Source organism: Pistacia vera, unplaced genomic scaffold (genome assembly GCF_008641045.1).
Source record: "Pistacia vera cultivar Batoury unplaced genomic scaffold, PisVer_v2 Contig234, whole genome shotgun sequence".
Lineage (NCBI taxonomy): Eukaryota > Viridiplantae > Streptophyta > Magnoliopsida > Sapindales > Anacardiaceae > Pistacia > Pistacia vera.
Window position 1 is genome coordinate 40397 of NW_022196040.1, and position 70375 is coordinate 110771.

General features: G+C 35.8%; 8 protein-coding genes and 2 pseudogenes across 11 annotated transcripts in view; 3 read left to right on the forward strand and 7 right to left on the reverse strand.

Annotated features, from left to right (window-relative positions):
- LOC116131565 overlaps positions 1 to 75 on the forward strand; it is a 4212-nt gene extending 4137 nt beyond the window's left edge. Inside the window, exon 6 of one of the 2 annotated variants that reach the window (XM_031417217.1) lies at positions 1 to 75. This exon is cut by the window's left edge and continues 354 nt beyond it. The gene's annotated coding sequence lies outside the window, so the exon portion shown is untranslated. The other variant, XM_031417216.1, reaches the window with a different exon arrangement.
- Positions 76 to 1352: 1277 nt separating this feature from the next.
- LOC116131521 (probable xyloglucan glycosyltransferase 12) lies at positions 1353 to 4699 on the reverse strand. The gene is made up of 5 exons (XM_031417166.1): positions 3602 to 4699; positions 3195 to 3503; positions 2801 to 3091; positions 2582 to 2695; positions 1353 to 2465 (listed from the first exon to the last, which is right to left on the reverse strand). The coding sequence occupies exons 1-5, from the start codon at positions 4334 to 4336 to the stop codon at positions 1839 to 1841; spliced, it is 2076 nt and encodes a 691-aa protein (XP_031273026.1). The 5' UTR covers positions 4337 to 4699; the 3' UTR covers positions 1353 to 1838.
- Positions 4700 to 13844: 9145 nt separating this feature from the next.
- On the reverse strand, positions 13845 to 17546 carry LOC116131572 (amino acid transporter AVT6A-like). Of its 3 annotated transcripts, none has more exons than XR_004128260.1 (6): positions 17106 to 17546; positions 16777 to 16929; positions 16297 to 16500; positions 14880 to 15345; positions 14094 to 14402; positions 13845 to 13997 (listed from the first exon to the last, which is right to left on the reverse strand). XR_004128260.1 is itself a non-coding variant. In XM_031417224.1 (5 exons), exons 1-5 carry the CDS (start codon positions 17518 to 17520, stop codon positions 14264 to 14266), a joined length of 1377 nt encoding a protein of 458 aa, XP_031273084.1. In that variant the 5' UTR covers positions 17521 to 17546; the 3' UTR covers positions 14003 to 14263. The 3 variants fall into 3 exon arrangements, 1 of the variants encoding a protein (XP_031273084.1); XR_004128259.1 differs by having other exon boundaries at positions 13845 to 14001; XM_031417224.1 differs by lacking the exon at positions 13845 to 13997 and having other exon boundaries at positions 14003 to 14402.
- Positions 17547 to 20199: 2653 nt separating this feature from the next.
- LOC116131582 lies at positions 20200 to 23200 on the reverse strand. The gene is made up of 3 exons (XM_031417239.1): positions 22654 to 23200; positions 22477 to 22563; positions 20200 to 20624 (listed from the first exon to the last, which is right to left on the reverse strand). Exons 1-3 carry the CDS (start codon positions 22870 to 22872, stop codon positions 20472 to 20474), a joined length of 459 nt encoding a protein of 152 aa, XP_031273099.1. The 5' UTR covers positions 22873 to 23200; the 3' UTR covers positions 20200 to 20471.
- Positions 23201 to 26285: 3085 nt separating this feature from the next.
- LOC116131525 lies at positions 26286 to 30639 on the forward strand (annotated as a pseudogene).
- A 7419-nt stretch (positions 30640 to 38058) lies between these two features.
- Positions 38059 to 42016, forward strand: LOC116131545 (squalene monooxygenase SE1-like). Its single transcript, XM_031417196.1, has 7 exons — positions 38059 to 38470; positions 39745 to 39856; positions 40008 to 40182; positions 40656 to 40824; positions 40996 to 41214; positions 41361 to 41636; positions 41858 to 42016. Exons 1-7 carry the CDS (start codon positions 38216 to 38218, stop codon positions 42014 to 42016), a joined length of 1365 nt encoding a protein of 454 aa, XP_031273056.1. The 5' UTR covers positions 38059 to 38215.
- Positions 42017 to 44694: 2678 nt separating this feature from the next.
- LOC116131555 (transcription factor bHLH74-like) lies at positions 44695 to 47545 on the reverse strand. Its single transcript, XM_031417207.1, has 8 exons — positions 46985 to 47545; positions 46645 to 46875; positions 46500 to 46565; positions 46334 to 46402; positions 45642 to 45713; positions 45389 to 45532; positions 45229 to 45297; positions 44695 to 45139 (listed from the first exon to the last, which is right to left on the reverse strand). The coding sequence occupies exons 1-8, from the start codon at positions 47540 to 47542 to the stop codon at positions 45116 to 45118; spliced, it is 1233 nt and encodes a 410-aa protein (XP_031273067.1). The 5' UTR covers positions 47543 to 47545; the 3' UTR covers positions 44695 to 45115.
- A 111-nt stretch (positions 47546 to 47656) lies between these two features.
- Positions 47657 to 49914, reverse strand: LOC116131492 (transcription factor bHLH74-like). Its single transcript, XM_031417140.1, has 5 exons — positions 48426 to 49914; positions 48086 to 48316; positions 47941 to 48006; positions 47775 to 47843; positions 47657 to 47674 (listed from the first exon to the last, which is right to left on the reverse strand). The coding sequence occupies exons 1-5, from the start codon at positions 49035 to 49037 to the stop codon at positions 47657 to 47659; spliced, it is 996 nt and encodes a 331-aa protein (XP_031273000.1). The 5' UTR covers positions 49038 to 49914.
- A 3373-nt stretch (positions 49915 to 53287) lies between these two features.
- Positions 53288 to 55608, reverse strand: LOC116131484 (annotated as a pseudogene).
- An 8774-nt stretch (positions 55609 to 64382) lies between these two features.
- On the reverse strand, positions 64383 to 68475 carry LOC116131557 (AP2-like ethylene-responsive transcription factor ANT). The gene is made up of 9 exons (XM_031417209.1): positions 67638 to 68475; positions 66850 to 67507; positions 66567 to 66649; positions 66385 to 66393; positions 66210 to 66298; positions 66050 to 66123; positions 65897 to 65947; positions 65738 to 65814; positions 64383 to 65364 (listed from the first exon to the last, which is right to left on the reverse strand). Exons 1-9 carry the CDS (start codon positions 67951 to 67953, stop codon positions 64691 to 64693), a joined length of 2031 nt encoding a protein of 676 aa, XP_031273069.1. The 5' UTR covers positions 67954 to 68475; the 3' UTR covers positions 64383 to 64690.
- Positions 68476 to 70375: the final 1900 nt, after the last annotated feature.

The following is a 70375-nucleotide window of genomic DNA, read 5'->3' on the forward strand; positions in this document are numbered from 1 at the left end:
GAAAATAATAAGCTTTTTTGTTATGCATACTGATTATTATTGATTATACACATCACAATTATTAATAATAATAGTCATTGCTGGTGTAATAAGAATTGGAGCAAACAACGTTCTTATCATTAGTTAGTTTGCCTCTTGTGCCCTGACTTAAAATATTTATGTCTACATTTATTTATTTTTTTACTTGTCTGAATGGATGGATGTTTGTTGTTTGTTTTTCTTTGTGTCAGACAATCTATTGCAGATTTATATTACAAAAATAATTATGTAATTTTTCAGATTTGACTATTGTCTGGCACATCTAGGTTAGGAGAAAAAAAATCAACAAGCTCCCAAATTAATGCTCTCCATCTCCATGACTGGTGGCGTCATAAACTAGTCGACAAATTCAAGCCCCACAAATCAAATCTGCCCATTATTTGAATAACCGCATAGATAGTAGAAATTTGACCATTTTAAGCAAATTCCAATTCCATTCTGTTGAAACGAAATTTTAAAAATTAAAAAATTTGCTGTCCTTGGTTAGCTGGATATTGTCATATGGATGACATCAAGCAAATCCAGATCCCGCCGAACGAAAATAGCCCCACATGCCCATCAATTCACAACTGTGCAAAACTTCCCATTGAGATTACAATTTGCAAGATTTTTGGACCATTTGATCATAAATACAAAAATTAATTTCCCCTTAACGATCCATCACTAAAACTGTAATAGTAGGTTCAGTTATAGTAAGTACCTCAACATGTGCAGTCCCCTCGTATACATACAAAGATCTAAAATTTTTTAGAAGAGGTATTAAAATTTGTTACGAGTCTACATCATGGGGTGATCCAGCTGCATTCCAACCATAAATTCGGTGAGCCAACTTTGAAAAGGCCCACCCTACGTCTCAAAAATCAGACAATACTAGCCCATCTGCTGAATCATACACATAATGTGCTTGGACAGCAACTTTAGTAATAATCATCTTAAATTTTCTATATACATACATTGAAACAATTATGTAAATTTCAGGATAATGTTACCTTTATGCATCAAGCAATAAAGTGTCCAAAGTGATTTGTGTAGGGAAACAATACTTAAAATACATCACCTTTATCATCACATATTATTTTCTTTTACTTTCCTAAATGCTAACATCCATCTTCTGGCTTTTCTCTCTACAATGTTCCAAAACAAATATGTTTTAGTTTTATTTTGCTTTGGGTTGTTCAAAATCATCTAGACCTGAATTGGAACTCAGGCCACCACCACCACCACCTTTAGAGATGAAAAATAATAATTTGCTTCGTTGTCATTGATATAATGAGGTCCAATATTACCTTTCACAGAATCTGGAAAATCTCAACTTTTAACTGAAAACTTATTCCTCTTTCTGACATTGATCAAATTATCCACAATTAAATCAACATTCTCACATCAATTTACTGAAAATGAAGAAAAGCATCAAACTATTGTCCTACTGTAACTACTAAAATTCCTGTTTGACGTTTGAACGACAATTTTTCTTACAAAAGAATTGACCCAAAAACAAAAGAATCAAAGACCCAAAAACAGAACAGTAAAAGGAAACCTTACAAATTACTGAAGAGCATCACCAGTATCTAATGTGTCTCTCTTTAGCCATTCTTCTGTTCATATTATCACGATTATCTTTTCGTATTGGGTGGTAGCTGCAAATTTCGGGTTTGGGGGACAAGCAAGAAAGGAAGAACTCTCAATTGTCCACAATCTCCTCACGGATGTTTCTCCTCTGGCGATACTCACATTTCGTGTCCACCCCTTGTAACCTATGCTTATATTATCCATATCCTACCAGCTCTCTAACTTCCCAATCAATCAACCTGCTCACCAATTAAGTCTAGACCAACCAGCAGGAATGATATCCCCTGAAATAACAAGAAGTAGAAATGGATCCCCTGAGCTGACAAAAGACTTCTAGCTGAAGCTGTTAATAGAAGGAAAGCCAAAGTCAACTCCTTCATATATATCCTATTATGCTTCTTCTTTTTAGAAGCTTTTTGTTCCTTTTGTTTCATTTCCAACTTCACTTCGTCAAGGTTGGGTACTGAGGCCCCCTTATGATGTTTTGGCTCTTTCTCGACCAAAGAAACAAGATCACCCTCAGAGGAACGGCCTGATTTCTTTGTAACAACCCATTCATATGCACTTCCAAGCTGGAATAGGCCAGAGATCATGGCATTGAACTTGGTGACTGACATTGTGTTCTCAAAAAGAAGGTAAGGGACAATGAATGGGAAGGATTTTGGAGCCGGAAGAATATTGAGAAATGACATAGTGGCAGGAATATAACACACAACCCAAGCCGGGAGCTCAGCCTCCGGGATAAACATTGTCATTGGGAGAATTATGCAAAATAGGGTGAAAGAATAGAAGGGTAGGATCAGTTTCCTAAGGAGAAAGAAAAGAAAGATCAAATTGAATTTCTTCCATACACTAATCTGCATAAAGCAAATCACATGATAATAACAGTCAGTTATGAGAATCAAAATAAAGTTGAACAAGTAAATTTGGAGAAAATACTATAAAAAGCAACAATTGTTTCAAAAGTGTATACCTTGGATTTGATTATATCAGGCAAACATAACCGAAACAACTGCATGGGTCCAGAATGCCATCTGTGCTGTTGTTTCCTATAAGCTTCATAAGATTCCGGCAGTTCACACTGGCACTGCGACACATAAAAAATAAAACAGACCATACCATTAATATAAAAATATTTACAAAGAGAATCAATAGTATACTTCACTAACATTATCTTGAGATGGAAATATACCTCGACATCATTGAGGAAAATGAATTTCCAGCCATGAAGATGAGCACGGACAGCAATGTCCATGTCCTCAACAGTAGTCCTCTCCATCCATCCACCAGAATCCTCCAAAGCCTTAATTCTCCAAACTCCCGCAGTCCCATTGAACCCAAAGAAATTTATAAACACACCATTTACTTGCTGCTCTACTTCAAAATGAAATGCCAAATTTACATTCTGCAGCCTAGTTAACAAATTCTCATCTTTATTCACAAAAGACCATCTTGCTTGAACCAACGCCAGGTCCTCGTTATCCTGTATGATCATATCAACTCAAACATTAAAATTTTCACTAACAACAATGAGGGTCCAATTCAAATAAGTAAACTAATTTAAAACAGCAACAACAAATAGTTACCTTAAAATGAGGGACAGTTCTTTTGAGAAAATCAGGGGTGGGTTGAAAATCAGCATCGAAAATGGCAACAAATTCATAGTCTTTGACATAGCTACAATTCATTGCAGACTTAAGATTACCAGCTTTGTACCCATCTCTAATTATTCTATGCCTGTACACAATGTGAGCACCCTCTTGTTGCCACTTACGCACCTCCTCTTTAATCAAAGTTTGAGTAGTTGGATCATCGGAGTCATCAAGCACTTGAATCAAAATCTTTGATTTTGGCCAATCTAAATTACACACAGCCGCAATTGATTGTTGATAAACCTAAACCACAACATTTGTTTTTAAGTCTTAAACACTAACGCATAACTTAAACAAAAGCTGAAATTTTTCAAAATATATAAGTGTGTGTATATATTTACCTCTTTTTCATTACACATAGGGATCTGAATCAGAACCTTTGGAAAGAAACCTTTGTCGCCGGTTTCAAGATCTGGGGTGTCATCTTGTTTGGCTATAGGTTTAATTTTCTTAAACCTGATCCAGAAACAACCCAGACATAGAATAAGTCTATCCAAGCTCTGGATAAGAAACAGAACAATGCACGCATTGGCCAAAAACTGAAGAGGAGGAGCCAGATACTCCACGCGAATCAAAACCCACCGAGAATACAGTAAATCAAACAACCCCTTGATACCTAATGGGCTTGCAAATATGTATTCAAGTTGTAGTTTTGGAGCACCAAAATGCCAGCCTTTAAAATACGCCGAAATTTCAAAAACCAACAAAACCACAGAGAGCCAAAGAAACAATTTTATGCAAGAATAAAACCTGCTCTTCAAAGCTCGGTTCTCCTTCTCTCTGCCCCTCTCAGTGTCGGCGTCGGTGCGGCCGGAGGCGACACGGCGGCGAATGACGGAACCGAGAGAGAAGAATGTAGAGGCAATGGAGGTTAAACAACCGGCGGCCTTGTGGGCTTTTAAAAGAATAACCCAAGTGAGTTGCTTGGCGTTTTTGTTATGGGATTTGTTCTTGTCTTTTGATATTAAGAAATCATCTTCAGATGGGGCTTCAAGTTCCACCATTGACCAGTTTGGATTCTCCATCTTGACGACGACAGGAGTGCCTCGATGAGACTCTTTTTTCCACCAAGCCATGGCCGAGTTTTGTTTTTACGTTGTTTGTTGTTAGATTTTTAAGGAAAACAAAAAAAAACCGGAGAGTTATAAACGACCGGTGAAAAGGCTAGAGGTTGGATCTCATTGTCAGAGAAAATAAGGTGTTGATGTTGGTGGTGTTAAATGGAAATACAGACGCGTGGAATAAAAAGGAGGAGGAGGAGTAGGAGAGGAGAAGAGAAGAGAGTGTAGTTGTTTGTCAATGTCTGGAGAGTTTCCGAGAAAAGTAGATAAATATATTAACAAAAGAAGAAGGTCTTCGCCCCTTCGATTACAGCTAGCTTGCGAAAGAGAAAGAAAGAAGGGCTCTTATAAACGTAATAAAAATGGAATCAGAAGAATACTGCTTTGTGGAATTGAATGTATTGGTAACAGCTCAACACGTCTCACTCTGATTTCTCTTTCAAAAAGGAAAATCAAAATACAGAAAACACTAAAATATTGAGTTGAAGAAAACACTCACACCACGTTCTATATTAACATCAATTAGCTTTCTCAAATTGATGTTTTTTACCTAAATTAAAATACCCCCACGAGGGAGCTTTAATCCCTAATTATAATTACCATTAAGCTCCTCCGACAAATACTTTTTCCACCTACTCCTTCAAAATTTTAATAAATTAAGCAACCACCACCATTACCAACGTAATCCCGAAACGTCCAATATTCTGTAAAAATTACACTTGTAAATTGTAAAAGTTTAATTTTTTGCGTGTGGAATGTGTAAGCGTTGATCCGACTTTCCTCCGGTCTGGTCTTTTAGTAAAAAAAATTTGAAAATTTTCAGCCATGGTAATGGTACCACGTGTCATAACAAAGAGGTTGACGATGAATTTCAACAACCAAACGCGTAGTGATGAGGCAAAAAGTGAAAAAGAGTGGTGTTTGGTGTTTATTTTTATTTTTATTTTTAATGTAAATTGTAATGAGAGTCATGGGAAATCCATGCCGTCGCATTAGATTTAGATGTGTGGATGAGGAGGAGCAAGTTCCTTAGTACAGGGTAGTGCCGTTAATTGGAAGCTCCAATTTAGCTGGTTTTTGTTATCACACTACTTAAACCTTACTGGTTTTTTAATGTAAACTAAAGGCTAAAACATTGGGATTCATAACTACAATTAAATCAGTTTATTTCTCACTTACATTACATGACCGCTAATTCATCCCCTCTAAATAAATAATTACATATTTGTATCAATATGATTTATGATTAATGATATTTTTATATTTGTCAATTAAATCATCTCTTACCATGATAAAAACAGAGAAATTCCTACTATGTAAGAAACCCGTCATGAAATTATAGGAAAACACAATAAATATTAAAACATAATATTAATTAGTATTATCGGGTAACATTAACTTCTTCTCCTCCTTACTTGATGTGCGGAGGACACGCCCCTAAAGTGCGGCTGCGCTTTTAAAGCTCATAGTAGGTTGCCAGGAATAATGAGATATGATAAAATGGTCTAAAATAGCCTCGGACCTTTGCTTTGGCCACCGACACTTCTAGCCTATATGTACAAAAGTAGTGAAGGGGTAATTTTGGAATGTCAAGTTCAGAGAAATTTAGGCTACAGTACTGACTTGTAGGCTGTAGCACGGCTTACGGTGATACTGCTTTTAGTCATGTATGATCATGACTTTGAGTCGATTCCAATATATTATTTATTTGACCAACGGACGCACCATAGTGAATGTGATCGAGTTGTACATTAACAAACTCTCTTGTAATGAATTTTTGGTTGTCGTCACGTGAATCATGATATAGCTACAGTATTTTCAAAATTCAAAAACTCAAAAGAAAAATGAAATGACCGGCTAACACAGTAAAGCAGGGGCTCAATTTCAGAAAGGATAAGGGACAAATTTGGAATTTGACTGACATTATATACTATGTAGTTTAGGATTCCTCGCAGGTGTCAGATGGACCGTCGATCTGTAACACGTGTAGTAATCAGAGAAGACCGAAAACCACACGTGATAAATGGACAATGAGATTAAATAGTAAGAACTGAAGGGAGAGAAGAGAATAACAAGTGGCAAAGCGGTGGTCCATACTCCAAAGTCAGGTTAAAGACACACAGGCTGGCCAGTACAGTAGCTACCTTTTGCCGGCGGTGCACGTCGTGCCTCCAGGTATTTGTGCGCAATCTCCGCAACTCTGCCCGGGATAATACATATAACATGATATTCACGTATTATGATGAATTTTAACATTGATTTTATTCATATTAGAGAGGTCAAAATCAAATATAACGTATATGTCTTTATTGTTCGATATTCCAAAAATATAAATAGTCATCTGCTTGATTTTTTTGTAGCTCAATTTTCAACTTCATTTGATATTTGATTTTGACATCAATAACTCATACATATAAAATGCTAAACGGGTTTAAAAGTTATACGTGATATGAAAATATATAGCAAGAGAGTAAATAAAAGACGGTTTTTAAAGTGGTTCAGATACTCAAAAGTGATTCATACGTCCACTGTAATCGTATTAATAGATGATTATAGTCAAGTCGTATGTAGTGAGCTGAGTTACAATCTAGAGAGAATATATATATATATAAGAGAGAGAGAGAGAGTGTATGTTGTTTTAGACTAAGATAAGTCAATCCCGTAAATGAGAGAGGAGTCATCTATTTATAGTAGGAGGATTCAAGATAATAATAATAAACTTGCAGTCCGACAAGTGGGATACAATTCCTAATCCCCTTCTCATTGGTTGTCTGCACGAGAGATATCCTTAAATTGCGTAGAGCTTGGGTAGGTGGACGATTCTTAGCCATTCGCAAGCCTGACATTCACTTGTTGTACTTACGAGAACTATACCTCTTTCATCATTGCGCGATGTGGCAACGTCTAGACGACACAAATCCTCCCTGAATTCTGATTGGCTCTTGTTGACTGGAGCCCACAATCAGCCCTAATTTTTTAGGCATAACAAACCCAATCTATTGCCAATTCAAATTAAATCAACCAACCTTAGTATTTTAATACAAAAAAAAAAAAACCATGTTTTTGTAATATAAACACAAGATTTCACCAGAAAATCCACTGGAAACGAAGTGGGTTTGCCTTTTTCTTAAGATTCATGGATGACAGCTCCATTACATATGATATCATTACGTTTGGTTTTTTCCTTCCAATCACCCATGTTTCTTTAGAAATAACATAAATCTTAAAATTATGATATTACATGTAGGGCCCTAGCAAGGGTTAGGTATGCGTAAACGACATTGGTCTAAAACCATGGTCTGTATTTATTTGATTATAATATTTAGTTATATATAATGCTACAACCTACAAGTGGACGGCTTGACTGATTTTATGTAATCTGATTATGGGTTGATTGGTTTATTTGTCCATCAATGATTAAGGGTTGTGTAATATCTAATGGTGTGTTCGGGTCCATATAGTCAGGTCAATGACAATGCCACAATCGAATAAACACTTTGGTAATATATATATATATATATATATATATATATTATGGATCCATTACTTTTGGTTTCCAATGCAAAATCTGATATCAGCCATGACAACACGACATTGTTTTTCTCTTAAATATTAATTACTTTTTACGGGTAATTTATTCTTATTGTCAAAAGATTTAAAGCGGTTGACCCACCTTATAAAAAGAAAAGTTCATAAACTCTCCAACTCCATGTGAATTGCAAAGTTTTATATGAAATAAGTTACGTTTGTCAATTAAATCATCTCTTACCATGATAAAAACAGAGAAATTCCTACTATGTAAGAAACCCGTCATGAAATTATAGGAAAACACAGTAAATATTATAACATAACACAACATACTAATATTAATTAATATTATATTAGGTAGTTGGATAGGGGAGTATTATGAGGTAAAATTTAAAAATGTATGAAAAAGCCCCTAGGTTTGCTAATTTAATTAAATACTCTAATATATAAAATGACAAAAACACCCCCACCACCTGCAGTGCCAGATTCCGACCACCACCGTCGAAATCTGACCGAAAAATCGCGTTACGACACAGACCAGTCGGATCTGTGTCATAACGCATCCTTATGGCCTTTTCCAGCCAGATCCACCACGGATCTAGTCGGAAAATGCCAGATCTACGGCTTGTTGTGGCCGCAACGGCCGGAAAAGGCTAAAACGACGGCCAAAGATATGGCCGTCGTTTTCGGTCAACGACGGCCATTTCTTTGGCCGTCGTTCATGGCCAGATCGGTGAACTTTTGGCTATTTCTTGTCGGCAAGTAGGCCATTGTACAGATTCCAGCTACGATCGATGGTGGTTGTTAGAATCTAACAAGTATGGGTCGTGGGGGTGTTTTTGATAATTTTTAAACTTTTTTCAAGGTGTATTTAATGAAATTAATAACTTTATGGCGTCTAAAAGTAATTAAAAAAATAAGATAATATTTATAAAATAATGTATTAAATATTATTTGGAGAATAAGATTAAGAATATGGACATAAATAATAAGCCAAACATGCCCAGAGGGTAACATAATAACATTGGCTTCGTTTGGTTGGATTTTGGGAATACTACTTTTAGTATTCCCAAAAATGTTAAACAGTAAAATACCTAAAAACTCACAATATTATTCAACTCTATTCAACATTTTTTAAACCCCATAAATTTGTTAATTCAATTAAATACCCCTAAATATTTTCAATGTTTTTGTTACGGTGACTCCGGCCACCCTCCGGCGGTGGTGGCCGGCTGTCCGTATTTGAGGGTGGATTAGGGGTGTTTTTATTAACTTTTAATATTTTATTATAAGGGGTGTTTTGTAAAAAACAAACATATGGGGTATTTTATTAATTTGTAAATCCTACATCGTAATACCCACCCAATTCAACTTTTTTTTTAACTTTTTTCAAAAAATTTTTCCCAAAAACACAAAATTGTGAACCAAACAGAGCCATTAACTTCTTCTCCTTACTTGCATGTGCGGAGGACACGCCGCTAAAGTGCGGCTGCGCTTTTAAAGCTCATAATAGGTTGCCAGGAGTAATGAGATATGATAAAATGGTCTAAAATAGCCTCGGACCTTTGCTTTGGCCACCGACACTTCTAGCCTATATGTACAAAAGTAGTGAAGGGGTAATTTTGGAATGTCAAGTTCAGAGAAATTTAGGCTACAGTACTGACTTGTAGGCTGTAGCACGGCTTACGGTGATACTGCTTTTAGTCATGTATGATCATGACTTTGAGTCGATTCCAATATATTATTTATTTGACCAACGGACGCACCATAGTGAATGTGATCGAGTTGTACATTAACAAACTCTCTTGTAATGAATTTTTGGTTGTCGTCACGTGAATCATGATATGGCTACAGTATTTTCAAAATTCAAAAACTCAAAAGAAAAATGAAATAACCGGCTAACACAGTAAAGCAGGGGCTCAATTTCAGAAAGGATAAGGGACAAATTTGGAATTTGACTGACATTATATACTATGTAGTTTAGGATTCCTCGCAGGTGTCAGATGGACCGTCGATCTGTAACACGTGTAGTAATCAGAGAAGACCGAAAACCACACGTGATAAATGGACAATGAGATTAAATAGTAAGAACTGAAGGGAGAGAAGAGAATAACAAGTGGCAAAGCGGTGGTCCACACTCCATAGTCAGGTTAAAGACACACAGGCTGGCCAGTACAGTAGCCACCTTTTGCCGGCGGTGCATGTCGTGCCTCCAGGTATTTGTGCGCAATCTCCGCAACTCTGCCCGGGATAATACACATAACATGATATTCACGTATTATGATGAATTTTATGTAAAAAATTTAAACATTGATTTTATTCATATTAGAGAGATCAAAATCAAATATAACGTATATGTCTTTATTGTTGGATATTCCAAAAATATAAATAGTCATCTGCTTGATTTTTTGGTAGCTCAATTTTCAACTCCGTTAATGTTTGATTTTGACACCAACGACTCACATATGCAAAATGCTAAACGGGTTTAGAAGTTACACGTGATATGAAAATGTATAGTAAGAGAGTAAATAAAATATGGTTTTTAAAGTGGTTCGGATGCTCAAAAACGATTCCTACGTCCACTGTAATTGTATTAATAGATGGTTACAGTCAAGTCGTATATAACGAGCTAAGTTACAATCTAGAGAGAATATAAAGAGAGAAAGCGTGTGTGTATACTGTTTTAAACTAAGATAAACCAATCCCGTAAATGAGAGAGGAGTTATCTATTTATAGTGAGAAGATTTAAGGCAATAATCATGAGTCTGCAGTCCGGCAGGTGGGATACAATTCCTAACCCACTTCTCATTGGTTGTCTACACGAGAGATATCCTTAAATTGCGTAGGGCTTGGGTAAGTGAACGATTCCTAACCACTCGCAAGCCTGACATTCACGTGTTGTACTGACGAGAACTATACCTCTTCCGTCATTGCGCGACGTGGCAACATCTAAACGACACAAATCCTCCCTAAATTCTGGTTGGCTCTTGTTGACGAGAGTCCACATCAGTCTTGATTTTTTAGGCATAACAAACTCAATATATTGCTGATTCAAATTAAATCAACCAACCTTAGTATTATAATACACACAAAAAAAAAAAAAAAAAAAAAAAAACACCATGTTTTTGTAATATAAACACAAGATTTCACCAGAAAATCCACTGGAAAGGAAGTGGGTTTGCCTTTTTCTTAAGATTCATGGATGACAGCTCCATTACATATTATTGCCTTTGGTTTTGTCCTTCCAATCACCCATGTTTCTTTAGAAATAACATAAATCTTAAAATTATAATATTACATGTAGGGCCCTAGCAAGGGTTAGGTATGCGTAAACGACATTGGTCTAAAACCATGGTCTGTATTTATTTGATTATAATATTTAGTTATATATAATGCTACAACCTACAAGTGGACGGCTTGACTGATTTTATGTAATCTGATTATGGGTTGATTGGTTTATTTGTCCATCAATGATTAAGGGTTGTGTAATATCTAATGGTGTGTTCGGGTCCATATAGTCAGGTCAATGACAATGCCACAATCGAATAAACACTTTGGTAATATATATATATATATATATATATATATATTATGGATCCATTACTTTTGGTTTCCAATGCAAAATCTGATATCAGCCATGACAACACGACATTGTTTTTCTCTTAAATATTAATTACTTTTTATGGGTAATTTATTCTTATTGTCAAAAGATTTAAAGCGGTTGACCCACCTTATAAAAAGAAAAGTTGATAAACTCTCCAACTCCATGTGAATTGCAAAGTTTTATATGAAATAATTAATATTCTGAATCAATTTGGAGAATGAAATTAGTTTAAAATTATATGCTTTAAATTACATTTTATAAATTGTCAACTACAAGGGAATTTGACCCTGTACTATGAAGGTAAAATAATGAGCAATGGGGTCAACTTATGTTATATTTATTTGGTACGTAGTTGGGATGAAATAATAAGTTTTGGATCGTGAGGTAGAGCCAGTGATAAATGGAAAACGTGACAAGAATAGTATTTATGGTTGCCATGTTCACTATTCTCTTATGACTTTTGAGAATGTCCAAGTTCAATTGTAATGTATGCACGGTTTACTTCTTCACCAAACCTATTACTAAAAACACGAAACGAGTTTATTTATTTGGATTTCTTTTTTCAGCCCTAACTAATTGGGGCCCCGTTGTGTGGGTATTTGTAGGATTAAAATAAAAAGAGGTGTGTTGGAGTTTCATTGGACCTTCATTGCATCTCAACTCAACCAGTTGATCCTGGCAGCCGTGAAGGCAGTAACATCTGTATAGAATTTAATTAATTTTTACAGATTCCAATTCATTTTTTAATACTCAAATTATAAAAAAAAAATGATAAATTGATGTCTGTTATGCAGTGGGAATCTCATCGTTATTATCATCAAATGTTGTTAATTATAAAACAATGATTTGCAGTTGAATGGTGAACGTCAAATAATTGGCTTCTTGTTTGAAATATAAAATATGGATAGAAAATTCTGAAAGGTTTAGAGTGCATTTCTTTTACTATTTTGGATAATAATTTTGAAAAAGTAAGAGTTGTGTGATTAAGATTTGAAAATTAACAAAAAATATACTACTAGGTTTGTTAATTTATTAAACACCCATGTAATACAAATATTCAAAATTACAAAAACAACCTCACCCACCCATTAAATACTGGCAACTAACCACTATCGTTAGAGGGTGGCCGAAGTCACCGTATCGATGCACGACCGATTGGATTTGATCGGTCGTACGTCAAGATGGCCTTTTCCAACTAGATTCACCATAGATCTAGCCAGAAAAGGTCAGATCTACAGCTAGATTTGGCCATTGACTGTCAGATTTGGCCACGTTTGCTCGTCAACGACTACCATATCTTGGCCGTCATTGACAACTAGCTACGGCCAAAGATCTGGCCGTCAACAGTTAGATCTTTGGCTATAGATCTAGTATTTTTCGACCAGATCTACCGTGAATTTGGTCGAAAAATGCTAGATCGGGACACTACCAGCCAGATCCAATTGATAGTACGTCATTATACCAGATTTTGACCACCTTCTTACAAAGGTGATCGGAATCTGACAAATGTGGGTGGGTAAAGGTATTTTTATCAATTTTTAAACTTTTTTTGAGATATTTAATTAAATTAATAAATTTAAGGGTTTAAAAATAATTAAATAAAATATAATAGTATATCCATAATAGAGAAACAAATGTATATTTTGAAAATGATAAGAATACAATAAAAATGGTAAAGAATGGAACATCCCGTGATTGTAAACCATATAAAATTTGATGTAGTTGAAATGAATAAATAAATAAATGATTTGATGTAGCTTTTAACAGCTGTGAATTGTCATCCAATCCAATCCAATATTTCAAACAATAAGCGGTCGTTCTCAGTGTGTGTAAGGTTTTAACTTAAGTATCTACTTAAAATATGAATTAATTGACAGTTTTAGATGACATCAAATTATGAAATGGTTGTACGTAAATTACCATAAGATGACACGTACAACATGAATTAGGAATTTAAAAAACCTTAAATGAAGGCCACTCACTCAACAATTTGGCAGATTTGTATCTTAACTTTAAGAAGCCTTCATTGAAACAGATTGGTACTCACAAATATTAATGGGTAGGTATCAACTAAAACTTCAATATTAGATTTCTAGCCTCGTTAGAAGGAGCATGCCCAATACTTAGCTAATTCTAGTTGAAAAATAACTGCCTCGGTTTTAGAGAAATAATGTAAACCCAGTCTGCTTCTGCCTAGATTCAATAAACAACAGGAGTTAAATCCATTTAAAACTATTTAGAAGGCAGATTTGTCAAAATCTGCGGCAAATTTTTTTTTTTTAAGTTGCTTCAAATATCAATAGATGAACCTGGCGTAACACATATTCACCACACCCACATGCTGTGGTGTGTATATATATATATATATATATATATATATTTTCTTGTATATCTCACTTTTCTTGAATTGGTGTGTATGTGTATGTCAGTTATCGCGATACTCGCTTCAAGAAGATGATTAACAATGTGTCATAAAGTGTGTGAAATCCAGCTCTCAGGAGGACAATCAACCTTTCCAAACTAATGAAATCGCGAATTCGCACACTGCCTAAATCAATCAACATCATGTATTTCACTTTTAGAGTATATAATGATTCTAATTTCAAGCGGTCTACATCACTTTACAAAAATGGGGAGTACCAAATATCATATAAGGAACTGGAGCGTTGCTTTTACTGCAGCGAAATGCTCCTTTGTTGACCAAAGCCCAGTAGTCCCCGACTGCCTCATCGCAGTAGGCCCAGTTAACATTATCTATGGGGCGACCAAAAACAGCATCAGAGCAACCAGAAAGTTGCCCCTTTTTAAGGTCAGCCTCCAATGCCTTTATCAACACTAAAAATACTGTAGATGTCACTGGAGACTGCCACGGTGCTTGATGAGACTGCCAAAAAGATCATCAGCCATGATGCCACTCTGTCATTCTTTGTTGCAATTCCATGAGTATCTCTGGACAAGCACAGACAGGAAATAATTATGATTTTAGCTGATATAAGTAAATCTGAGTATGTATCTTTCTTTATGTAGAACAACTGATGCAGCATGACAAATAGTGTGTTGTTCGTTGGGCTTCAATGAAGTGCTAATCCCCCTTCAGCACTATGAGTTTTATAAAATTCCGCAACTACTGGTTTGTAAGCCTATTTCTCCGACTAGATCTAATTCATTAGGAAAGAGATTACTTCCATTTAAGAAACTCTCCTATCATGGCTACAAATCTAAGCTGAAAAAATTTATTAGGTCAGAGATGCTATGTAGTAGGCATCTACCACAAGACAAACAATGCTAGTTATACAAATGACCAAGATGCCTTCAAATACAAGGCATATAGGATCTGAGAGCAACCAAGAATTTTGATGATTCTCATATTTTCCACTGCTGGAGTTGAATTCATGAACTTTTCTTCCTTTAACAACTATTACTTACCTAAGGGCAACGGCAGCTGGAAAGATAAAACCAACAGAGACAGCAGCTGTGGCACCAGTGAACTGGAAGGCATCCCAGATACTAGGTACAGAATTGGCTCCCACAAAGATAAATCCCATCAGAGCTGCAGTTACTAAGAAGAATCTACGGTTGTCAAACGCAATAGGAATGGCATAGGGAAAAAGAAGTCCATCCAAATTCAGGCGGAGGGAGAAAAACACAATGGGGAAAACAAGCATCAAGTGGATTCCATAGCTCACCCTAACCACATCATCAAGCAATGAACTATAGGGAATTCCAAGGTCACCATCAAAATTAGCAAGCACATCATCCAAAATATGATCCCCGAAGAGGAGAAGTCCAAAGACACTGGTTGCAACATAGACAATTGAGCATAATGAGAGCGATGTCCGAACAATGGACTTCATCTGAGTCGTGTCCTTCAGTTCATTCTCTATTGGATGAACTGCAAAGCATATTAAACAAGTGAACAACAAAATAATTACAAGCTGAAGTAACAAATCATATGAAATTCAACTATTTATCTATTTATGAGGGTGTATTTTAATGTGAAATAAAATTTATGACTTGTTATTTTTCTCTCTTGTTGTAGTCAAAGATAAATAACTAGTACCGTCTCTAAATGCAGTCTCCAAGGAATTAATACAACATCCATATATTGTTAACAAAAACACATTTCATTGTAGCAACACCGAAGGAGCATGTCCAATAGCACCTTGAGCGTAACAGGATATCCAGAACCTCCATCTTGGGCCATATTGAACCTAGTTGGACTTTGCAGTTTGCAGCAAAAGAGTTGTCCATTTCAACCAACTTATTACTAAAATGCTTGTTAAATTAAACAGCAAGAAATAGTTCCAATTCCTCATAAAAATCAATGAAAAAACGCTTCAATGCATTTGTATTATATCTGTCTTCACATAAAATTATATGCAAAATACTATTTTATTAATTTAACAGAATTATAATGAAGTTCGGTTTAAGTAAAGAGAAGGAAATCCAAACCCCACATCTAGATGGAACCAATCCTTCAAGAATAATACTACATATCATAAGTTTTGTATACCAAGGTAAATACGTATTTATGTGGTTGATGATGATGTATCATTTAGGATACAATATTTGACAAGCAAGCTCATGATGCAATAATAGTCTTTATGTTGAAAAGTGACATCAAGTCATCAAGTAACTATTTCATGTGCTGCTATGAACTACAAGAGATGAGACACTTTATCATAACCCTTGAAACCGCCTAAAGAAAAGAAAAGACGGAAGAATTTATCAGGGAAATAAATTTGCAAAAATTCAAATACATTCTAGTGCATAAAGATATCATACATCCACCCAGTCCTCAGATGCCACTACGAATTTTCATGTCACAAGTCACGAAACTTACTATTATGGTGACAGATAAAGGCAGTTACTAAAACTGGGAAAGTGGTGAAAAGCTTCCAAAATGAAGCCTGGTCGTTAATTTCAGGCAACAACCGCGGTACTCCAATGCCTCCATATATTAATTTAACAATCACCACTCCCGCTGTTATTGCCACAAATACAACGGCCAAACCCACCGATAATGCTGAAGTGTATCTCAATGAATCTAGCATTAACAACAAAATAAAGAACAAAAAATCAATCACCATTACTCAACATAGTTATAAATGGGTGGCTTAATGGCTCTATAAACTTTGAACACAAATATAGCAATTCTAAGTAAGCATATTCATGAAAATTCCTTATTAATTTATGGTGGGACACTTCAGTCCAAGTCAGTAGTTCCATTTGTCACTTTTAATAATCAATTTTGCTTGTGAATTTACTAATGCCAAGTCATTCAGATTAATCAACAAATACATAATTAGCATGGAGACTTTACCCACGCGCTTGAATGAAATAAGAGGAGCAAAGACAAAGAGGGTGGTGATGAGAAGCAATGTAACGCGTGTGGTCCACCAATGTTGACCGAACCATTCTTCAGTCAGACCCGAATGATGTATGCCGTTCAACCAAGTACCCGATAACACATCACCTGCCAGCTCAAAAATAAAGATTTATTATTTATTTCTTTCTTTTAACGTAGATAACCCTCCAACCATAATCAGAAGGCAAGCATTTCCCATTGACTGACTTAGCAAAGTCAAAATTCAAAATAATTAAGGAGCATGATAATCATATGATAAACAATAAACAATAAACATGAATCACCTATAATAATCATGTAAACAACGAGCATTCCCAAATTGTTCACAACAATGCAGACCTGCAATAACGTCCGACCGGCCCCACCGAAAGCGTCCGCCACGAGACCCGAATACGTGGCCGACTTGCAAGCTCGGGTGAATCTTAGGATCATGTCTATCGACGATTCCGTTAGCCAAGCAACGAATAGGATCATAATTAGACCCGGAATTAAACCCAATTGGTTAACAGTTGCAGGTAAAGCCATGATTCCGGCTCCCACAGCCGTGGTGGATAAATTAAACACAGCGCCCCAAAACGACGCACCCTCTATGCCCGCCTCGTGAGACTCGAAGTCTTCATGCTTTTGCGGGAGCAGGGGGACTTTAGGACTCTTCCGGTACTTACGTTCGGGCCGGTCGACCGAGGACTGAATAGCCATTTTGTGGGTTTTGCTAAGAAGCTTTCAACTTCGACTTCAACTTCAAGGACTTGTCGACAAATGAGAGAGAAAGAAGGAACTTGCGAAGGAGTGGACCTGGACCAGACTTTTATACGAAACCTTGTGGATATACAAAGTATCCAGGGCTTCACGCGGGGAAGCAACGTGAATAGCGAAACTCTTGCAGATAACAACCAATAAAGTGAAGACACGTGCCACATTTCAATATTCTGTAGCCAGTGGTCTTCTCTTGTCTTTGAAGTTTGTAGAGTTTTATGGTCTGGGCTTTGGAGATTCCGTCCATTTGATGCACCGTTACGGAAAGTACAAGAAAAAAGTGAAGAGGGATGAGACACCTACACCCTATATATAATATATTAACCCATTAACCACGAACTAGTTTCGAATGTTTAAAATGGAATGATAAAAGTGGGTCCTTACTTCGTTGTCTACTTGCCTTGGAACGGCTACTCGGTTGCTAGTTGTTACCGTTATTATTCAAATCAAAAGGCAATAATAGCGCGGAACACGACTCCTGACATTCCTCGTTCCCCCGGACCATCGTTTGTCAGGATATGTTAATTGTTTCAAGCTGCAAGGACACTAATTGAAAAATGGACAAAGATAGGATAATAAATACTTTTTATAACTTTCTTTCGTAAATACGACGTAATAACTTATAATTGACTAACTTATATTTGGAATCAATTTTTGGACAGATAAAACCAACTGACATATCGTATTTGTAAAAAAAAATTAATAAGAAATATTTGTCAGTGTAATATTATTCTTGAAAAATACCCGTGCTTGCTTAAAAATATTAACGTATAGATATGCTTCAATTGAATAAAACGAAACTTCTTACATCAATAATCTATTTCGATGACCCACACCACTGACTAAACCACAACAAATTTGTTCTCTTCAAGCAATGGGGTCTGCATTGATATTTCGATTGAATGAAGGATGCCGGTATCCAAGTTCCAATGAGAATGAAGTCTAAAAATTGGTACTGTAACACCGGGGCGAGGACGGTGATCCAACTGCATGGTAGGAGTAGGCACAGGAAGATTTTGACGGCAAAAACACGCCAGGCAAGAAAGAAATTATTTAATAAGTTGTTGGAAATATATTGAAGGTTTTTGCTATCCTAAAATCCTTTCTTTTACTAATTAACAGCTCACTAACTAAAATGAATAGTAATAGACATGTCGCATCAGGAATTCAGGATGTTAATGTAGCAGATAAGCCTTCCAAGAAGAAAGTAATACAGGAGCCTGTTGAACGCAAGGGTTTAACGGTGACTACCAGGAGGCATAACCCACGAAGTTCCACTGACTCTACACATGCATATGTACGTCAAGGTAAATTCTTAAATTTTGAGTTAGACGACATTAAGCACAACAGGGTGAGCATGACACATTATTTTTGCCATGAGTAAAAACTAGCAAATCAAACTACAAAAGCAGGTCAATAAGTTAACAATTTGAACAACTTCAATCCTGTGAAATTGGTTTGGTCATACATTACAAACAGAAGTTGCTTTGGCAGGCTCACGGGCTAACCAGTTAGCAGAGTTGAAAGCTAGGTGATAGGACATAACTAATATATTGAAGTAGTTAGAACTTACTAATACTGCAGCCGATCAACCCATCATATAATCAATGTTTTCTCTTTCTTTTAGCGCTTTTCCTTCTCTTAATTTCAGGGTCTGCAGCTGATCGTGAAGCTTGCAATTTGGCCCCTATGGCAGAACTCCAAAGAGCCATTTCAACATCGGATGGTGTGAAGCAGTTCCCTTCATAAACTAATTCCTGAAACAAAATGATATTCCACCATATAATTAATGTAGGAAACTTCTAAAACCTTGGACTACTTCTAACATTCCTCTGCCACACCCAAAAGCAATAATTGCAAGTTCTTTATCCAGCTAGCAGACATATTATATATTTCCAGTCATTGACCAATTTATTCCTTTAATGTAAGATTTGAACTAACATGCAGGGCATGATCACCAAGTGACTGCTGAGCTGCTGAACCTAGTAAAAGCATTAGCAGGATTATAGAGATATAACCTCCCAAGGATATAATAAGCCTTTAAGTTGGGCATATCTANGTATAGATATGCTTCAATTGAATAAAACGAAACTTCTTACATCAATAATCTATTTCGATGACCCACACCACTGACTAAACCACAACAAATTTGTTCTCTTGAAGCAATGGGGTCTGCATTGATATTTTGATTGAATGAAGGATGCCGGTATCCAAGTTCGAAAGAGAATGAAGTCTAAAAATTGGTACTGTAACACCGGGGCGAGGACGGTGATCCAACTGCATGGTAGGAGTAGGCACAGGAAGATTTTGACGGCAAAAACACGCCAGGCAAGAAAGAAATTATTTAATAAGTTGTTGGAAATATATTGAAGGTTTTTGCCATCCTAAAATCCTTTCTTTTACTAATTAACAGCTCACTAACTAAAATGAATAGTAATAGACATGTCGCATCAGGAATTCAGGATGTTAATGTAGCAGATAAGCCTTCCAAGAAGAAAGTAATACAAGAGCCTGTTGAACGCAAGGGTTTAACGGTGACTACCAGGAGGCTTAACCCATGACCACTGACTCTACACATGCATATGTACGTCAAGGTAAATTCTTAAATTTTGAGTTAGACGACATTAAGCACAACAGGGTGAGCATGACACATTATTTTTGCCATGAGTAAAAACTAGCAAATCAAACTACAAAAGCAGGTCAATAAGTTAACAATTTGAACAACTTCAATCCTGTGAAATTGGTTTGGTCATACATTACAAACAGAAGAGATTGCTTTGGCAGGCTCACGGACTAACCAGTTAGCAGAGTTGAAAGCTAGGTGATAGGACATAACTAATATATTGATGTAGTTAGAACTTACTAATACTGCAGCCGATCAACCCATCATATAATCAATGTTTTCTCTTTCTTTTAGCGCTTTTCCTTCTCTTAATTTCAGGGTCTGCAGCTGATCGTGAAGCTTGCAATTTGGCCCCTATGGCAGAACTCCAAAGAGCCATTTCAACATCGGATGGTGTGAAGCAGTTCCCTTCATAAACTAATTCCTGAAACAAAATGATATTCCACCATATAATTAATGTAGGAAACTTCTAAAACCTTGGACTACTTCTAACATTCCTCCGCCACACCCAAAAGCAATAATTGCAAGTTCTTTATCCAGCTAGCAGACATATTATATATTTCCAGTCATTGACCAATTTATTCCTTTAATGTAAGATTTGAACTAACATGCAGGGCATGATCACCAAGTGACTGCTGAGCTGCTGAACCTAGTAAAAGCATTAGCAGGATTATAGAGATATAACCTCCCAAGGATATAATAAGCCTTTAAGTTGGGCATATTTACTGATTTCTGCAGCATTACCCTTGAAAATGGCATGATAACATCACAGTGTTATATGCAATAGGGAACCTCAACAGGGATTCAGCTCCCAAAGATTCAGTAGATAATAAGATTATCAACAATCCACTTCTTATAAATAAACTGGAATTAAAACCCAGATACCCCTGACAGAACTTAGATCAAAACCCCATCAATTGATTAGCTTATAACTTCCAATCAGATTTCTTGATGTACTCAAACAAAAAGCATTAATGACAAATTGATTCTGTACATAATCAGCATTAAAACCTTGTCATCAATGCAAACTTCATGTGATAAATTATAAATATTTTCCTATGCAGATTATTTTTCTAGAAACCCTAATAAATAAAATTTCTGGGCTTTGTTCTACAGAATTAAAGAATTGTAGCCTTCTTATCAACTTGTAACAAGGTAACAAGTGAATGAATTTCAATATTGGATATATCTTCAGATGGTATCTACCAGAAACCATATGATAAAAATGAATTTCCTACATTATATCAGTTCATACCTTTTTTTATAGGTAAAACACTGATTTAAAACATGTCATCTGATACTTCATTTATATCTTCTATTCACAAGAACCTCTTAGATTCGCACAGAACACTTGCAGATTTAGGCAATCAGAACCAAGTAAAGCAATAAAGCATGGCCATAAGAATATCATAGGTTTCATCTCCTAATTCAACACAAATTAATACAAAATAGAGTGCCTAATGTCTGTTGTATTTAAAAAGGCAATAAAGAGATTTGACTCAAAGTTCAAGTATTTGACATAGAATACAGTAAAGATGCTCAAACACATTTGACAAAACATATCAAATTCAGAATCTGGGAAACATAAAATGCTAGTAGATAAGACACTCAAGGAATTCACTTTTGGATCTTTTTTAGATAATATTGAAATGTAAAAGACAGCCTATCAAGTTCAAATAAAAATGGTCCCAGAACAAAAAAAAGAACCCTCCACCAAATTACAAGGGAGTTTTATACTCCCTGACAAGCCATTCACATCATGGCTGTAGGACAGTTATGAAAACAGCATTTTTCAGGGACCATCTGAATAAGCTCACAAATCGCAATCAAAGATTAAAAATTTTAAAGATATGAAGTATTACTAACTTTTTGAGACATTTGCCCAATGCTCATCACATTCTTTTCAACAAATTGAATTAGCTCCTACAAGAGCAAAGACCGAATTACTGGTTCATATAATGTCAAAAACTATAGACACAAATGTTCCTTCACAATTCAACCAATAATACTTCATCAGATAAAAAATAAAATAAAATAAAATAAGACTCTCTTGGATTGCATTAAACAACCATGAAAGGTACAATTTTTGGTAATTCTAAATATAATGGGACACACAGCGCAATCAACCAAAAATTATATGGAAATGAAGTCAGTGGTAGATATCCCTACAGTGCCTTCACTCCAATTGCTTTCAAACAAAATTTAGGTAAGCAATAATGGCACGAAGCAATATGTTTAATATGCCTATGAAAGAAACAACCAAAAATGTCACTGACCTTAGCTTTTGCCTGTAATTTATCAGCGAACAATAAGTACTGCTTCAGTGAATAGTCTTTGCAGTTGCCAAGAGATGCCTCCATAGCCTTTCCAAAATAAGACTAATAATTAAGCAACAAAACAAACTAACCATAATTCAAAAAATATTTTTAAAAAATGAAAATAATAAAATATACCTCATCGGACATAAACGGCGCCACATCAGGCGCATAAGCAGCCAAAACGGCAGAAGCGGTGGCCGGACCCACGCCTTTCAAAACAGTTAGCTCAGAAACTGCTTTTGTTAAATCAGGAAGCGATTCGAATGCCTTCGCAGAAGCAGATTGCACTGAAGACTCGTCCAAAGAAGACACGAAATCAACAAACGCGGCCTGAAATTCAAATTTCACGCACATAAATAGCACACGAACCTATGGAAACTTAAGTTCGAAAAAAGAAAAAAATTGAACTGCGAACCTCATTTGCCGCGAGTGAGTTTCCACTTCATGAGCTGGAAGCTCCGGGTGGTGACGTAAGGATTAGGGTTTCGTTGGTGGATGAGAGAAGGGAGTTGGTTACGGTAAAATTGTCTAGTGAAACAGGTCTGGTTTGTTCAGAGATTCTACACGAGCTTGGTAAGACGAAAGAGCCTCTCGCACAAGCTCGGATTTGAACACTCAAAATCCATGTCACTGTAACCTCCGAAATTCAGTTAATTCCCGCTGCGAACAAATTTTTAATTTGTGATTTCCTTTGCTGTTGCGGATGGAGTTTTGGGCCAACGGTTGAAGGTTGGACTAGACTTTATATGCCGCTCTCTCATTGTTCTTAACATTCTAAACAGTACATCATTTCTTTAATTTGACGGCAGGAACCATCAATGATTTCTGCCTTTCAGTTGCATTATTTTTTCAACTTCTTTCTTTTAGAAATTAGAAGCCATGATTCATGCACATAACGAATCCATCCTGAACCGAGTTCTGAAAGTGTTGTTTCTTGCAGATCCCACATACACGTTCATCCCGCACTTACATTCTTATTTTTAATTGAAATAAAATCATAATTCACATGATGTATGACATTCTTATTTTAATTGAAATAAATGGGAAGATATTATAAATTTATGAGTAAACGACATATTCCCACTCCCACCCAAGGTTTGACGAAATCTCAAGTTAGTACCATTGGTTCCATTTATTCTAGATTCCCCCCTTAAAGTGACGAAAAAACGTTTGAGGTAACGGTAAAGGGTAAATTGGTCATTTTACATGGGCGGCGCATGTTAGCAGACCACCGCTCTAACAGTCCTCCGATGCACATTAGCAACCGTCGTTCTCGACGTTTTTCACTCTTTTTCGGCAATTCTTCCACCAAAATCACCCTTGTCACCACCATTTGAACCCTCATCCTCCTCTCTACAAAACCATACCATTCACAACCCCTCATACTCGCCAATCGCCGATGAACACGAACTCTTGGCTAACGAATGATGACGAACGGTTGCTGAGGACATAGGGGTTTATAGATTTGGAGATGATGGTTGCATTGGTGGTGTCAATTGGATTTTCACCGCCGGAATCGATCGAAATTCGGTGAAGAGCACGGAAACCCTAAGCCTAACGGTGCCGGCCATTGGGGGACAAAGAGCGGGGAACCAGAGGGATTTTGGACGATGGACTAGGGGAAGGTGATGGAGGTGACCAAGGGATTCAACGTCGTTGGAACAGCCCAGAGATCGGGCTGTTTTCGGCTAGGATGTATAGTGACCGAGGGTGTTTTGATATAATTTGAAAATAAAATGGTAAGGTTTGTTATTCTAATAATTTAGGGATTAAAAATAATTTATTAATTTAGAGTTAAGGGCATTATGGTAATTGCATCCTCTAAATCCTAAAAATTCATAACACTATTACTTTAAAGGTATGAACTGGAATAAATAGAACCAATGATACTAACTTGGGATTTCGTCCAACCTTGGGGGGATAATTGTTTACTTAAATTTATTAATACCACATGAGATAATATAGTAATGAGTGTATAATATTTAATATAAGATCAGTATCTTGCCAGCTATATATAATTGGTGGTTGCGTATGGGAATAATAAGTGACTGAGAACTTGAAGACTTTGTCAAGAACAGTTGATTTGTATTGTTGGAATTCCTTCACGAACGAAACCACCCAAAACAATCTGGTGAAAATATTAAAAAAATCATAATTTTAGAGTAATTTAAAGCAATAAAAGAAATGGGAAACCAAGAAAAGAAAAAATTTATGTCATCTTTTTACCCGGTGTCTTCACGTAATTACGTGTATAAACACGTGTGGACCCAATTACTTGTAACTTATTGTAGAGTTTGAACCAATGTACTAGTAATAGTAATTGAATTTGAACGCTCATAATTTGGCCTTTACCCGCAAAGATTTCATTGTGTTGGAGACTCCGCATAATGGCAATATGAACCAACTATGAAGCATGTGTGGCACGCCATGCCGGCGGCTCACGGTCAACTGGTAGATAGATTGGATTTGTTCCCACTGAGTCTGAACTCTACGTTGACGGGTAGCGTACGTGCATCAATTTACTATTACATTCTTGTGATATAATATGTTACAACAAAAAAATGTGCGTCTGAAAAATTTCAAAGGTTAGATGTTTTAGTCTTGGTCTTCCATTACATTTTGGAAGTCGTGTTTATTGCCAAATCCATTACAATTGGTAGTTGGATTAGGATTTAAGAGCTTCATCATAAACTTGGTTGAACTAATTGAACCCAAGCTGAATTTGTAGTATTTTCGTCGTCCTTGCATTTACTTAATTAAGGGTTTCAAATTTTTTAAAGGGGAAAAACTGAGAACATTTTCACTTGCATATTGCAATGGGATATGTTATCATAAATTACCTAAAGTTAGCGTTTATCATGTGGATAGCAATTTGCTGATTTTTAAAATATATATCTTATAGTTCTCATGCTAACTTTTTAAAGTTCTATCAATTTACCCCTACCATTTTAAAACCATATCATGATATCCTATAAAATTGGCAAAGTTATTATCCATTTGATAAAGTGCAAACCTTATGGTAGTTTACTAGTTTATGATAATATTCCATATTGTAATCGTCTCGAGATTCGTTCGATTCAACTCTTCCAAAGTTATCAGTCCAATACATAAACCGTTTTGTGGTTGTCCATAATTTCATCTAATTATATAAACTAACAAAATGATTGTATTGACATGTTTTATGTTTAATAGTTTATTATTATTATTCATTTTCAGTAAAACATCCACCTGCCCTTAGTTAAATTAAATGATCAATCAGCTTGGAAATTCGGTTTTAACTTAAAATAATTTTAAAAATTGCAAACTAATTGATAAAATTATGATCAGAGTATGTATAGTACCTTTGAAGAAACCGTGTTTGGCATAAACCAAGTTAGTAGTTAGTCAAAGAGAAATTAATGAAATTATAATAATAATTCAATCCTATGGCAAAGAAGCAATGAAAATTTTAATTGGATGAACTTAAGAAAATTGATAAGGAAGAGTGGTAAGGCTTTTGGCATATAGTAGATAATGGAGATGGGATAGTGGTGACTTGTTAGTTGTAAGTTGTGGACCCAAGGCAGCAGGCGTATAAAAACGGCTCTCTTAGCTCATACTTCCGTGCTCTGTAAATTAACCAAATCCCATTCAAAAACAAGCATAGCCAGCGAAGCAGACGACAAAACTAATTTACGCACACAGAGAGAACTCATCGTCATTGTCATCCTCGTCGTTTGGCTGTCCTGCTACTGTATCTGTCGTTGAGGATTTGCATTCGCTGTGAAATGGCGGATCAGTACACGTGGGGACTGATCTTGGGTCGGTGCTGGGCCTGGTCGCCTTGTATAACTTGGGGCTCTTTACTTTGTATAATTTTGTTATGAGAAATAAGAGAGATTCGTTGGATACTAGAAATGATTTTTGAAGAGCACCTCTGCTGTTAACGAAGAATGCGGATCCGAAATTTTCTGATGCTGACGTCATAGTCGGTGCCGGCGTTGCTGGTGCCGCCCCTGGCTCACACTCTTGGCAAGGTTATTTATCATTCTTTTGTTATCTTCGTCCATTTTCCATTAACCAAACGGTGAATTTTTCTTTTTCGGAAACTTTGAATGTTCTGGCGGATATTGAAGAACCTGCGCGCTTAAATTGATTGAAACTCGAAAGATTTTTCTAACTCGGAATGGAAGAAGTTTTTGTTTAATAATTGAATTCTAATTTAATTCATGAAGTTATCGGTATGGAGTCATATGTCATAGAAAACATTCTAAATCATATGGTCATATGATGATGGTTTTTTATTAGACTTCATGACGGATTATTTCATTTTCTATTGTATTTTAATTGTTGACTTTCAATTTAGTATACTTACATGCTATATACAATCCTACTCGTTGTAACATCGTAGATGGATAATATATATTGACAACTTTGAGGTTTTAATTTTTGTTCTCTGTCCAAGTACTTCATTTAAACGTGGTCTCAGATAGATGTAAGCTTAAAATTTTATGATTTTTATGTCTGATGCTTCTTTCTAAAATTACAACAATGCCTCATAGGACTTGGATTGCGACATTTTCTGAATAGAAAATTTCTTTCTTTTCACCTTTAATCTGATCCATTTGGTTATCATGAAACGGAACGCTTTATTTATTAAAATGATGGGAATCTACTGTGCTTAAAACAGTTTAGATTCTTGTGATACACAACCTTCTATGTTCATGGGATTTTTTATTTGCTGCTGTCTGTTGTTATGAGATTATGAGATGAGGCCCAACTTCCAGATATCCTTTTATATAACCTTGTAATGTAATGGAGTGCTAATGGATATGGACTCAACAAGCAAAATATTTCCCACTTTTTTAAGATGAGGCGTGCACAAAATTGACTGTTTTATGTTCAGTAGTGACTTCTTCTTTGATCAAGTCGTTTTATACTGTCATTTGTGTAAATTGTTTATATTGTGGATTGATGAGCATATTCAAAGCAGTAGGACCACTGCTAATATTTGTTCTATCACTTGTTACATCATGCTCATTGTTAAGGGCACACTTAATTATCATGCACATGACCACTGTATCACATCTTATGGTCAATTGTTTAGCGATTTAGCTTGTTTCATGATCTCTTATGGATGCCAGTACGTACTATAACTAATTGCTAGTAATGTGTCCAGTAATGTTGAATGATTATAGAAGATTTGTTGTATTTGTCTATATCATGTTCTATAGTCATTTTTTACAAAAGCAGGATGGACGACGAGTGCAGTGATTGAAAGAGATTTGTCAGAACCTGACCGAATTGTTGGTGAATTGCTACAGCCAGGGGGTACTCAAATTAAGAATTAGGACTTCAAGGTGAGTGAATTGAAACTTTCATTAATGTCGGAAAGTATTATGATACTAGTTTGTTGATGTAGTAATTGACATCAAAGAAATGATTATTTTAGCATTTTACTTAACCTTCAAATATAGCACAAATTGGTTGTTAATGAACGTTGCATATTTTCTGCACAGATTGTTTGGAGGAAATTGATGCTCAGCGAGTTTGGTTATGCTCTTTTCAAGGATGGAAGAAGTACTCAATTATCATCATTAGAAAAGTTTCACTCAGATGTTGCAGTAGAAGCTTTCACAATGGGCGTTTCATACAGGGGGGGGGAAAGCTGATCTCTTCCAAGTACATTCTATCTTCAATATAGATGTTCATTGAATGTTGGTTCGTTACGTTTTTATATCCACATTTGTTGCTGTTCTGAGAATGGCCAATGTTCTCATGAAAGTTTGATAGACCTGAAAATGATTTGCATGTTTCTCAGGAAATAATTGATTAACGGTTGCACGAATGGACAGCTCTTTAGTGCTGCAGTTCAGTTTGAAACCATTGTAGTTATTATCAAAATGCAACCCTCATACTCGCAAATAGTAGATTTACTTTTATCATGACAGTAGTTAGTGTACAGTGATAAATCTTTTAGTAAATGCAGCCATTCTATTATTCTATTTGTATTTTCTGATTGTATGGCCACTATACACAATGGATAACTAACTGATGTAGCATTTTGTTAGAGAGTGATTGTGTTGTCTTATGCCTCTTTTTTTGTATTTTCGTTGATATTTATACCTCTTTTGTATTATACTAGTGTGCGATTGGAGCAAGGAACGGTAACTTCACTGGTTGAAGAAAAAGGGACTATTAAAGGCGTGCAGTACAAGACTAAAGGTGGCCAAGAATTGACAGCTTATGCTCCTCTGACAATTGTTTGTGATGGCTGCTTTTCAAACTTGCGTCGCTCCCTTTGCAACCCTAAGGTGAGATTGCCTTTAATCAGTCCCTTAACAGTCACTAACAACTGAACTAAATAATTACTATATATATTACCTTACTAATTGTTTGCAATACTGAAAACTCTCATCTATCTCATTTGAGAAAACCAAATAATCTCTAGAAAGTTTTTTTATTTTTTGAAAAAAATTTGGCAGATCGATGTGCCATCTTGTTTTGTTGGTTTGGTCCTAGAAGATTGCGAACTTCCATATGCGAACCATGGGCATGTTATATTGGCAGACCCTTCCCCCATTTTGTTTTATCCTATCAGTAGCAACGAGGTCCGTTGTCTGGTTGATGTACCTGGTCAGAAGGTTCCTTCCATTTCAAGTGGTGAAATGGCAAACTATTTGAAAACAGTGGTGGCTCCTCAGGTATTATATTTTATTACATTTTTCTTCCACTTTTTGCGGGCCTTTATTTTCCACAGAATTTTTTCTTCACCTTTCACTTTAAACTTTGTATTTCATATCTGTTATATGTTTAATGGTGCCTTGAGTAATTGTGTTTTATGTTGCAGGTTCCCTCTGAAATCTACAAATCCTTTGTAGCTGCTATAGACAAAGGAAACATCAAGACTATGCCAAATAGAAGCATGCCAGCTGCTCCCCATCCTACTCCTGGAGCCCTTTTGATGGGGGATGCATTCAACATGCGCCATCCTTTAACAGGGGGAGGAATGACTGTTGCTCTGTCTGACATTGTTGTCCTGCGTGACCTTCTCAAGCCTTTACGTGATCTGAATGATGGATCAGCACTCTGCAATTACCTTGAATGCTTTTACACCTTGCGTAAGGTATGTTGTCTTTCTGGTATTCCAGTTGTCTTATAGGCTTTTCTATCTTCCACTATGATTCTTACTGGTTGTCAAATGGAGGAAATTATTTCTCATTAAAGTTTGTTATCTTTGGATATTATTAAAAATAGATATGTAAACTTCTCTGTTCATCCTTTGGCACAAAGATAGCATTCTGTATGACATTTAAACTTAGGTACCTGTGATTTTTGAATTTACAGCCAGTTGCATCGACAATCAATACATTGGCTGGTGCCTTGTACAAGGTGTTTTGTGCTTCCCCTGATGAAGCAGGCAAGGAAATGCGTGAAGCTTGCTTTGACTATCTAAGTCTTGGAGGAATATGCTCATCAGGACCAGTCTCTCTGCTCTCGGGTCTAAATCCTTGTCCATTGAGCTTGGTTTTCCATTTTTTCGCTGTTGCAATTTACGGCGTTGGTCGCTTGTTACTGCCATTTCCTTTCCCTCATCGTGTTTGGATCGGAGCCAGAATAATTTCAGTGTGTAGTTTTAGTCTTTCTTCTTTTCATTTCTTGTCACCCTCTATTCTGGTAATCAAATATCTTTTTTTGTTAATTTATTTCTGATTATTTCAAATGTTAAATTTCTCTTTCCAGGGTGCATCAGGAATTATCTTTCCTATTATAAGGGCAGAAGGTGTAAGGCAGATGTTCTTCCCCGCAACTGTTCCTGCATATTACAGAGCTCCTCCTGTTAGCAGATAGCTGATTAGAATCCACAAAAAATGAAAATACACTTCCGACTTCCGAGTATTAACTTCTGTTGGAAATACTAAAGTCATACCGTCATTTGTGTCCCTTTTTTTTCCAAGTTACGGGGGAGGTGAAAAGCTTCAAGAAGATGTGCTTGTGCAACACATTGTTTTGTAGGATTTATATGTTTGGGGTGTTAATATATACCTTTGTATGAAAATTAAAGTACATATATGTTTCAAAATTGCGGAATAATCAAGCTCCGCATCTTAGTTCAGTTTTTACTGGTCCGTTGATTGTCTACTAGTTTGTACCTTGTCTTTTTCATTTACCACCGTAATTTTTGGGTGATCATAATCAGTTTTACTGCTCCAAAACTTTATTCTTCCCCCGACCTAAAGGCATGCTAGCAGGTGCGCGGCAATTGGGGCACCAAGAAGCCTTCTCCAGCCAGATAGAAATGCATTGTGCATGAAAGAGATGCGGGCAGGGCAAGCGTGTAGCTCTATGCCCAACAGACAAAGCTTCTGAACAAATTGAACAGTCTTTCTCTGGGTCTGAAACCTCTTCCTGTGCCGCCCTAACAGCTACTGGTGTGGCCAAGTTCCAGGTACTGGGTTGCAAAAATTCATCATCCACACAATGCCACCGGTGGAATTTATGACTAACCGAGTCCATTGCAATTGGCAGGAATTTCTGGTAACGATGCTGGGGTCACTTGTAATCAAATGAACCTGCTCGTAGACATGATATGCCAAACTCGGCAGGGAGTCAATTTGTGGTGACTGAGCGTTTGACGTAGAGATTGATGAGTCAGCTACATTAGGCCAAACTAAATGGAAACCATTGGGGCATAAAATTCGGCCAGTAGGGTGAAGTAGCACTTCCTCATGAGAAAGAATGTCAAGCAAGAATTGAACAATACCCCGTTTGGTAAAAAGTTGCCACCTTCCATGTAGAAAAACTTGTAAGATGTGGTGTTATTTGTACTTAGCCTTTGATACTCACCATGTAGAATCACGCATTTTACCCCCAGTCGAATTAGAAAACCAGGAGGGATAGATCCCAGTTATAATAATCTCTCGTTCTTCTTGGAATATCAGACGCATTTGGCCATCTTTCACAGAAGTTGAAGTTAAAGTGGAGGAGAAAGAAGTGTGGCGAGGAATTTATAGTGGATGGGATTAGGAAACAGAAAAGGAANCTTCTGTTGGAAATACTAAAGTCATACCGTCATTTGTGTCCCTTTTTTTTCCAAGTTACGGGGGAGGTGAAAAGCTTCAAGAAGATGTGCTTGTGCAACACATTGTTTTGTAGGATTTATATGTTTGGGGTGTTAATATATACCTTTGTATGAAAATTAAAGTACATATATGTTTCAAAATTGCGGAATAATCAAGCTCCGCATCTTAGTTCAGTTTTTACTGGTCCGTTGATTGTCTACTAGTTTGTACCTTGTCTTTTTCATTTACCACCGTAATTTTTGGGTGATCATAATCAGTTTTACTGCTCCAAAACTTTATTCTTCCCCCGACCTAAAGGCATGCTAGCAGGTGCGCGGCAATTGGGGCACCAAGAAGCCTTCTCCAGCCAGATAGAAATGCATTGTGCATGAAAGAGATGCGGGCAGGGCAAGCGTGTAGCTCTATGCCCAACAGACAAAGCTTCTGAACAAATTGAACAGTCTTTCTCTGGGTCTGAAACCTCTTCCTGTGCCGCCCTAACAGCTACTGGTGTGGCCAAGTTCCAGGTACTGGGTTGCAAAAATTCATCATCCACACAATGCCACCGGTGGAATTTATGACTAACCGAGTCCATTGCAATTGGCAGGAATTTCTGGTAACGATGCTGGGGTCACTTGTAATCAAATGAACCTGCTCGTAGACATGATATGCCAAACTCGGCAGGGAGTCAATTTGTGGTGACTGAGCGTTTGACGTAGAGATTGATGAGTCAGCTACATTAGGCCAAACTAAATGGAAACCATTGGGGCATAAAATTCGGCCAGTAGGGTGAAGTAGCACTTCCTCATGAGAAAGAATGTCAAGCAAGAATTGAACAATACCCCGTTTGGTAAAAAGTTGCCACCTTCCATGTAGAAAAACTTGTAAGATGTGGTGTTATTTGTACTTAGCCTTTGATACTCACCATGTAGAATCACGCATTTTACCCCCAGTCGAATTAGAAAACCAGGAGGGATAGATCCCAGTTATAATAATCTCTCGTTCTTCTTGGAATATCAGACGCATTTGGCCATCTTTCACAGAAGTTGAAGTTAAAGTGGAGGAGAAAGAAGTGTGGCGAGGAATTTATAGTGGATGGGATTAGGAAACAGAAAAGGAATCCAATCCCTATCCGTTGTTTCTTAGGGTCTGCTTGCATGTTTCTTTTCACCGGTTTTGAGAGATTTTTTATTGGACTGGTTCAGGTCTTCTAAAACTATTATTTGCTAGATTTTTTTATGCATCGGTGTTGATTGGCTCAAAAACCTTCTCCGAACCAGTTTAGTATATTTTTGAGAGGTTTATAAAATACTTCAAATCGGGGTTTTTTGGTTAGTTTTAAAATTTATTTCACAAATACCCTATCCACTACAAAACTATTCTAATTATATCTAAAAAAAAAAAAAATTAATCATATTATGCACGTCTCCAATCATATTAAATATAAAATAATTTTAAGCAATAAAAAAAAATATTAATCTCTCATTTCTAGATGCTTTCTTAGAGAAATGGAGTTACAATTTTTCAATCATTCCATATACTGTAAAAAATGGCAAAAAAGGATAAGAAGATTTTATCACATTTAAAGTTATAAAATACTAATAAGTAGAAAACAAATAAAGAAGTCTTACCTTGCAATTGAAAAAACAAAACTCTCAAGAATTGGTTAAAGTTTGATATTTTTATGAGCATATATGTAAATTTATCATTTTAAAAAACTGTCAAAACCGTTGGAAAATAAACTATTAAACTCTCAAGTATAAGTTAGGTGTTTTAAAAACCGTTATTAAAAACCTCTCAAAACTGTTACGGTGGTTTACCCTTAAAACTACTATAACTGCTATAGTGATTTATCCTCGTAACCGTTACCATGAAACTCTGAGAGAAGGATTTTTACTACCCCTTATGGGAATATCTATTCATTAAATTTAAATATGGCCAGAAGAATACTAACCAAAAAAACAAAAGAGAGACAAATACTAAGGTCCTTAAAAATCTTAGAGGGTAAAACAAAAAGTGATGTCTGTCAATACTGACAAACCAGAAGTGTAATTGATCTTACAATATAGCTTTGAGTTTTGACCCATTTAATTCTCAAGCTATCTTCCCATTGATTAATGGCGACTGATAAACCTTCAATTTGATTTGGCATACCAGTCAACGTTCAAGCTATCTTAAAACATTAATTACCCTCATCAATGGGATATCTAAAAGATTTTACGTCATAAAATGAAAATTCTCTATCTTCAGTTCAGCCCTTCAAATTTAAAATCTGCTAATGAAAGAACNCATAAATTTTTATTAGGGTGGGCCAAATAAAAACTTTTAGTTCTAAAATTGAGAGTGGGCCACAATTTTTTAATATTTGACAATAAAAATTAAGGGTGGGCCAAAGTCAAACTAAATAGAATTATGTATTTAATTTTTGTTTTTTAAAAATTGACCCACATTTAATACACTTTGGACCTGCCCCTGACTAGGTTATGTCATCTTATATTACTTGATTACCATGTTTGGTTGTCAAGTAATATAAGATATCGGTAATCTTCAAATACCAATAGTGGTTACTATTGGTAATATGTGAGATAATCTGATTAGCTCCATTTTCTTAGGTATTCTGAGATTATCAGAGTTATCTTTTTTTGTTATAATTTTATCTCTTACTAATAAAAAATTTAGACAATAATACCCTTACTTTAAAAAAAATTTACATTAATATCTTATTTCAATTTTACCCTTGTTTAATTAAAATTTTGGACACTAATGCCCTTATAGTTAAAATAATTTATAGACCACCAATGGATCCCAGTCACCATCACCACTGCCACCCAGCCACCACCGCCGACAGCAGACCAACCACCATGGACCGCCGTCGGGAAATTGTCGGAGTCCCTAAAAAGAACGGGATTCTGTGGAAGGCTGTGGGAGGCTTCTGGCCATTTCCGGCCAGATCTCTGGCCATTATCAGTCAGGTCTGGGCAATATCTAGCCGTTAACGGCCGAAAATGGCTAGAATAGATTTGGCCATTTCCGGCTTGATATGACCGTTTTTGGTCACTAATATGGTCAGAAACAGCCATATCAAAGCCTCTTGATCACGGTGAGGTACTCACGGGGACTTTCGGAAACTTCCAGCGGTGGTTTGCAGTGGCGGCAGGAGGTGGGGATGATTTCATCATAAATTAAAGTTTTATATAAGCAGGTGTGTTTTAGCTAAATCTGAAATATTGGGGGTTAAAAAATTATTCAAAAATTAATAATAAAAATAATATTATATTAATATTTAAAAGGGGGATAATTTAATAATTTAAATAATATACCCACAAATTTATTCTCCATAACCAGCTCACCAAACACATTTTTCTAAAGATTCTCAGTAATCTTTCAAGGTAATCTATCTTTTTAGTGATCCAACATTCCCAGTAATCTAACATTTTTTAACCAAACGCTCTCTGAGTTGTTTACTAGTTTATGACAATATTCCAGATTGTAATCGTCTCGAGATTCGTTCGATTCAACTCTTCCAAAGTTATCAGTCCAATACATAAACCGTTTTGTGGTTGTCCATAATTTCATCTAATTATCAATAAACTAACAAAATTGATTGTATTGACATGTTTTATGTTTAATAGTTTTATTATTATTATTCATTTTCAGTAAAAACATCCCACCTGCCCTTAGTTAAATTAAATGATCAATCAGCTTGGAAATTCGGTTTTTAACTGAAAATAATTTTAAAAATTGCAAACTAATTGATAAAATTATGATCAGAGTATTGTATAGTACCTTTCAAGAAACCGTGTTTGGCATCAACCAAGTTAGTAGTTAGTTAAAGAGAAATTAATGAAATTATAATAATAATTCAAATCATATGGCAAAGAAGTCAATGAAAATTTTAATTGGATGAACTTAAGAAAATTGGTCAAGGAAGAGTGGTTAAGGTTTTAGGCAACTAGTAGAATAATGGAGATGGGACGAGTGGTGACTTGTTAGTTGTAAGTTGTGGACCCAAGGCAGCAGGCGTATAAAAACGGTTCTCTTGGCTCATACTTCCCGTGCTCTGTAAATTAACCAAATCCCATTCAAAAACAAGCATTAGCCAGCGAAGCAGACGACAAAACTAATTTCACGCACACAGAGAGAACTCATCGTCATTGTCATCCTCGTCGTTTTGGCTGTCTCTGCTACTGTTATCTGTCGTTGAGGATTTTGCATTCGCTGTGAAATGGCGGATCAGTACACGTGGGGACTGATCTTGGGGTCGGTGCTGGGCCTGGTCGCCTTGTATAACTTGGGGCTCTTTACTTTGTATAATTTTGTTATGAGAAATAAGAGAGATTCGTTGGATACTAGAAATGATTTTTTGAAGAGCACCTCTGCTGTTAACGAAGAATGCGGATCCGAAAATTTTACTGATGCTGACGTCATCATAGTCGGTGCCGGCGTCGCTGGCGCCGCCCTGACTCACACTCTTGGCAAGGTTATTTATCATTCTTTTTGTTATCTTCGTCCATTTTCTCATTAACCAAACGGTGAATTTTTCTTTTTCGGAAACTTTGGAATGTTCTGGCGGATTATGAAGAACCTTGCGCGCTTAAATTGATTGAAACTCGAAAGATTTTTTCTAACTCGGAAGTGAAGAAGTTTTTGTTTTACATAATTGAATTCTAATTTTAATTCATGAAGCTTATCGAGTATGGAGTCATCATGTCATAGAAAACATTCTAAACTGATATGGTCATATGATGATGGTTTATTTTATTAGACTTCATGACGGATTATTTCATTTTCTATTNTAATATTTTAATATATAGATCAGTATCTTGCCAGCTATATATAATTGGTGGTTGCGTTATGGGAATAATAAGTGACTGAGAACTTGAAGACTTTGTCAAGAACAGTTGATTTGTATTGTTTGGAATTTCCTTCACGAAACGAAACCACCCCAAGACAATCAACAATGAAGTTGGTGAAAATATTAAAAAAATCATAATTTTAGAGTAATTTAAAGCAATAAAAGTAAATGGGAAACCAAGAAAGAAAAAATTTATGTCATCTTTTTACCCGGTTGTCTTCACGTAATTACGTGTATAAACACGTGTGGACCCAATTACTTGTAACTAATTGTATGAGTTTTGAACCAATGTTACTAGTAATAGTAATTGAATTTGAACGCTCATAATTTGGCCTTTACCCACAAAGACTTCATTGTGTTGGGGACTTCGCATAATGGCAATATGAACCAACTATGAAGATGCCATGCCGGCGTGTCACGGTCACCCCTTGGTAGGTAGATTGGATTTGTTCCCATTGAGTCTGAACTCTACGTTGACGGGTAGCGTATGGTCATCAATTTACTATTACATTCTTGTGATATAATATGTTACAACAAACAAATAGTGCGTCTGAAAAATTTCAAAGGTTTAGATGTTTTAGTCTTGGTCTTCCATTTACATTTTGGAAGTCGTGTTTATTGCCAAATCCATTACAATTGGTAGTTGGATTAGGATTTAAGAGGTTCATCATAAACTTGGTTGAACTAATTGAACCCAAGCTGAATTTTGTAGTATTTTCGTCGTCCTTGCATTTACTTAAATTAAGGGTTTCAAATTTTTTTAAATAGAAAAACTTGAGAACATTTTCACTTGCATATTGCAATGGGATATTGTTATCATAAATTACCCCTAAAGTTAGCGTTTTTATCATGTGGATAGCAATTTTGCCAATTTTTAAAATATATCTCTTATAGTTTTGAAAGTACATAGTTCTCATGCTAACTTTTTAAAGTTCTATCATATTGACCCCCTACCATTTTAAAACCATATCATTGATATCCCTATAAAATTTGGCAAAGTTATTATCCATTTGATAAAAGTGCAAACCTTATGGTAGTTTACTAGTTTATGATAATATTCCATATTGTAATCGTCTCGAGATTCGTTCGATTCAACTCTTCCAAAGTTATCAGTCCAATACATAAACCGTTTTGTGGTTGTCCATAATTTCATCTAATTATTAATAAACTAACAAAATTGATTGTATTGACATGTTTTATGTTTAATAGTTTTATTATTATTATTCATTTTCAGTAAAACATCCCACCTGCCCTTAGTTAAATTAAATGATCAATCAGCTTGGAAATTCGGTTTTTAACTTAAAATAATTTTAAAAATTGCAAACTAATTGATAAAATTATGATCAGAGTATTGTATAGTACCTTTGAAGAAACCGTGTTTGGCATAAACCAAGTTAGTAGTTAGTCAAAGAGAAATTAATGAAATTATAATAATAATTCAAATCCTATGGCAAAGAAGTCAATGAAAATTTTAATTGGATGAACTTAAGAAAATTGGTCAAGGAAGAGTGGTTAAGGTTTTAGGCAACTAGTAGAATAATGGAGATGGGACGAGTGGTGACTTGTTAGTTGTAAGTTGTGGACCCAAGGCAGCAGGCGTATAAAAACGGCTCTCTTAGCTCATACTTCCCGTGCTCTGTAAATTAACCAAATCCCATTCAAAAACAAGCATTAGCCAGCGAAGCAGACGACAAAACTAATTTCACGCACACAGAGAGAACTCATCGTCATTGTCATCCTCGTCGTTTTGGCTGTCTCTGCTACTGTTATCTGTCGTTGAGGATTTTGCATTCGCTGTGAAATGGCGGATCAGTACACGTGGGGACTGATCTTGGGGTCGGTGCTGGGCCTGGTCGCCTTGTATAACTTGGGGCTCTTTACTTTGTATAATTTTGTTATGAGAAATAAGAGAGATTCGTTGGATACTAGAAATGATTTTTTGAAGAGCACCTCTGCTGTTAACGAAGAATGCGGATCCGAAAATTTTACTGATGCTGACGTCATCATAGTCGGTGCCGGCGTCGCTGGCGCCGCCCTGACTCACACTCTTGGCAAGGTTATTTATCATTCTTTTTGTTATCTTCGTCCATTTTCTCATTAACCAAACGGTGAATTTTTCTTTTTCGGAAACTTTGGAATGTTCTGGCGGATTATGAAGAACCTTGCGCGCTTAAATTGATTGAAACTCGAAAGATTTTTTCTAACTCGGAAGTGAAGAAGTTTTTGTTTTACATAATTGAATTCTAATTTTAATTCATGAAGCTTATCGGGTATGGAGTCATGATGTCATGGAAAACATTCTAAACTGATATGGTCATATGATGATGGTTTATTTTATTAGATTTCATGACGGATTATTTCATTTTCTATTATATTTTAATTGTTGACTTTCCAATTTAGTATATCTTACATGCTATGTATCACATCCTACTCGTTTATAACATCGTAGATTGATATATATATATATTGACAACTTTTGAGGTTTTAATTTTTGTTCTCTGTCCAAGTAGTTCATTTTAAACGTGGTCTCAGATAGATGTAAGCTTAAAATTTTATGATTTTTATGTCTGATGCTTTCTTTCTAAAATTACAAACAATGCCCTCATAGGACTTGGATTGTGACATTTTCTGAATAGAAAATTTCTTTTTTTTTTCACCTTTAATCTGATCCATTTTGGTTATCGATGACAACGGAACGCTTTATTGAATTAAAATGATGGGAATCTACTGTTTATGGCTTAAAACAGTTTAGATTTCTTGTGATACACAACCTTCTATGTTCATGGGATTTTTTTATTTGCTGCTTGTCTGTGTTTATGAGATTATGAGATGAGGCCCAACTTCCAGATATCCTTTTATATAACCCTTGTAATTGTAATGGAGTGCTAATGGATATGGACTCAACAAGCAAAATATTCCCTCACTTTTTTAAGATGAGGCGTGCACAAAATTGACATGTTTTATGTTCAGTAGTGACTTCTTTCTTTGATGCAAGTCGTTTTATACTTGACATTTGTGTAAATTTTGTTTATATTGTGGATTGATGAGCACTTATTCAAAGCAGTAGGACCACTGCTAATATTTGTTCTATCACTTGATTACATCATGCTCATTTGTTAAGGGCACACTTAATTATCATGCACTATGACCACTTGTATCACATCTTATGGTCAATTGTTTAGAGATTTAGCTCGTTTTCATGATCTCTTATGGATGCCAGTACGTACTATATCTAATTGCTAGTAATGTGTCCAGTAATGTTGAATGATTATAGAAGATTTGTTGTATTTGTCTATTATCATGTCTTATAGTCATTTTTACAAAATGCAGGATGGACGACGAGTGCATGTGATTGAAAGAGATTTGTCAGAACCTGACCGAATTGTTGGTGAATTGCTACAGCCAGGGGGTTACCTCAAATTAATTGAATTAGGACTTCAAGGTGAGTGAAATTGAAACCTTTCATTAATGTCGGAAAAGTATTTATGATACTAGTAATTGACATCAAAGAAATGATTTATTTTAGCATTTTACTTAACCTTCAAATATAGCACAAATTGGTTGTTAATGAACGTTGCATATTTTCTGCACAGATTGTTTGGAGGAAATTGATGCTCAGCGAGTTTTTGGTTATGCTCTTTTCAAGGATGGAAGAAGTACTCAATTATCATATCCATTAGAAAAGTTTCACTCAGATGTTGCAGGTAGAAGCTTTCACAATGGGCGTTTCATACAGAGGTTGAGGGCGAAAGCTGCATCTCTTCCAAAGTACATTCTATCTTCAATATAGATGTTCATTGAATGTTGGTTCGTTACGTTTTTTATATCCACATTTTGTTGCTGTTCTGAGAATGGCCAATGTTCTCATGAAAGTTTGATTAGACCTGAAAATGATTTGCATGTTTCTCTGGAAATAATTGTATTTAACGGTTGGCACGAATGGACAGCTCATTTAGTGCTGCAGTTCAGTTTGAAACCATTGCTAGTTATTATCAAAATGCAACCCCTCATACTCGCAAATAGTAGATTTTACTTTTATCATGACAGTAGTTAGTGTACAGTGATAAATCTTTTAGTAAATGCAGCCATTCTATTATTCTATTTGTATTTTCTGATTGTATGGCCACTATACACAATGGATAACTAACTGATGTAGCATTTTGTTAGAGAGTGATTGTGTTGTCTTATGCCTCTTTTTTTGTATTTTCGTTGATAGTTATACCTCTTTTGTATTATACTAGTGTGCGATTGGAGCAAGGAACGGTAACTTCACTGGTTGAAGAAAAAGGGACTATTAAAGGCGTGCAGTACAAGACTAAAGGTGGCCAAGAATTGACAGCTTATGCTCCTCTGACAATTGTTTGTGATGGCTGCTTTTCAAACTTGCGTCGCTCCCTTTGCAACCCTAAGGTGAGATTGCCTTTAATCAGTCCCTTAACAGTCACTAACAACTGAACTAAATAATTACTATATATATTACCTTACTAATTGTTTGCAATACTGAAAACTCTCATCTATCTCATTTGAGAAAACCAAATAATCTCTAGAAAGTTTTTTTATTTTTTGAAAAAAATTTGGCAGATCGATGTGCCATCTTGTTTTGTTGGTTTGGTCCTAGAAGATTGCGAACTTCCATATGCGAACCATGGGCATGTTATATTGGCAGACCCTTCCCCCATTTTGTTTTATCCTATCAGTAGCAACGAGGTCCGTTGTCTGGTTGATGTACCTGGTCAGAAGGTTCCTTCCATTTCAAGTGGTGAAATGGCAAACTATTTGAAAACAGTGGTGGCTCCTCAGGTATTATATTTTATTACATTTTTCTTCCACTTTTTGCGGGCCTTTATTTTCCACAGAATTTTTTCTTCACCTTTCACTTTAAACTTTGTATTTCATATCTGTTATATGTTTAATGGTGCCTTGAGTAATTGTGTTTTATGTTGCAGGTTCCCTCTGAAATCTACAAATCCTTTGTAGCTGCTATAGACAAAGGAAACATCAAGACTATGCCAAATAGAAGCATGCCAGCTGCTCCCCATCCTACTCCTGGAGCCCTTTTGATGGGGGATGCATTCAACATGCGCCATCCTTTAACAGGGGGAGGAATGACTGTTGCTCTGTCTGACATTGTTGTCCTGCGTGACCTTCTCAAGCCTTTACGTGATCTGAATGATGGATCAGCACTCTGCAATTACCTTGAATGCTTTTACACCTTGCGTAAGGTATGTTGTCTTTCTGGTATTCCAGTTGTCTTATAGGCTTTTCTATCTTCCACTATGATTCTTACTGGTTGTCAAATGGAGGAAATTATTTCTCATTAAAGTTTGTTATCTTTGGATATTATTAAAAATAGATATGTAAACTTCTCTGTTCATCCTTTGGCACAAAGATAGCATTCTGTATGACATTTAAACTTAGGTACCTGTGATTTTTGAATTTACAGCCAGTTGCATCGACGATCAATACATTGGCTGGTGCCTTGTACAAGGTGTTTTGTGCTTCCCCTGATGAAGCAAGCAAGGAAATGCGTGAAGCTTGCTTTGACTATCTAAGTCTTGGAGGAATATGCTCATCAGGACCAGTCTCTCTGCTCTCGGTCTAAATCCTCATCCATTGAGCTTGGTTTTCCATTTTTTTCGCTGTTGCAATTTACCGTTGGTCGCTTGTTACTGCCATTTCCTTTCCCTCATCGGTTTGGATCGGAGCCAGAATAATTTCAGTGTGTAGTTTTAGTCTTTCTTCTTTTCATTTCTTGTCACCCTCTATTCTGGTAATCAAATATCTTTTTTTGTAATTTATTCTGATTATTTCAAATGTTAAATTTCTCTTTCCAGGGTGCATCAGGAATATCTTTCCTATTATAAGGGCAGAAGGGTAAGGCAGATGTCTTCCCCGCAACTGTTCCTGCATATTACAGAGCTCCTCCTGTTACAGATAGCTGATTAGAGTCCAAAAAAAATGAAATACACTTCCGCTTCAGAATTTACTTCTGTTGGAAATACTAAAGTCATACCGTCATTTGTGTCCCTTTTTTTTCCAAGTTACGGGGAGGTGAAAAGCTTCAAGAAGATGTGCTTGTGCAACACATTGTTTTGTAGGATTTATATGTTTGGGGTGTTAATATAAACCTTTGTATGAAAATTGAGTCATATATTTTTCAAAATTGCGGAATAATCAAGCCTCATCTTAGTTCAGTTTTTACTGGTCCGTTGATTGTCTACTAGTTTGTACCTTGTCTTTTTCATTTACCACCGTAATTTTTGGGTATCAAATCAGTTTTACTGCTCCAAAACTTTGTTCTTCCCCGACCTAAAGGCATGCTAGCAGTGCGCGGCAATTGGGGCACAAGAAGCCTTCTCCAGCCAGATAGAAATGCATTGTGCATGAAAGAGATGCGCAGGGAAGCGTGTAGCTCTATGCCCAACAGACAAAGCTTCTGAACAAATTGAACAGTCTTTCTCTGGGTCTGAAACCTCTCCTGTGCCGCCCTAACGCTACTGGTGTGGCCAAGTTCCAGGTACTGGGTTGCAAAAATTCATCATCCACACAATGCCACCGGTGGAATTTATGATAACCAGTCCATTGCAATTGGCAGGAATTTCTATAACGATGTCTGGGGTCACTGTAATCAAATGAACCTGCTCGTAGACATGATATGCCAAACTCGCAGGGAGTCATTTGTGGTGACTGAGCGTTGACGTAGAGATTGATGAGTCAGCTACATTAGGCCAAACTAAATGGAAACCATTGGGGCATAAAATTCGGCCAGTAGGTTGAATTAGCACTTCCCCATGAGAAAGAATGTCAAGCAGAATTGAACAATACCCCCGTTTGGAAAAAGTTGCCACCTTCCATGTAGAAAACTTGTAAGATGTGTGTTTTTGTACTAGCCTTTGATACTCACCATGTAGATCACGCATTTTACCCCCATCGAATTAGAAAACCAGGAGGGATAGATCCCAGTTATAATAATCTCTTCTTTTCTTGGAATATCAACGCATTTGGCCATCTTTCACAGAAGTTGAAGTTAAAGTGGAGGAAAAGATGTGGCGAGGAATTTAGGGAGGGGATTAGGAAACAGAAAAGGAATCCAATCCCTATCCTTTGTTTCTAGGGTCTGCTTGCATGTTTCTTTTCACCGGTTTTGAGAGATTTTTTATTGGACGGGTTCAGGTCTTCTAAAACTATTATTTGCTAGATTTTTTATGCATCGGTGTTGATTGGCTCAAAAACCTTCTCCGAACCAGTTAGTATATTTTTGAGAGGTTTATAAAATACTTCAAATCGGGGTTTTTTTGGTTAGTTTTAAAATTTATTTCACAAATACCCTATCCACTACAAAACTATTCTATTATATCTAAAAAAAAAAAAAATTAATCATATTATGCACGTCTCCAATCATATTAATATAAAATAATTTTAAGCAATAAAAAAATATTTAATCTCTCATTTCTAGATGCTTTCTTAGAGAAATGGAGTTACAATTTTTCAATCATTCCATATACTGTAAAAAATGGCAAAAAAGGATAAGAAGATTTTATCACATTTAAAGTTATAAATACTAATAAGTAGAAAAACAATAAAGAAGTCTTACCTTCAATTGAAAAAACAAAACTCTCAAGAATTGGTTAAAGTTTGATATTTTTATGAGCATATATGTAAATTTATCATTTTAAAAAACTGTCAAAACCGTTGGAAAATAACTATAAACTCTCAAGTATAAGTTAGGTGTTTTAAAAACCGTTATTAAAAACCTCTCAAAACTGTTACGGTGGTTTACCCTTAAAACTACTATAAGCTATAGTGATTTATCCTCGTAACCGTTACCATGAAACTCTGAGAAAGGATTTTTACTACCCCTTGATGGAATATCTATTCATTAAATTTAAATATGGCCAGAAGAATACTAACCAAAAAAACAAAGAGAGACAAATACTAAGGTCCTTAAAAATCTTAGAGGGTAAAACAAAAAGTGATGTCTGTCAATACTGACAAACCAGAAGTGTAATTGATCTTACAATATAGCTTTGAGTTTTGACCCATTTAATTCTCAAGCTATCTTCCCATTGATTAATGGCGACTGATAAACCTTCAATTTGATTTGGCATACCAGTCAACGTTCAAGCTATCTTAAAACATTAATTACCCTCATCAATGGGATATCTAAAAGATTTTACGTCATAAAATGAAAATTCTCTATCTTCAGTTCAGCCCTTCAAATTTAAAATCTGCTAATGAAAGAACAAATCAACAATTTACTGCAGTAATATGGAACTAAGCTTGCCTAAGAATAAATGCAAATAAACTGAAACATCATCTCAATCATACAAATTTCCAGTTCAATCTACAAGACATCTTTTTTTTAAGAATAATTTCCGGAAAACAATCATTAAAAAAAAAAAAAAAAGGAACTTCACACATACTTCCTTCCTCTAATCTACAAGACCCATTGAAAACAATCATGACTAATCAAAGTCTCATTTTGATGTCTGAATATACATAAATGCTTTGTGATTCTACCAAGTCGTTTTCTTCTGCTAAAAGTTCGAAGAACAAACAGTAAGGAGCTGAGAACCTATACAACTGTTTCTTTCTTTTTCTATTTCTTTTCCTTTTCTAAATGAGTTAAAATGTGCAGTCAACTTGAAACTTTTGGATTCTCTGTTAGCAGGACCTTAAGCCCCTTCACACTTCCAATTTATCAGAGCTCTGATTTCAACCGCGCTGCTTAAAACAAAGAATTTCAACATAAGAAAATGGTGCGAAATTAAGATCAACTTTAGTTAATTACTTGCCCTTACCATGTGGTCCCAAACTGTCAACAGCTGAACCGGAATCGAACCCCATTTGGAAAAGACTCTGGAGCTCAGGGTCTAATATAGTCTACATGTATAAAAACATGTATTCTATTAATATTTTTGACAAGCAACAAACAAAATATGAGAGAAGTATAATACAAAAATCTTTGATTTACCTGATGCAAGGGAGGAAATTGTGGATTAGCAGTAGGGATACTTGGCATGGTTCCTTGGAAAATTCCATGTGAGTAAGGTTGAGAGGAGTTCATTCCAGAACTGAATCCGAGAATAGCTGCACCCCCACTACGTGAATGGAGAATCTACACACAAGATATTTAGAATTCATTTAGTAACTAAACAGTTCAAAGATAATTAATGAAAATAAGATAAATTTCATGTTTTGAGCAAAATTTAGACCTTTTTACTTACATCTTTGGATAGAATCCTTTCAATATCAATGTTCAATTCAGGGTTGACAGTAGCAAGTTTCATCGACAGAAACTGTAACAGCAAAGCAAAAGCAAGCATAAACTTTGTCAATTATGTAGAACATACAAAAGTAAACAAGTAAAATAGGAATACTCAGTTACAACAATGAATTAATAAAAGTGCGATAATTTTCAATATCAAGTCCCGGAATTTAGTATAATTTGCTATTATACAAAAGTAGTGCTCCTAATAACAAGAGCTCATATTAATTCCACCCATTTAACAAGGGCACCATGAAAAGGGAAAAACTGTTGTCAGCAAGTCAGAGTCCCATAAGAATCTGACAAGGAAGATAAACATCAAAGAGATCCAAAACAACAATTTAGAAACCATAAAATGGCTGATGTGACAACTGAATTATTATTATTATTATTATTATTTTTTATTTTTTTTTAAGTACATTGCTTATCTTATGTGCAAAGATATGATATATTGAACTCAGCTCCTTAAAAGTGCATGATTATATCTGATACAAGCTAGGTAATTTCTGAAAGACATTTTCTTAATATACCATTCAACTGAAAATCTTAATCTAATGGATCAAAAACAATCACAACCAACAAACAATGAACACAGCTTATAACAAGGGATATTAAAATTTTTGACTAAATAAGAAATTAAATATAACATACCTCAACCTGCTGTTGCAGTGACTGCACATAATTGATAATTTCATCAAGCATGACTGCTTTACCAGTGATCTAAAACAAAACAGAAGCATAGAAAAATCAATTGGTTGATGAAATAAAAAAATTAGAGAAATAACAATTGGTTGACAACCTAGGCCCTATCTATTACCTTATTGCATCCAGGAACAAGTTCTTGAAGCAATCTCATCCGCTCACTAATCTTTTCCCTTCTCACCTGCAAGCATGTCAAATGGTTCAACCAAAAGATAAACCAAAGCATTTGGTTAATTGAGTTTGTTAATACTAGGATGTACCCTCTCTGCAAGGCTGTGACTATTAGTAGCCTGGCCCCTTTTGGCTCTCACATGAATATATTCTTTAGGAGCCTCGACACTATTAGAACTGTCTTTAGCTTGTTTAGCAGCTTGTTTACCACGCGAATTTGCACCTGTGTTTTGTTCAATTTTTGGTTTCTTCTCATCTTGTTCTTTCACAGTACCAGAACTCTCTCCAGAGGGATCCTTTTGACGCTCTTCATTGGCATTCTACAAAGAATACCAAAGCAGTTAACTCAGAAAGGATTACGAAACAAAATCAACAGAATCCAAATCTTCAACTTTCTTACTGTTAAGACAATTATGCAAGTCACTGTACCTTATCGGGATTGGAAGGAGAACTTGACTCAGGTGCTCGTTTTCTTGTCTTTCCATTGGTTGAAGCTCCTATGGCTGCCTCCTCTGAGATTTGACGGTCCTCAAAACATTGTGCCACATTTGTTGAAGTCCTCTCATTTCCACTGTCCTTATTTGGAGTATAATTTGGAGGACACCCACTATTAGCAATACGCGCAGTCTCAGGTAAGCCAAAGGAACTAACCATTTCTGAGAAGTTGCCACTTCCAAAGACTGGAATCTTTGGCACAAGCTCAACAAAACTTGGATCAGATGGATACTGAGCTAAGTTGGCGGTGCTACTAATAACCTGGTTTTCCATTACAACAGGGTAAGGAGAAGTAGCAAATTCACAATGAGAAACCATTGAAGAAACTCCAAAGTTTTCACCCTGACTCAAAGAAACGATCGGATCCCAACCAGAACCAAAGAAATGGTCTGCTCCACTTGAAGACTTATACGTGGACATTGAGTTCATTGACATTCCCGAAACCTTCTGAGGCAATGGGTTTGTATTCATCCCTGAAGATGGACAATTCATTACACTCTCNTTATGTGCAAAGATATGATATATTGAACTCAGCTCCTTAAAAGTGCATGATTATATCTGATACAAGCTAGGTAATTTCTGAAAGACATTTTCTTAATATACCATTCAACTGAAAATCTTAATCTAACGGATCAAAAACAATCACAACCAACAAACAATGAACACAGCTTATAACAAGGGATATTAAAATTTTTGACTAAATAAGAAATTAAATATAACATACCTCAACCTGCTGTTGCAGTGACTGCACATAATTGATAATTTCATCAAGCATGACTGCTTTACCAGTGATCTAAAACAAAACAGAAGCATAGAAAAATCAATTGGTTGATGAAATAAAAAAATTAGAGAAATAACAATTGGTTGACAACCTAGGCCCTATCTATTACCTTATTGCATCCAGGAACAAGTTCTTGAAGCAATCTCATCCGCTCACTAATCTTTTCCCTTCTCACCTGCAAGCATGTCAAATGGTTCAACCAAAAGATAAACCAAAGCATTTGGTTAATTGAGTTTGTTAATACTAGGATGTACCCTCTCTGCAAGGCTGTGACTATTAGTAGCCTGGCCCCTTTTGGCTCTCACATGAATATATTCTTTAGGAGCCTCGACACTATTAGAACTGTCTTTAGCTTGTTTAGCAGCTTGTTTACCACGCGAATTTGCACCTGTGTTTTGTTCAATTTTTGGTTTCTTCTCATCTTGTTCTTTCACAGTACCAGAACTCTCTCCAGAGGGATCCTTTTGACGCTCTTCATTGGCATTCTACAAAGAATACCAAAGCAGTTAACTCAGAAAGGATTACGAAACAAAATCAACAGAATCCAAATCTTCAACTTTCTTACTGTTAAGACAATTATGCAAGTCACTGTACCTTATCGGGATTGGAAGGAGAACTTGACTCAGGTGCTCGTTTTCTTGTCTTTCCATTGGTTGAAGCTCCTATGGCTGCCTCCTCTGAGATTTGACGGTCCTCAAAACATTGTGCCACATTTGTTGAAGTCCTCTCATTTCCACTGTCCTTATTTGGAGTATAATTTGGAGGACACCCACTATTAGCAATACGCGCAGTCTCAGGTAAGCCAAAGGAACTAACCATTTCTGAGAAGTTGCCACTTCCAAAGACTGGAATCTTTGGCACAAGCTCAACAAAACTTGGATCAGATGGATACTGAGCTAAGTTGGCGGTGCTACTAATAACCTGGTTTTCCATTACAACAGGGTAAGGAGAAGTAGCAAATTCACAATGAGAAACCATTGAAGAAACTCCAAAGTTTTCACCCTGACTCAAAGAAACGATTGGATCCCAACCAGAACCAAAGAAATGGTCTGCTCCACTTGAAGACTTATACATGGACATCGAGTTCATTGACATTCCCGAAACCTTCTGAGGCAATGGGTTTGTATTCATCCCTGAAGATGGACAATTCATTACACTCTCATTTCTATTCTGAAATCCCGTATCATCATTATCACCACCATCCATGTTTTCGTCTCAAAACTTAAACCCAAAGGATGAGAACTATCTATAACTGAAACAAAACCTCTACTCAATAGCTGGCCCAGACGAGGACTAAAAATAGATATCAAACAGAAGCAAGCAACTGGTGTATAAAACAAAAGGCAAAGTGGGGTTTGACCAGAATTAGCTGGTGATATCTTGCACGACTCGACAAGGAACAAATAACCTTGGCAGCTTTATAGGATTGATAGGATGTTAAAGTAAAAGAAACCCCTCAGAACAGCATCCCAGAGACACAAAGTAAAAGGAGAAATCCAATCTATCAGGCATAATATCTAACAAGCACCAGCTTACTTCATCTTTCAAAAACCCTAGGATCAAGTCTACTCTGATATGCAAGCTAAAAGAGGAAATGCTTCACACAGACAAGAAAGTGAACCTTTCAGAGCATAAAGTACACATAGACAAACTATATCTTAGCTAAGTAACAGCTCACCAGACTAATAAAAAGAAAGCAGATTCCCTTTTTCTCTTTTGCTTATAGGAGATATAATTTTTCACATTCTCCACTCAATTAAATACCAATGTGATTGATTGATGTTAGTAGGCTTGAATCTCTTCAAATGAAACCCAATTGAGGAGGATAAACACAAGATTTGAGCTATTGATATCAAAATGAAGGAGGTGTTTAGAGCAGTCTAATGAGGAAAAAGGAAAGTTTACTTGTTCAAGTTTTGAATCAAGTCCCAACAGCTTCCAAGAACCATAAAAAAAAAAGGAAGTTGGAGAAACCCTTTTGAGGTATTCCCTGATAGGTACCTAAAAAAGGCTAAAAAGCATCAAATTCTACTTAAATTATGCAAATACTGGAATGGGGAGAGTTTTATTTCACAGCCCCTAAAGTGGGAAGGAACTCACACATACTTCTTCCTCTAATCTACCAGACCCATTGAAAACAATCATGACTAATCAAAGTTCTTTTGATGTCTGATATACATAAATGCTTTGTGATTTACCAAGTCGTTTCTTCTGCTAAAAGTTCGAAGAACAAACAGTAAGGAGCTGAGAACCTATACACCGTTTCTTTCTTTTTCTATTTCTTTTCCTTTTCAAATGAGTTAAAATGTGCAGTCAAACTTGAAACTTTTGGATTCTCTGTTAGCAGGACCTTAAGCCCCTTCACACTTCCAATTTATCAGAGCTCTGATTTCAACCGCGCTGCTTAAAACAAAGAATTTCAACATAAGAAAAGGTGGAATTAAGATCAACTTTAGTTAATTACTTGCCCTTACCACTGTCAACAGCTGAACCGGAATCGAACCCATTTGGAAAAGCTTGGAGCTCAGGGTCTATATAGTCTACATGTATGAAAACATGTATGTATTAATATTTTGACAAGCAACAGCAAAATATGGAGAGGTATATACAAAATTTGATTTACCTGATGCAAGGGAGGAAATTGTGGATTAGCAGTAGGGATACTTGGCATGGTTCCTTGGAAAATTCCATGTGAGTAAGGTTGAGAGGAGTTCATTCCAGAACTGAATCCGAGAATAGCTGCACCCCACTACGTGAATGGAGATCTACACACAAGATATTTAGAATTCATTATAACTAAACAGTTCAAAGATATTAATGAAATAAGATAAATTTCATGTTGAGCAAAATTTAGACCTTTTTACTTACATCTTTGGATAGAATCCTTTCAATATCAATGTTCAATTCGGGGTTGACAGTGCAAGTTCATCGACAGAAACTGAACAGCAAAGCAAAAGCAAGCATAAACTTTGTCAATTATGTAGAACATACAAAAGTAAACAAGTAAAATAGGAATACTCAGTTACAACAAGAATTAATAAAAGTGCGATAATTTTAATATCAAGTCCCGAATTTAGTATAATTTGCTATTATAGAAAAGTAGTGCTCCTAATAACAAGGCTCATATTATTCCACCCATTTAACAAGGGCACCATGAAAAGGGAAAAACTGTTGTCAGCAAGTCAGAGTCCATAAGAATCTGACAAGGAAGATAAACATCAAAGAGATCAAAAAACAATTTAGAAACCATAAAATGGCTGATGTGACAACTGATTATTATTATTTTTAAGTACATTGCTTATTGCTTCTTCTCCATTTTTGGTAGACCCAATTGTGCTTACAATTTGGGGAGTATATGGGTTTTTTTCTGTTTCTTTAAGGACTCAGCCATTATAACTTAATCGGGAATGGCAAGGAATGAAAAAAATGCAAAGAGCAAAGAAATTGAGAAATTGCAGAAAATTGGAAGAAAAAATGAGAGAGAGAAAGAACCTGAGAGAAATGTGTTCTGCCTTTCAAATTTTAAATCAACTTCTCTTTATTATACTCTAACCCACAAATGTTTAAATCTTTTCACCTAAATCATTTTTGCTGCTTTAATTACACTTAAGTATGTCACGTCATATTTTTTAACCCAAAAAAAAATCAAAAAGATTTTCATGGCCATTTTGTTAAATGGGAACTTGGGATGGCCGGACAGCTAAATTTCCTTGTTGTTTCTTAGGGTCTGCTTGGATGTTTCTTTTCATCGGTTTTGAGAGATTTTTATTGGACTGGTATTGAGGTGTTATAAAACTATTATTTGCTAGATTTTTATGCACTTATTTTGATTGGCTCAAAAACCTCTTCCGAACCAGTGTAGTATATTTTTTAGAGGTTTATAAAACAGCCAAAATTGGGGTTTTTTGGTTAGTTTTAAAATTCATTCCACAAATACCCTATCCACTACAAAACTATTATAATTATATCAAAAAAAAAAATCATATTATGCACGTCTTCAATCATATTAAATATAAAATAATTTTAAGTAATCATAAATTATTTTTTATTAAAATCTCATTTCTAGATGCTTTCTTGGAGAAGTGGAGCTACAAGTTTTCAATCATTCTATATACTGCAAAGAATGACAAAAAATGATAAGAAGATTTTATTATATTTGAAGTTATAAAATACTAATAAGTAGAAAACAAATAAAGAACTCTTACTTTGTAATTGAAAAAACAAAACTCCAAAGAATTGGTTAAAGTTTGGTATTTTTATGAGCATATATGTAAATTTATCATTTTAAAAAACTGTCAAAACCGTTGGAAAATTAACTCTCAAACATAGATCAGGTGTTTTAAATAACACTACTAAAAACCTCTCAAAATCGTTAGTTTACCCTTAAAACTGTTACGGTGATTTATCCACCATCAAACTTTTAAGGATTTTAAGGAGGGGGATTTTTACCATCCCCTGTGGGGATATCTATTCATTAAATTTATATATGGCCAGAAGAATACTAACCAAAAAAAAAAAAAAAAAAAGAGACAAATACTAAGGTCCTAACAAATCTTAGAGGGTAAAACAAAAAGTGATGTCTGTCACTACTGACAAACCAGAAGTATAATTGATCTTATAATATATCTTTGAGGTTTGACCCATTTAATTCTCAAGCTATGTTCCCATTGATTAATGGCGACTGATGAACCTTCAATTTGATTTGGCATACCAGTCAACGTTCAAGCTGCTATCTTAAAACATTAATTACCCTCATCAATGGGATATCTAAAAGATTTTACGTCCTAAAATTTGGCATACCAGTCAACGTTCAAGCTGCTATCTTAAAACATTAATTACCCTCATCAATGGGATATCTAAAAGATTTTACGTCCTAAAATGAAAATTCTGTGTCTTCAGTTCAGCCCTTCAAATTTAAAATCTGCTAATGAAAGAGCAAATCAACAATTTACTGCAGTAAAATGGAACTAAGCTTGCCTAAGAATAAATGCAAATAAACTGAAACATCATCTCAATCATACAAATTTCCAGTTCAATCTACAAGACATCTTTTTTTTAAGAATAATTTCCGGAAAACAATCATTAAAAAAAAAAAAAAAAGGAACTTCACACATACTTCCTCCTCTAATCTACAAGACCCATTGAAAACAATCATGACTAATCAAAGTCCATTTTGATGTCTGAATATACATAATGCTTTGTGATTCTACAAGTCGTTTTCTTCTGCTAAAAGTTCGAAGAACAAACAGTAAGGAGCTGAGAACCTATACAACTGTTTCTTTCTTTTTCTATTTCTTTTCCTTTTCTAAATGAGTTTAAAATGTGCAGTCACTTGAAACTTTTGGATTCTCTGTTAGCAGGACCTTAAGCCCCTTCACACTTCCAATTTATCAGAGCTCTGATTTCAACCCGCGCTGCTTAAACAAATTTCAACATAAGAAAATGGTGCGAATTAAGATCAACTTTAGTTAATTACTTGCCCTTACCACTGTTTAACAGCTGAACCGGAATCGAACCCCATTTGGAAAAGACTCTGGAGCTCAGGGTCTAATATAGTCTACATGTATAAACATGTATTCATTATATTTTGACAAGCAACAAACAAATATGAGAGAGGTATATACAAAATCTTTGATTTACCTGATGCAAGGGAGGAAATTGTGGATTAGCAGTAGGGATCCTTGGCATGGTTCCTGGGAAAATTCCATGTGAGTAGGTTGAGAGGATTTCATTCCAGAACTGAATCCGAGAATAGCTGCACCCCCACTACGTGAATGAGAATCTACACACAAGATATTTAGAATTCATTACTAAACTACAGTTCAAAGATAATTAATGAAAATAAGATAAATTTCATGTTTTGAGCAAAATTTAGACCTTTTTACTTACATCTTTGGATAGAATCCTTTCAATATCAATGTTCAATTCGGGGTTGACAGTGCAAGTTTCATCGACAGAAACTGTAACAGCAAAGCAAAAGCAGCATAAACTTTGTCAATTATGTAGAACATACAAAAGTAAACAAGTAAAATAGGAATACTCAGTTACAACAAGAATTAATAAAGCGATAATTTTCAATATCAAGTCCCGAAATTAGTATAATTTGCTATTATAAAAAGTATGCTCCTAATAACAAGAGCTCATATTAATTCCACCCATTTAACAAGGGCACCATGAAAAGGGAAAAACTTTGTCAGCAAGTCAGAGTCCCATAAGATCTGACAAGGAAGATAAACATCAAGAGATCCAAAACAACAATTTAGAAACCATAAAATGGCTGAGTGTGACAACTGATTATTATTATTTTTATTATTTTTTTTAAGTACTGCTTATCTTGTGCAAAGATATGTATATTGAACTCAGCTCCTTAAAAGTGCATGATTATATCTGATACAAGCTAGGTAATTTCTGAAAGACATTTTCTTATATACCATTCAACTGAAAATCTTAATCTAGGATCAAAACACATCACAACCAACAAACAATGAACACAGCTATAACAGGGATATTAAAATTTTGACTAAATAAGAATTAAATATAACATACCTCAACCTGCTGTTGCAGTGACTGCACATAATTGATAATTTCATCAGCATGACTGCTTTACCATGATCTAAAACAAAACGAAGCATAGAAAATCAATTGGTTGATGAAATAAAAAATTAGAGAAATACCATTGGTTGACAACCTAGGCCCTATCTATTACCTTATTGCATCCAGGAACAAGTTCTTGAAGCAATCTCATCCGCTCACTAATCTTTTCCCTTCTCACCTGCAAGCATGTCAATTGTTCAACCAAAAGATAAACCAAAGCATTTGGTTAATTGAGTTTGTTAATACTAGGATGTACCCTCTCTGCAAGGCTGTGACTATTAGCCTGGCCCCTTTTGGCTCTCCACATGATATATCTTTAGGAGCCTCGACACTATTAGAACTGTCTTTAGCTTGTTTAGCAGCTTGTTTCCACGAATTTGCACCTGTGTTTTGTTCAATTTTTGGTTTCTTCTCATCTTGTTCTTTCACAGTACCAGAACTCTCTCCAGGGATCCTTTTGAGACGCTCTTCATTGGCATTCTACAAGAATACCAAAGCAGTTAACTCAGAAAGGATTACGAAACAAATCAACAGAATCCAAATCTTCAACTTTCTTACTGTTAAGACAATTATGCAAGTCACTGTACCTTATCGGATTGGAAGAGAACTTGACTCAGGTACTCGTTTTCTTGTCTTTCCATTGGTTGAAGCTCCTATGGCTGCCTCCTCTGAGATTTGACGTTCCTCAAAACATTGTGCCACATTTGTTGAAGTCCTCTCATTTCCACTGTCCTTATTTGAGTATAATTTGGAGGACACCCACTATTAGCAATACGCGCAGTCTCAGGTAACCCAAAGGAACTAACCATTTCTGAGAAGTTGCCACTTCCAAGACTGGAATCTTTGGCACAAGCTCAACAAAACTTGGATCAGATGGATACTGACTAAGTTGGCGGTGCTACTAAACCTGGTTTTCCATTACAACAGGGTAAGAAAGTAGCAATTCACAATGAGAAACCATTGAAGAAACTCCAAGTTGTTCACCCTGACTCAAAGAAACGATGATCCCAACCAGAACCAAGAAATGGTCTGCTCCACTTGAAGACTTATACATGGACATCGAGTTCATTGACATTCCCGAAACTTCTGAGCAATGGGTTTGTATTCATCCCTGAAGATGGACAATTCATTACACTCTCATTTCTATTCTGAAATCCCTATCATCATTATCACCACCATCCATGTTTTCGTCTCAAACCTAAACCCAAAGATGAGAACTATCTATAACTGAAACAAAACCTCTACTCAATAGCTGGCCCAGACGAGGACTAAAATAGATATCAAACAGAAGCAAGCAACTGGTGTATAAAACTAAAGGAAAAGTGGGATTTGACACCATTAGCTGGTGATATCTTGCACGACTCGACAAGGAACAAATAACCTTGGCAGCTTTATGGATTGATAGGATGTTAAAGTAAAGAAACCCCTCAAGCAGCATCCCAGAGACACAAAGTAAAAGGAAATCCAATCTATCAGGCATAATATCTAAAGCACCAGCTTACTTCATCTTTCAAAAACCCTAGGATCAAGTCTACTCTGATATGCAAGCTAAAAGAGGAATGCTTCACACAGACAAGAAAGTGAACCTTTCAGAGCATAAAGTACACATAGACAAACTATATCTTAGCTAAGTAACAGCTCACCAACTAACAAAAGAAAGCAGATTCCCTTTTTCTCTTTTGCTTATAGGAGATATAATTTCACATTCTCCACTCATAAATACCAATTGATGATTTTGATGTTAGTAGGCTTGAATCTCTTCAAATGAAACCCAATTGAGGAGGATACACACAAGATTTGAGCTATTGATATCAAAATGAAGGAGGTGTTTAAGCAGTCTAATGAGGAAAAAGGTTTACTTGTTCAAGTTTTGAATCAAGTCCCAACAGCTTCCAAGAACCATAAAAAAAAAAGGAAGTTGGAGAAACCCTTTTGAGGTATTCCCTGATAGGTACCTAAAAAAGGCTAAAAGCATCAATTCTACTTAAATGATGCAAATAGTGGAATGGGGAGAGTTTTATTTCACACAGCCCCTAAAGTGGGGTTTGATGGAACCTCAAAGAGTATCAAATGCTTGCTTAAATTTGACAAATAAAACCAAATTCAGCAATTGGAACTTGGACAAACAACAAAGACAGCATCAAATTCCACCTTTCATAGATCACAAAAACATGAGAGCTCAAAGAGAAAACACATTACACAACTCAATGAGAGTAAGAGTGAAAGAGAGAGAGAGAGAGAGAGTCTATGCTTACCTGACCAAGCTACAGATGACATGTATGATTTTAAAAGACAAAACTAACTACTGCCACCTGCCCTTGTTTGCTAAATTATTACAGAACCCAATTTCTTTTCTTCCCTACTTTACTCGAATTTTTTTATATCATATACATTTCCCTCTCCTTTTTAATAGTTTATCTTACAAGAGATTGGAGAGGTTCTTCTCTTGAACACCAAGCTTGCTTCCTTCTTTAACATGAAACTTTTTTTTTTTTTTTATTTTACTGACACATTTGCCAACTATTCTAACAGACCTCTCTTTGCTGTTACACACTCATTTTTCTCAGTGACAACTAACCCACCTTCATTTCTTTTGAGAATAGTACTCATTATGCTGTACCTAAGCTCCATCACTCTCTATGAGCACCCACTACTCATCAAGTTTGATACCTTTTTGCCCTACCAAATTCCGTTGTACACTCAATCTGTGGGTTATTTTGTCCCCCACAAACAAGATGCCTTATTTTTTGACAAGTGTAGTGTTTGATTAGACAACTCATCAAAACACTGTAATTGTGAAGCATAGTACAATTCTATGATTTGTAAACCAAAGTTTCTCTTTTTTTAATTACTTATCCCTGCAACAATCTTTTTCTTTTTTTACTTACGCTTATAGGAACATAAGGAATAATGGAATCTAACGTCATTTACCTTCTTGTCCTGGTACGGTTTCCAGCTGTAAACAGTTCCTTAATCAATCACCATCTCATCCTTTGCTATTCCTCACGGTCAAACCATATCATCTGGTCAACTTCAAGTCTAGCTGGATAAATCTAATTATTGCGGAATTAACGCCTAATTGGCTCCTTAACTCATTATATCAACTTTTTTACAAACTTTTTTTCATAATTTTAATGTGTAATTCATATAATATAAGATCTTATAGTACCTATTAGATCTGTTATAACTGATCAATTATACTATCACTTAGATTATGAAAAAAATTTATGAAATAGAGTTTGTTGATGTATATCCAATCTTTTATCTATTTTCATTTGAACATGGATCCATGGGACCTACCCCTACTTCCTCCTCAAAAACATACCCAGAATTTTTTTTGATTGTGATGCAACACCTAACTTGTTAATCTGGATTGGAAAGTAGAGAGTGGCCTAGATGGCCTTGCTGCAGAACCCAATCTTTCTGTTCTCAACAACGATATTCGAATTTTTAAATATAAACGTTTTAAACTAAATTTATAATGGTGGTATATATTCCAGAATCAATTGCCTCAATTTCTTCTGATTAATTGAGGCAATTAGATTAGATCCTGGGTGAGGGTGCATCGTGCATGTGGTTTCGCATCTGAAACATGTTATAATTATAATTAATTTTAAATAAACGCTAAATAAAGGGGGGACCCACCTATCACGCGTGAAGCATGCTTGGTTGGAGCTTGAAGTTTGGAGTGGCCTATCCTATTTTCCCTCGGTCACAAGAGGAGGTCCTGCTAATTACAAGGATGAGATGATACCTAAACAAAGGAATCTAATTAAAGATTATGTTATGTTTATTAAAATCATTTGATCATTGCTTTACAACTTCACACTCTTTTCAGCCCACTTTGATTTATACTTTTTGCTTCTCTGCTTTACATACAAAGTTACCACTAACTTTAAAAAAAAAAAAAAAAAAAAAATCTTATACTATACAGCAATCACTTCATGTATTATTTAATGGCGGCTCATAAACTATAATTATTAATAATAACAATTTAGAAATTTAAAGACATCAAACAATCTTGAAACCCTAAATTCATCCAACAAAACTAAATGGACAGATGCCATAAAGAGATTAATGATCGGATCTTCCTTTAATATTCTTAGAAGCAGAAGTTGTGTTAGGAAGCTGAAACATTATCAAAACTTATATCGAACCCCATAACGGCTCGCAGAGACTATACATCATTCCAACTCATTGATGTGTCCACATAAACAGTTTCAGCTGTGTGTCACAAAATACCATTTCATTCACTCTATATTCTTCCCATTAACACTACTCTCCGTTATATCTTACTATCCAAGGATCCCCCTCGATAGCAGATATAATAATAAAAAGCCTGTTTACGTTATTGAACTAATCATGAAGTAGAATCTTTCCATATGCCCCCAAGTACTCTTAAAATAATCAAATCTTAATTCTTCAATACCTTCTCATTATTGTCACGCAACCCAACTTCATTTACATCATTTTGTCTGTATGTAAAAAGTAAAACCACCCGGATTAACCTGACCATCAGAGATTCTGTTAAAAGAATGTAAAGGAGGTAGGCTGCTTAACCGCCCTCAATCTGATAACATTAGCACCTCATGTAGCCAATTATAGGACCAAGGTTATTTGATAATTGATATTTAGTCTACAAAGGAAGTAATTACTTGAACTGCTTGTATTCTGTATCATGACAATATATATTCCACATGCCTCGACTCCCGCTGTCAGGATTTGAGGTGTTAATCAAGCCTCACTCGGTTTCATTTCATTGCTGATATGTAATCAATATATTATTGATAAAATGACAGCTCTCCTCTCACAAGTCAAAATCATTGAAATGAGTCTCACAGTTGAAAATTAATCTTGAGTGATTTACAACTCACTGCATGGTCACTGATCCTGTATAACCCAATACTTTACAAACAAAAGTAACACGTTTTGAGCGTGACTAAAGGAGAAACAATTGCCATATTTTTTTAGATTGGCAAGCCAGACACTTACAGGAGCCTGGCCTTGTAATTCATACAACTTTACTACAATCGTATAAGATAATGTTTTACTATTTGAAATAGCCCAACAAAACACTTGGATCATAATATTTATGATCTCTGTTCCATTATCTATCACAGTATCACTACATGTATAATATAATGCTATTAAAAAAATACGGGAACAGACACGTGACATGAATCATGAAGATGAAGCTAAAGAAATTACAAACTTATTGTACAATTTTTTTTATATATTTTTTTTTTTTCTTTCTGGATCCAGGCCATCCAGCTTCTTATATTGGCTACACGAAAAGCAGAACTCATATAGGGCCCAAAGTCAAGAGATTTATCTTGCTATAGTCTGAACCCAAAGTTAATGAGCAAAGTTAAAAAACTGGGCCTAGATTTGTAGACCTAATGGTGTGAAGGCCCAGTCCACAGAGCAGGGAACAAATGTTACGTGAGTGTCATATTGAGGTTCAACAAAGGGTAGTTTTGTCAAGATAAAAAATGGAGGCCGTGTTATCTGTTATGTACAGATTACAGTAGAGTAGGTGCTGCGAATCTACTGTCAGACTCTGCGTCCTTGACGGACCTCATGCTGCGCCTCGGTAGTTTTCAGCATAAATACAAAGAGTCAAAGCAAAAGACAAAGGATAATGTTACAGACACGAGACATACACGGTGGTTACGGCGGAGCAGTGACACAGACGGCGTATATACGCCACGTGTCTCTACGGTGGTTGGATCACGAGGCAAAACAGACAAACAAACAAGCGATTAGGTCTCAGTAGGGAGCCAAAGATTCTCACTTAGATTTTGGACGTTGACAGCTCCAACACCCACTTGTTCTTTAATAGTTTATACTTTATTGTCACTCTCTCTCATCCCAATTGGTTGATATGAAATAACAAAAACTGTAGGTTTATATTTCGAAGTACTTTGATAATTTAACAGGATCAGGGCAACTCCCCTCATCTTTTAGTTTTATTTACCCTGGCTAGCCCCCTGTACGGATCACACACTTGGTCTTGTCGACTTCACGCAATTCATTAGTTGAATTTCTGGATTATATGAGGATCCTCAGTCTGGACTCACGATTAAAGCAAAAATTTCAAATATTTGGCAGAATGAATCAACAAAGAAAAAGCCTTCCTTTAAATTTACAGCAAGAAGAAGCAACGAGATGTTACCATACACTTACACCATTAAGTAATTTGCGTTCGTACGTCTGGCAAGCAGAGTGGTAGATTTAATGGAAAAGACAAATCTGTAATTCGAACAGCAAACGAGATCCAGGTGAGAGTGATGAATGAAGATTTTGATGATGACAAAACGTTCATTAATGCAGAAGGGTCCGCTAGTAGCAGAAGCATACATGCATGTCTCAACCCAACGACGTACATGGTTCATCAACTATTAATTTTATATTTACTGCATTCAGATGCAGTTACATCTCTTTCGTAAAATTAATTTCTATCCAACATACAAAATATGTCTGTATATGTATTAACTCTTTCTCACCCATATGATTTATGTGTTTTCTTATGAGTTTGCGTATAAGAATTCTGGCATCGGAAGATGTTTCATCAATGGCTTTCATCTACTCTCTTACACAGCTTTCAATCTGATTGACAAGTTGCGTGGTGAGTTGGCAATGCATCGACCCTATCCATTAAATGGCTTTCCTATCAAATATCTGTTGCAGNTTAGATCACGAGGCAAAACAGACAAACAAACAAGCGATTAGGTCTCAGTAGGGAGCCAAAGATTCTCACTTAGATTTTGGACGTTGACAGCTCCAACACCCACTTGTTCTTTAATAGTTTATACTTTATTGTCACTCTCTCTCATCCCAATTGGTTGATATGAAATAACAAAAACTGTAGGTTTATATTTCGAAGTACTTTGATAATTTAACAGGATCAGGGCAACTCCCCTCATCTTTTAGTTTTATTTACCCTGGCTAGCCTCCTGTACGGATTCACACACTTGGTCTTGTCGACTTCACGCAATTCATTACTTGAATTTCTGGATTATATCAGGATCCTCAGTCTGGACTCACGATTAAAGCAAAAATTTCAAATATTTGGCAGAATGAATCAACTAAGAAAAAGCCTTCCTTTAAATTTACAGCAAGAAGAAGCAACGAGATGTTACCATACACTTACACCATTAAGCAATTTGCGTTCGTACGTCTGGCAAGCAGAGTGGTAGATTAATGGAAAAGACAAAACTGTAATTCAAACAGCAAACGAGATCCAGGTGAGAGTGATGAATGAAGATTTTGATGATGACAAAACGTTCTTTAATGCAGACGGGTCCGCTAGTAGCAGAAGCATACATGCATGTCTCAACCCAACGACGTACACGGTTCATCAACTATTAATTTTATATTTACTGCATTCAGATGCAGTTACATCTCTTTCGTAAAATTAATTTCTATCCAACATACAAAATATGTCTGTATATGTATTAACTCTTTCTCACCCATATGATTTATGTGTTTTCTTATGAGTTTGCGTATAAGAATTCTGGCATCTGAAGATGTTTCATCAATGGCTTTCATCTACTCTCTTACACAGCTTTCAATCTGATTGACAAGTTGCGTGGTGAGTTGGCAATGCATCGACCCTATCCATTAAATGGCTTTCCTATCAAATATCTGTTGCAGCACTTGGTATGTTAATTAGTTTCGAAATTGAATTAAATTAGCATCCAAATCCAATGCGAAAAAGATCTCTTCTAATTAATTAATTAAGCCTTGAATCGTTCTATTTATTAGCACGCAATTCAATGAATTTGATAATGTCATATTATATATGCATGCCCACATGAACAAGCTAATCACATGAACAAATATTGAATTAAGGATAGGTCCATATCACAGTCAGGCAAATGTGGAGGTCTCCCGGGAAGAAACAAGACTCCTTCACACAGAACAACAGAACATCCATCCATTTTTTTCCTGTCTTTACTGCTAAAATGTTGGATACAAATACAACACCTGAATGTATTTCATTATTCTAGTAAGCTTATCTCTACATACTATCAAAATATCAAATTTCGATGAGAACGAGATGCCAGGTGGGTGGTCCTCACTCTTACTCTTACGTGACCATATAGAGATTCTAACTCTCTGCAGTAAGATTCAGTTTTGTTTTAATGATCGACCCTTTGGACCATATTCAAGTACTGATTAGTGAATGACCCCATCCTTTAATTTGAATCCTTAATTATGGGTTTTAGAAGAAATGAAGCACCTTTTGGCAAGACAGCTTCCCAAATTAAAACAATATTTTCCTTAATGCAACATTGTTTACTCATATATTCTTGGCCATAATGAGTGGATTGGAACATATATTAAGCACAAAAACCTAGATTAACAAGAGGGTAATTCACAATATGCAAGGCATATTTTCTTGACTAAATCTAGATCTCCCAATCTCATGGCCGACTTAACTCGTGTGTGATGAGATTAATCGATTACTTTATGGATGCTTTTGAACACGAATTTGGTTTTTGGTAATCCAAGCTGTCAACAACAAGAGATGTAATCATAATTGTTGACTAAAACCAGAGAGGTTTGAAGAAATTCAGATGATTGTTGTTACTTTATTGTTTAAAGAGGAGAAGTATCTATTTCCTTTGCATTCTTTTTCCACAAGAGCTACAATCTTTTTGACCATCAATCCATCTATTGTGACCTTTTCCTTGTTATGTTATTGTTATGGTTGATGTTGTGTTCCCCTTTATATATGCTCTTTCTTTTTCTTTGTCTAATCAAGGTTGATTTTTTGCCTTCATATTTTAACCTTTTCCATGAAAAGCATGGGTTTTCCGTGATCGCAATCTGTAAGGCATTTCAACTTAAAGACAAATTACAAAACACTAATGCTAAAGCTAGTTTGACATGAATCATTTTATGTCGTACCACATAATTCCCATTAATAGCTTATTAACGTTCTAATTCAAACAGTCTTCTGTAATTATGAACTCCCACATTTGAGCTTGGAAGTTGGAACCTCACTTCATATGTGAAGCATGAACAACATAAAGTAAGGCTCAGAGATTTACAGATTTTAGTTCAAAAATAAATAAATAGTTATGGGCAAAGATCGACTCTTTAGATCATATGGTTTATGAAGGCATTAAATACGGTCGGTTCTGTATTCAAGTACAATAATCCAGAAGTTTGAATTGGGGAAAGTGATTAAAATCTACGAAGAAGAACAATATTGTCGTAAAGCGTTGTGTAAAGAGCTGGTCTTGGATGGGTTAATATCTGATTTTGCTGTCAGGTTGGACTTATTAGCAGGATAAAATGATAAGATGCAGAATCCAACTAGAATAGCATAAAAGATTTAAGTTCCAGGTTTTACGGCATATAATCCTCCCTGTCCTGTCGTCTTTATAATCAAAGATTGCGATCGATGGAGCTCGTACATGCACATAATCATGATGAGTTCACACACGAGGGAGTTCTCTCAGTTACGCAATCGATGATTTATATAAATATTTTTCCTCGTTTAGTGCCCACACCAGGACATGGAATCACTTTTAGACGCAATATCCCTGTGGGTTTACATCAAGCGGAATTAGAAAAGCTAAAGAAATTTTTAACCACAACTACTTTATGAAAAAATAATCGCCATTAGTTTGTAAAATAAACAAAAACTAAAATCATTCACCTAAGAATCTGTCCAACGCCTTTTTTTTAAATGATGAAGTCGAACATCTGATAAGGGCTTCAAGTAAAGATGAGATAAGAAAGTAGGAATTGTAATGATGTTGTAATGCGGATTGAGGAGCAAATTGGGTTATGAATTGAGAAATGGTGGTCAAAGTAATTGGCTTTTGCATTATTGGGAAACATTGAGCTGGTTTTGTACTTAGCTGCTAGCAACTATAAAGTAGAAAAGCAGATTCAATTATATAAGGGCCACTTCTATTTTGCCAACATCATTACACATAATTTAATCATTAGACCTCTCACAAATCCCTCCCCTCCATTTTGTCAAATCTTTCAATTCCATATATGAGCCAAAAGTTTTAAGTTTGACAAAAGTTTCTTACACTTGCTTACAGAGAGACAACATGGTCCCCATCTTTGTCTTTCATTAAGCCCCAATTACCTCCCCTAATAACTAAAAAGGAAAAGAAAAAGCCATAATTGAAATCTTACGCAATAGTAATTAATACTTTTTTCTCCTAGCACCGCCAATTCCTTCATCGTTCATGCAAAACTTTGGATCTTCGTCTGAACACTTACAAGGGTTCAGCTCAGGTGTCATTCCAAGCAGCAAAAACTGGCAAGTGAGCCATGGAGATTGCAGCAGGCCTTAACTGGGCTGCTGATGGAAACCAAGAATTAACACCCGTTGTTGGACTAATGAACTTTGATGCCAATGGTGGCCGGGCGAAAAGCATTGTTGGACCAGCTTTATCAGGGCTACCCTCTCTTGAACTGCTTAAACTAGTCACCAATGATGATGGATTTGAAAAATGATTCCCTCCTAGCTTAGCTGATTCATCCACCATTGCCTGACTAGCGTTCACTGAATCAAAGCCTGTCAAATCTTGAAGGGCTGCTGAGATGGAGGAATTATTACGATAATTTCCATTATCCATGGATTTGTGGTCAAGTGACCCAACGCCAGTATTTGGTTGTTGCAGTGGGGTCTGATACAAGGCCATTTTCCAACCTGATCCATTTCCATTCTCATTTTGTGGTTGAATATGTTCCCCGCTGTTGTGTGTTGATGGGTTGAATTCAATGGCTTCATTGGTTGATTCCGTCTCCTTGTTTCGCCTAGCAAACTCTCCAGCAAGTAGAGTATTGCTGGCCATGATTCTTTCAACATCATATCTAGTTATGTCAAAGTTGGTCACAGCATTTACCCCACGGAACTTGATTGCAGCAATGTCATAAGCTTCAGCGGCTTCCTCTTGGGTGCCTAGAATCAAGTTCAATATTAATACATTATCATATAATCCTGATTACTACAGCTTAGCAAGAATGAGTAAGTCATAAAAAATTTAGCTTTAAATAAGGCAGAAGAAACTTTGTTGTTTCTCTTTTATCGTTGCATCAGAGATAACAGCCTTAAAAATGTACAGAGTCTCAAAGTAAGTCATCATCAGCCTTACAAAAAGCACCACTGTTCTTTAGCGGAAATAGGAGAACAGAGGCATCGTAGAGACGAGTCCTTTAAAAGTTCTTTATGTGTAACATGAGCCCAGAAGAATTTGAACAACAAATTAAAATTAGGAAAAGAGTCAGCTAGAAAATTAATTTTTGTTAGGAATTTAAACAATTTAAGAACTTACTAAATGTCCCAAGATAAAGGTCCTTGTTTCCTGCAACCCTACCAATGCGAGCTTGCCATCTTCCATGCTGGTGATGCCTATAGAAAAAAAGAAAGACATTATATAAAAGAACTGAAAAATGGAATATTTAAATAAATAAATAAAAATAAAAATAAGAACCTTGTCACTCCTCTATACATTGAAGCCCCTCTTGAAAAGCCACTGCTTTTCCTGCAAATCAAAGGAAGAGACAAATATTACCTCTAAAATAGGAGGAATAGTAAACACACTAACAATAAAAAAAAAAAGAAAAAAAAAATGTATAGTATTTACCTTCTTAGATGTGCAACATATTCCTGACGACTCATGTTCTTCATCTCTTCCAGTTCTTCCCTGTAGTTCTCTAACTGGATGAAAAGCAATAAAACTTGCATTTTGAGTAACTAAAATTACTGGGGGGATCATTAAACTCTCAAAGGCTTGAACTGTATACCGGAAAATTTATATGAGTTGAAGGTCCCCAGTACTTGAGAGCTGCAAGATCATAAGCTCTCGCAGCTTTCTCTTCCATATCATAACCCCCTGAAATCCATGTGTTAACTTAATTTAGTGACCAAATCAAGGTTCTTTATGAAATGTTGTAAGTTATCGTTTATGACAAAGCTTACCCAGATAAACTGAAGAACGAATCATTTGATTGAAATGGCATCCACAAGAAGCATGTACAAGACAAGGAAGAAATTCAATATTAAGTTAGATCACGTAGATAAAGGGCCCAAGTGTTGCAGTCAAAAGAAGAAATACTTCCAAACATGTAACTGTAAATGTATTTTGTTTTTGCTCTACTGACCTTGCCTCCCTTTCCTGGTCTGCCCTTCTTTCTTGCAACTGTTATCCCACAAATGAGCTTCATATCTACCCGTCCATCTGTGTCTGGTAGAGGTAACTTGACAAGGTTAATTGAACATTCAATAGAAAACAGAAAACAATAATAGAGGTGCACAGGAGAAACAAATGTACTAGAGAATAGAAACATTCCAAACAAGTTAATTCAAAGGGAAGGAAATAATAATAACAGCTAAGCAAATACCATAGCTGAAACTATATTGGTTTAGAAACACGGTTGAACTAACCTTGTCACGCCTCTATACTGAGATGTTCTTTGCCCAAATGTGTCAATGGACTTCCTATGAACAGGCTGCTTTAGATTCACTTTTCCAGGTCCTCGCTTCTTTGTTTCCATGCCCACACAGTCAGCAGCAGCAGGTGAGATCTGCCTTGCAGCTGTGACACAACTAGACTGCGAACCAGGACTCATGGACAAGCTCAAAGCCTGTAAGTCACCACAACCAATTGCACCAACAGACCCAGAAGTTCCATCATCAACCATGGCACTACTCATCTGCTGCTCCAGTGCACTATTAGTGTAGTGCCTGGATACCCAGTTTTTTAATGCATCATCCCCCATTTGAGGGATCTGGGATTCACAGTCAGCAAGGTGACAATTCTTGGTTTCTTCCTCCAATGGTGCCTGGTATATTCCATGGCACGGCATTCCCAAGTAATATGGGTGGTTTTGAACTGGAAAGTGTTGGTCTTGTTGCCGTAATTGTTCTTGAAGAAGGTCAAAAGAATGCTGCCGGTTAGTTTCTGAGGCTGCACTCTGGTGGTAGTAGATGCTATCTAAGCTGAGAGCCATTGTTTCTCTTTCATGGCTTCCATACTGATGACTTTCCATTGTCGCACCACCTAAGAAGTCCTCAAGTTTCGGTGATGAGCTTGGCACAATACCTTTATACACAAACAAATAATGATAAAAAAAAATTAAACGCAATAAAGGCCCTGAGCACTACTTTTTTAAAAAATAAGAATAAACCTGGAAGGGAGTAAACAAGGAACAAAAACTGAGACTGAAGCAAACCTTCTGCTTGTGAACTAGTGAGAGCCTCCATAATACAAAGTGAGCCATCCGACTTGAGTGGCATCACGGACAAAGGAGAATGAAAAGCACCATTTTCTCCAACACCATAACAGATACCAGTGGGGTTAAGGTTGGAAGAAGACAAGTAAAAGCTTGTAGGAACAGCATTAGAAACAGGTGTAGGAGGAGGGTGAGTTTGATGATGGTACTGATGATGAGGTTCAGTATTAACCTCCATTTTCATGTGGGGTGAGAGAGAGAAACCCAACCAGTTATTATTGGTGTTGCCGTTGCTATCATCATTCACAGACTTCATCGTCTACTTCTCTCTTCCTTTTCTTGCTAACAGAGTTTTCTTAGAAGTATCTCTTTGTGCAAGGCAACTCAATCATTGGCAACGAAATAAACTAATCATAAACCAATATATCTTGCCTCCCTTCATCAAACTTAGCTATTTTTGTTGTCTAGTAGCAGAAGAAGTCATTGCCAAGAAAATTTTCTCATGACAACATTAAAACTCTACAATCTATGTAAATCCCCACCAAACCAAAGTCTCTGTCCGAGCGTCTGAAGAGAATAAAACTAGTCTCTTTAAACTAAAAAAAAAGAATGAATTCCAGGCAAGCAATGCTGGGTAGCAACCCTGCATTCCATAGGGATCTGTGTATATGAGAAAGACCACGTCTTTTGCTTTTACTATCTTCTCTCTTCCTCCTTTCCCCTTTTATTAACACTCTCTAAAACCCTACAAAAAACCCGGATCCCTTTGATTTATCAAATGAACCCATATCCTTTATAACACCTCATTACCCACCAAAACCCAGAAAATTATTAATTCTCTCTCCTCAATGACAATTTTTTGAGTCAGTTGAATCTAGTGGATTGTGTCGAGCCAATAGGGTCATATAAACATACCCGGTTAGCTTTATTTATTTGTTTATTAATTTTTTACAGTCCACAGTGTCTTAGATAGATTTGACGGGCAGGACGTCTGTCCATCCAGTCATTTCATACAGTAGTACAGCTTCTGTGCCCACTCTGCATCCCAAGGGATCCAATTTAATTAGAGTTAATTCTCTTTAGTCCCTATGGTTTCAGTTTATTCCTCTTTTAGGGCAACGGTTTTAGCTCTTTGACTAAATAAAATATTAGTTAAATTTATACTGAAAGGACAAAAATATCCCTCTTTTGAAGTTATTTAAATTTACTCAAAAGGATTATTTTTGTCCTTTGGACATAAAGTTAATAGTCGACTAACATTTTATTTAGTCAAAGGACTAAAACAGTGGTATTTGAAACCATTATCCTGAAACGAGTAAACTGAAACCACCGGGACTGAAAATGAATTAACTCAATTTAATTATATTATTTTATCTAAAGTAAGGTGTTTTTTTTTCTTTCAAACTAATTAAATACTGCGCCTATCCAATTTGCTTCACAGCTTTCAATTCAGAAAAATCTAAAACGACAAAAAACCTTTAAAATTATACTGTGATAACAAAATGGTCACAGCGCATTACCACCGTTGATTTAGATAAATATAGGTGTCTCCTGTGGAGTGATCTGATGTGACCTCTACTGTGGTTGCGCTTTATTCATCTGACACTGGTATTAATGAAGTTGGCTATCATCCGTTAGCTGTGCCTGTGATGTTAGAATGAGCAGAGGAAAATATAATGTAAAAATGAGAAAATTGATGGTACTGTCACTGCTATATTTGCTGGTTACTCCTTTTCTTTTCTTTTCTTTTTTTTCATTGAAACAAAAAAAAAAAAAAAAAACTAAAACCAGCAGCCCCAGCTGCATCAAAATCTATTGCGTGAAACAATCTGGAAAGACAGCCAAATTCGCTCTTCACATCGCAATATCCCATTTAAGGAGGAATAATATACAATCACAGGAAGATTAATATTGCTCAACAACCGAATGAATGAGCCTTTTTCTGCGCTCTTGAGGCGCGTGATTGGAGCAGCAGAAATCCCTTTTTTTCTTTCTCTTAAACAATCTAATATATAGAGTTTACATGGATATGATAAAAAATTGATATGAAAAAAAGGAAAAAGAAGATGGAAATGGTAAAGAAACGCGTGGTGTGGAGAGTTAAATGGAAATGGGGAAAAGCACAGGAAATCCATTAGCTTTATTGTAAGAAAATGGATTTAGTCAACACCTGCTTCCAGACAAAAAGTGGGAAGTGGGTCTGGGTTAAGCTTGAAATATTCCAGGAATGATGAGCAAAGGGCCCCGAAAAACAAGCTTTTGTGGAAATTGTATTATATTCATATAGATTAATTAATTATTATAGTCTCTTTAATACACATTTCTCTTTCCTTTAGTTTAGATACTGATTTTCACATGTTTTTGGAAGAATATGTGCTACTCCTTAAGTTGAAATAATTTACAGTTACAGAGAATAATAACTTTATTTTTGTGTACTATCTGAGAAAGAGCTTTCTCTTTGCATACAACATGCATTATTGTACGAGTCATTTTATTTCACGGCTGAGCAGATCAGTTTGAGTTGATGCTCTTATCATCAGCAATTAATTACATTACTTAGGGTTTTGGTAAATGATTATGAATCGTAGTTGCATGGAGATTGAGAGTGTGCATGAAGATGATATCATTAGTCATGGAGACAGAAATTCAAATGAGAATGATTTGGTTGAAAACAAGAGCGAAGATGTTTGGGAGGGAAAAGCAAAGTACTAGGAAGAGCGTGTGTGTGTGTGTGTGTG

Excerpts from the sequence above, each read along its gene's own strand:
- LOC116131521 (XM_031417166.1), bottom strand. The coding sequence starts at position 4,336 with ATGGCTTGGTGGAAAAAAGAGTCTCATCGAGGCACTCCTGTCGTCGTC. Across the intron at positions 3,092-3,194 it reads GAACTGTCCCTCATTTTAAG|GATAACGAGGACCTGGCGTT; the intron begins GTAACTATTTGT and ends ATGATCATACAG. Across the intron at positions 2,466-2,581 it reads CTGATATAATCAAATCCAAG|ATTAGTGTATGGAAGAAATT; the intron begins GTATACACTTTT and ends TGCTTTATGCAG.
- LOC116131572 (XM_031417224.1), bottom strand. The coding sequence starts at position 17,520 with ATGGCTATTCAGTCCTCGGTCGACCGGCCCGAACGTAAGTACCGGAAG. Across the intron at positions 15,346-16,296 it reads CTTTATCTGTCACCATAATA|TTCATCCAATAGAGAATGAA; the intron begins GTAAGTTTCGTG and ends TATGCTTTGCAG. Across the intron at positions 14,403-14,879 it reads CCAGCTGCCGTTGCCCTTAG|AGATACTCATGGAATTGCAA; the intron begins GTAAGTAATAGT and ends GTGCTTGTCCAG.
- LOC116131582 (XM_031417239.1), bottom strand. The coding sequence starts at position 22,872 with ATGTGCGTGAAATTTGAATTTCAGGCCGCGTTTGTTGATTTCGTGTCT. Across the intron at positions 22,564-22,653 it reads CGCCGTTTATGTCCGATGAG|GCTATGGAGGCATCTCTTGG; the intron begins GTATATTTTATT and ends TATTTTGGAAAG. Across the intron at positions 20,625-22,476 it reads AATTACAGGCAAAAGCTAAG|GAATTAGTTTATGAAGGGAA; the intron begins GTCAGTGACATT and ends ATTTTGTTTCAG.
- LOC116131545 (XM_031417196.1), top strand. The coding sequence starts at position 38,216 with ATGGCGGATCAGTACACGTGGGGACTGATCTTGGGGTCGGTGCTGGGC. Across the intron at positions 38,471-39,744 it reads TGACTCACACTCTTGGCAAG|GATGGACGACGAGTGCATGT; the intron begins GTTATTTATCAT and ends TACAAAATGCAG. Across the intron at positions 41,637-41,857 it reads GCTTTTACACCTTGCGTAAG|CCAGTTGCATCGACGATCAA; the intron begins GTATGTTGTCTT and ends TTGAATTTACAG.
- LOC116131555 (XM_031417207.1), bottom strand. The coding sequence starts at position 47,542 with ATGAATTGTCCATCTTCAGGGATGAATACAAACCCATTGCCTCAGAAG. Across the intron at positions 45,714-46,333 it reads CACTGCAACAGCAGGTTGAG|TTTCTGTCGATGAAACTTGC; the intron begins GTATGTTATATT and ends TTGCTGTTACAG. Across the intron at positions 45,140-45,228 it reads CCGGTTCAGCTGTTGACAGT|GCGCGGTTGAAATCAGAGCT; the intron begins TTGGGACCACAT and ends TTGTTTTAAGCA.
- LOC116131492 (XM_031417140.1), bottom strand. The coding sequence starts at position 49,037 with ATGGATGGTGGTGATAATGATGATACGGGATTTCAGAATAGAAATGAG. Across the intron at positions 48,317-48,425 it reads CTCCTTCCAATCCCGATAAG|AATGCCAATGAAGAGCGTCA; the intron begins GTACAGTGACTT and ends TATTCTTTGTAG. Across the intron at positions 48,007-48,085 it reads GTCACAGCCTTGCAGAGAGG|GTGAGAAGGGAAAAGATTAG; the intron begins GTACATCCTAGT and ends ACATGCTTGCAG.
- LOC116131557 (XM_031417209.1), bottom strand. The coding sequence starts at position 67,953 with ATGAAGTCTGTGAATGATGATAGCAACGGCAACACCAATAATAACTGG. Across the intron at positions 65,948-66,049 it reads TATGTTGCACATCTAAGAAG|GAAAAGCAGTGGCTTTTCAA; the intron begins GTAAATACTATA and ends TTTGATTTGCAG. Across the intron at positions 65,365-65,737 it reads CCTTTATCTTGGGACATTTA|GCACCCAAGAGGAAGCCGCT; the intron begins GTAAGTTCTTAA and ends ACTTGATTCTAG.